The 67,628-nt window shown below is 37.6% G+C and overlaps 1 long non-coding RNA gene across 2 annotated transcripts; it reads right to left on the bottom strand.

Annotated features, from left to right (window-relative positions):
* Nucleotides 1-11,481: 11,481 nt before the first annotated feature.
* Nucleotides 11,482-51,798, bottom strand: LOC125754048 (uncharacterized). 2 transcript variants are annotated; one of them, XR_007407306.1, is made up of 4 exons: nt 51,698-51,798; nt 19,698-19,821; nt 13,213-13,314; nt 11,482-11,792 (listed from the first exon to the last, which is right to left on the bottom strand). It is a non-coding gene; the product is annotated as an uncharacterized LOC125754048 (long non-coding RNA). The 2 variants fall into 2 exon arrangements; XR_007407305.1 differs by lacking the exon at nt 51,698-51,798 and adding an exon at nt 21,522-21,657.
* Nucleotides 51,799-67,628: the final 15,830 nt, after the last annotated feature.

The raw sequence follows: 67,628 nt of genomic DNA, 5'->3' as shown, positions 1-67,628 counted from the left end.
TTGAACTACTTCCCAGTCGACAGTCACATCCCTCAAGTTGTCAGGCCACACCTCTCACACAGGTGATCACTAACTCTCCCCTCTCACCATCAACTTGTGTCAAAACAGCCAGGTTGGCCTTCCCACCATGAATCTCCCCACCTCCACACTACACCTTTGCAGAATGCTACCTGAGGGACATCTGGGAATAGAGGGCCAGTGGTGGAGAAAAACAAAGCAGCATCTCAGCACTGGTCATCCTGGATGAGAGTGGCAGGATCAGCAGTCAGTTCTGGGAGGGGTTGAAGGATAGTGAACATGCTCAAAGCCAGCTGACCACCAGACCCAGAGTTTCAGCTTGTTACTAGGAAGTGGCTGCCCAGCCAGGAGCTGTGAGTCACAGTTGACTGGCATCTAGGTGTGGCTGTGCAATTTTCATGAATGGAACACAGTCAGAAGTAATGCATACCCCTTTTGGGTCTAAGTGGATAAGAAGTGGGTATGTCTTCCTCTTGCTTTGTTTTCTGTCAGTAACTAGGGAAGACTCTGAGGTCCTAGAAGAAGCAGAAGCCACAAGGTAGAAGGAACTTGTGACTCTGAATGACCATGTGGAGTAAGGCCTCCCTTCAGACAGGAACATCCAGCATTGGACTTCTGCATATATGAGGAAAATGTATGTGCTAATCCACTGAGGAGTTTGGTACAGCGTCGAGCTACTACTTTAGTCACTAATAATAGGAACTGAACCCTATAGGTCCCAGTGGAGTTCTCACCTTTGCCTTTGAAACAAGTGAGTCCTGGAGACCTAAAATCCAGCATAGGATTGCTTAGCCACACAGATAGGGCAGGTGCCTACCTTAAAAATCCCCATTTCCTCTGGCTAATATAGTGCCCCTCCTCTCAGGCTTCTGTTAGAATCTTTTACCCCCCCCCCCCCATGCTGCATAGTGCAGAGGGCAAAGAAAAATGTGGAGTCTTCACACAGGAATACTCCCAGAGGAACCTGAACCCTCCTGATCACCAGGGTCCCCCTGGATCTAATAGTGTATGCTCCTGTGCAGCCTGGATTAAGAGCCTGGTCCTTCCTGAGGGAAACCTGAGTGAAGGTCATTCTATTAAAACCCTTCCCATTCTCACTAAATAAGCTGTTTGGGGCTCCATTTTTGGGGCTTAGCTAATAGGAAGTGGGATAAATCACTAATGATTTTTTTTCCCCTTGGTTTGGATAAAAATTGAGCCTGGGTGAAAGAATATTAAGGTGAGAAGGGGATAGAAAATTATTTTTCTGAGTCAATTTTGATTTTGAAAAATGTCCCTGCTAGGGAAGATGTCTAAGCATCATCTTCCTGGTTTCACCTCCAGTTCCTGCAAGGAGTCTAGAGTGATCTAATAGCCTTCCAACTCCTTCCTGGCACAGGCCTCTCTCTGCAGTGCAGCTCTGAATCCTGGGCACTGGCCTCTGAGGCCTGCTGGGGTCAGCACAGTTTGCATGTGCCCAGGTGTATGGGGCACCCTCTCATTGCAGCTGCCCATGACATGCAGGGCAGAGCAGCTGCCTGCCTTTTCTTTACTAATTTCTTCTCCATGCTGAGCTACATGGGGGAGAATAATTGCCTTCACTCTGAGCTCTGACATTCCCACATTCAAGCACCTGCTCTCCCACTGTTCTCCCAATAGAAAGACAATTTCTGCCACACTTGGTGTTTCCTTCACAGCAAACCTGCTTATTAGAGAGACACACTTTAGAAGGGACGGTTGGGGGCCTGCAAATGTGGCCAGGACCAAAGTAGCATTTTGGAAGTCCAATCAGTGTTTTTCCCCAGTGAAATATGAACCATGGTGAGAATTCTCCTGAGTTGCTGGGCAAAAGGTAGAATTCTCTGGGGCTGTCCATCCCCATCTCATTCTCCTAAAAGGTCCCAGCCCTGTTAGCAGAAACAAATGAGGCAAGCCTAAATCTAATGAAAAGGAAAACCAAGTCACAGACATTCAATGATACCATGTTGAATTTATCAAAAGCTTTCTCCAAGATTCTCAGTTATTTTACTGCTGGTAGAAGGCTAGGATCAATTGATTCCTTTTAGAATGTGCATTTCATTCTAGATTATAAGGTGTGATACTATAGCAGTTATTAGTCTTGTCGAGGTCAGGGGCCAGTTGCAGTACCTCACAGGGGAGGTGTAGGACAATCTCAGACGCTTAAGACTCTCCTTTCAAAGCAAGCAGCTGCCTTAAGAAACTACCTCTTATTGTCTCCTTTTATTACAAAGAGTTAATAATTAGGTCTGAATTAAGATTACCAGTGTAGGGGCACCTGGGTGGCTCAGTGGGTTAAGCAATCACTTCCTGATTTGGCTCAGGTCATGATCTCAGGTTCATGAGATCTAGTCCCGAGTCGGATTCTGTGCTGAATGTGGAGCCTGCTAAGATTCTTTCTCTCCTTCTCCCTCTACCCCCATCCTCTCTCTCTCTCTCTCTTAAAAAAAAATTACCGGTGTGTCCCAACTTCTTAATCATAAAAGCATTAGGTTTTCAGTGTACAAACATTTTAAAGCAGGGGTTGACAGACTATAAGCTGGAAGGTCAAATCTGACCTTCCATCTATACTTATAAAGTTTTATTGGGAAACAGCCACTTCTATTTGTTTAGTATTGTCTATGACTGCTTTCACACTACTAGTTGAGTGTTGAGTAAAATTACATAGTTATAACTATGTAGCTGGAAAGCCATATATATTTACTATTCTGGACCTTTACAGAAAAGTGACAAAGAAAAAGAAGCAAAAAAGAAATCTCTCATAATCCCACTCAAAAATAGCTAATGATAATATTGGTCTTTCCTCCCTTTTTATTCCTGGGGAAGCCACTCTTTAGAAAAACAGGATGGAGCATTATAAATGAGGTTTTTCTGGAAGAGTAGGAAATACCTTCCAATCTGGTCTGAAAATGACTTAAGAGTAAGATAAGGAGACTGGCTGGGGTTTTATAATAGCTGGGATGTGGTCAGGGTCTTATATGGCCTGGATCTTCCACTAGTGCCAGCTTACCCAGGTGTGGGGCAGAAGGGTAAGAGGTAGAGGAAAACAGAGGTTAAAGCCGTTTATAGTCAAACGTCAAAAGATGGAGTCAGCCTCCTTATTACAAGGCCACATTCCCTGTCTCACTGCTCCTTCTAATCTACCCATATATTCCCTCCCTGGTTTCTGACAGAAAGCAAATAAATGGGTTTATTCTAAGCTTCCACTTCTTCTGGAAAGAATTCAAGGCTCCTTCTACCACCTCTTTCCGGAAAGAGAGTGTCAGGAATTTGGAACTCCTGGGTGGCTCAGCAGTTGAGCGTCTGCTTTTGGCTTAGGGCGTGATCCTGGGATCTGGGATGGAGTCCCACATTGGGCTCCCTGTGAGGAGCCTGCTTCTCCCTCTGCCTATGTCTCTGCCTCCCTCCCTCTGTGCCTCTTGTGAATAAATAAATCTTTAAAAAGAGAAAAAAAAAAAAAAAAAAAGAAGTAGAACATTGCCTAGGCTGCCTCCAGGGGGAGTGAGGAAAGGAGGGAATAAAACTCAGAATCTCTTGAGGAGTTCTCTCTTTTGCTCCTCATGGATCCCATATTGCTTCATTTTATGACTTGTTCCTGAAAGCCTATTCCCTGAAAAGAGCCCAGCACTGTCCCCTGCTGGAGCTGAGGGGCCATCTCTATGGCAGCCAAGAGTGAGCAGCTGAGCAGAATTCTGCTCTAAGACCTGGGGAAAAATTCGCTTTTTCTCTCTTCCTTCCTTCCAAACATATTGAAATATGTTTCTTCATCATCAGAGTTGAGTTATCTACAGGTATAAAATTAGGATATGAACCCAAAGAAAAGACCAAGAAGTCAGTCATTCAGCTGGCTGAGGTTTTAGATCTGCCTCTGGCTTGTGAGAAAGAAGCCCCGCAGACCCTGCAGTGGGTCCAGGTCCCAGGGCATCTACACTGGGGTCTGCATTCAGACCCTTAGGCTTATAATAAGGGCCCCTTTGCCTGATGGTGTCCATCTTGCTAGGTCTTCCTTAGGGTCCTCACCAAGGAGCATCGAAGATAATGTAATATAGTCCTGGGCTCCCCGCCATCCTCAGTGACTCCCTACCTGAGGAGCTCTAACCTGAAGGCTAGGAGTAAGTAACCATGAAAGCTCTGAGGAGGAGAAAGAGAGATTGAGTGGGAAGGAAGGAATTATCTGCTATGTGCTAGTGCTTTTATATATATTCCCTCTTATAAAAAGATTTTTATTCTGAAAATGCTCAAACACAAAAGCAGAGAGAATATTACAATAAACACCATGTATTCATTGGCTTCAATAGTTATCTTTCAATATTACATTACAATCTATACAACAACCTTGAAAAATGGGCATTAATCTTAGCCCTTTTTAAAGACTTGAGGATTTCAGGTTACTTGTCTAACACTACAGAGCTAGTATAGAGCAGAAGAAACAGTGGTTCTCTATAGCTCTAACTGCCACACTTTCAATGCCATGCTGCCTCCATGGAAGGAAATCTGAAAAAGAAAGGACTTCACTTGAGCCTGAAATGTCAAAGAAGAAGCAGGACATCTCTAGAAGGACTGAGAAGGGGACTCTTGGGTGAGTGGCAGTGATGGGGAGAGGGCCTGGCCTAGACACTGGCTGTGAGCCTCCGAAAGAACCTTCTGGGTCTTGCTGCTGTAATGTTTAAGAGACTAACCTCACTGCCCCAGCCATCATGAGGATATCCAAGGGTCATGTGGAATCATGAGTGGCATTCCTCGGGTTGTGCCCCTCTATTGACATACTGTTTGCTAAGTGAGGTTAACTCTTCCTTTTGGATGGAAAGACATGTGAATGTGTGCCTTGTTATAAAGTCCCAGAGTGGATGACCCTTCTCCACTTCCTGGGAGTATATGTAAGTGATGTCTCATCACCAGCATTATTTTATTTATTTATTTATTTTTTTTTGCCACCAGATTGAATACTGCTCAGCCATTTCAGAGGGGGCCTGTGTTTGCTGCTTCCTGCTTTGTTTATTATTAAGTGCTTCCAAATAAGGAACAAGTGTCTACAGGAAAGGGAAATGAGTCTTTGAATCTGCAAGAGGATGCTAGAGGACATCTTCAGCAATTTTAATAATAGCTTTGGAATAGATGTCTGTATGATCTTGAAATGATGACAACTAAAACCCTAAAGAGCTTTATTGTCTCAGGGAAGGAATAGTAAAATTGGGGAGGATTAGCATAAAATATATAGAACAAGAAGCTGAAAAGTCCACTTTTGTGTTGGTTTTATTAATTCACTAAATAAATCAAGCAACAAATAAGCACATATGTCTACTTTTTAATTCCAAGATCTAAATACCTTATATATTTTATATGTAATGTATATCTATCATTTTGAAGAAATTTGGCCATGTTTATAATGTCTACCCTAAATAGGATCAAACTTTGAATTCATATATGAAAAAAAACATAAAAGCAAGTATTCTACTTTTTAAATCTTGGGATAAAACTGTGTGAGATATGACTCCTTGGCCACATTTAAAACAAAAACATCTCTGAGATCCATTTCATTAAAGATACCAAAAAAATCTTATTAGTCATCTGCCAGCAGAATTTATTATTTTTTTTAGTACATTTAAGTCTATTTTTATTTGGAAAACCCAGACACAAATCTAGTCAAGTTTGAAAATGTACATGTTGGAGAAGCGTGAATACCATTTCCACAAAATGAGAGTAACCTCCATTTCCATACCCCAGAGAATGTTAGTTGTGAGATGAAGACAAGTGTCCTTTAGTGACAGGATTTGGGGCTTGAAATGGACGAGCATACATGGGAGAGAAGTATATGGTAGGAGAAGAAAAGGAGAATAATTGCAGCTCCAAAGTTTTCTTCCTTTATGGTTTTGACCAAATAGAAACTTGTGAGCTGCCAGCCATGGTTTATTGCTCATCTTTTCATCTAGTTAGAGAGAAGGTATATGGATAAAGGATAATGCTTTTTATGGCATGATTTTGATGTTGCTTGGGTATTTAGGGATTGTGTATGTCCTTCAAGAGGGTCTTTCATATATTTCTCTACAGACAGAAAGAGAAAGATGACAGGTTGAACAAAACGCAATGAGCCAAAATGACACACAGGAGACAACTTAGCATTAAGCTCATAGGTTTTCTGGTGGGACCAAGAGATTTGAACAATCTATACCAGACACAGAGCCACATGGGACCATCATAAATGAGTTTCACTGCCACTGCTCCAAATTGCCAAAAAGCTGCACTTTGAAAGAGATTGAGCCTTTTCTGCCCTGGGAGTTGGTAGATGTAACTGGCAAAACACAAACTCCTGAACACATCCAGAATATTTGAGGAGCTTGGTGGCTCAGTGGCTTGGCTATAGCATTTTTGAAGAAATGAGAGCCCAAGTCCTGTCCATTAATGTGAGCTATTCCTTAATCTTACTCCAAATAGTACTGATGTCAGGTCCCTGCTGTTTCAATGTTGCTATGATCTTACCATCATTTTAGTAGGATAGTCGATGTTGTATCAAACACAAAAGACTACGTTGAAGTGAATATTTGAAGTTAGAATTCAATAATTCTTAGGAAATATACTACTACTATCAAATGACTAATGGCATGTTGTTTTATTATGTAAATGTGTCTTTGTATTTTCATTTCTTATGGAAATAAAGATCCTACACTATTAGGCCTTTCATATTGAATTTTTAAAATATTTTATTAGTGAAAGGGGTTATAAGAGAAAGGAGGGGAGCTGAGTGGGAAAAATTAGAGAGGGAGACAAACCATGACACACTCCTAACTCTGGGAAACAAAGAATTGCGGAAGGGGAGGTGAGTAGGGGAATGGGATAACTGGGTGAGGGGAATGAGGAGGGCACTTGATGGGATGAGCACTGGGTGTTATACTATATGTTGGCAAATTGAATTTAAATTTAAAAAAATGTAAAAAAAATAAAATATTGTATTTATTTGAGAAGGAGAGAATATGTGTGGGGCTAGGAGCAGAGGGGGAGGTATAAGCAGACTCTGCACTGTGTGCAGAGCCTGATGGGGGGACCTGACATGAAGCTCAATTCCACAACCCTGAGATTGTGACCTGAGCTGAAATCAAGAGTCAGATACCCAATTGACTCCACCTAGGCACCCTCATACTGAATTTTTAAATATGGTCCAATGAGGAAAAATTATTAGATATATAAGTGCTTTAAAATATTGTCCTAATACAATAGAATAAGCAAAAGACAAGAACAAGCAATGCATATACATACACACACAAATACAAATGGCTACTATGCACAGAAATATAGCTAACTTTAATAGAAATCAAAGAAATGTAAATCAGGACAATGATAAGTACAGATTTTCCTGATCACATTGGCAAACATAAAATACCAAGAGTTGGTAAATGTTGGGAGAAATGGATATCTCTTTCTCTGGTGTTAGGAATATAAATTGTATCCACCTAGAGGACGTTTTAAAAGCATATATCAAAACATAAATATATGTACTTTTTAACCTAGTGAATTTGTTTTTAGGAATTAATTCTAAGGATGAAATCAGACAAATATGTTAAGATTTTTGCTTACAGAGGTTCAACATAGCACTGTCTATAATACAAAATTATAAAAATAAGTTAAATGTTTATTAATAGAGGATTGCCTAAGTATATAAGCCAAAGAATAGAATATTAGGGGGATGCCTGGGTGGTTCAGTGTTTGAGCTCTGCCTTTAGTTTAGGGCATGAACCCCGGGGTTCTGGGATCAAGTCCCACATCGGGCTTCCTGCATGAAGCCTGCTTCTCCCTTTGCCTATGTCTCTGCCTCTCTCTCTCTGTGTCTCTCATGAATAAATAAATAAAATCTTTAAAAAAAAAGAATATTATGCAGCCAATATAAAACTATATTATGGAAAAGACACACTTATGAAATAAAAAGCACAGGTTAGTACATTAACTTTTTGTGGAGGATAGGACATGTACCAAAAGGAGAATTGATTGTCTTAAGTGTCTTATGCAGGTAGAGGGAAGGATTCAATGGATTTTTTTTTTCTCTTCTTTATAGCTTTCTTAATTGTATAGGTTTATTTCCTTACTTGCTTACTTCTATGTTCTATTTATTCACTAAGTTGGCTGAGCATTACCATGTGCCACACACTATATTAGACAAAGAAGATACATCAGTGAAATGACACTTCTGGATGCAAACCCCAATCTTCATAACACTTACATTTTATTGAATGAAAGACAGAGAATAAAGAAAGTAAATATAAACCCAATGCTACGTGAGATAATGTTAAGTGCTGAGGAGAAAAAGGCTTTGCTAACCAAAAATAAGGAAAGGAATGAGGCAGAGAGCTTAACCATCTTTCTCTGTATTGGTCCTGGCATGTTTATGTTCCAGAACAGTGGCCAATAACATTTGCTGAGTGAATTTAAGAAGAAGACTCCAGGCGGAGCACTCTTTGACCAGCATAACTTGCTGAAGACACACTACAAGACCTTCATCCCTGTGTTCACCTTTCTCAGGAATATGGTAGATGATCTACCTTCCTTCTACCCACACATTTTTTACTCCAGACCTGCTAACATTCAGCTCATCTTATTCCACACCTTTCCTTATTTGGTTACATTCTAGTCTGGCTCTCTGAGATTGACATATGTTCCTTGGACTAAACTTGGATAAAATAATATAAACCAGTTATTTCCCAATTATTTTATAAATGGGATTATCTTCTTGCATAGGAAACCCCTTCCATTACGTGTCATTGCTTCGTGTCACATTGTCTACTTACTTTGGGGAAATATCGTTAAGTTTCTTTATGTTGTTGCTGCAAATCAAACACATCTGACATCTTTTTTTTTTTTATGACACAGATGACATTTTATTGGGCTAAGGGGGGATTTGTGGGAGGCTGAGGTGCTTGGCGCTGGGACATCTGACATCTCTAAATGTATTCTTGCTGGGTGGCTTTCCTTATTTCCTTCTTTAGCTTGTGTTTCTTTGAATTCTGCTATTATTAATTCTCTATGATTTTTTGTTCCATGAAAAATTAGATTACAGAAAGAGGATATAGTAAGTTAGAAAGGCAGAGGAAATAGTAACTAATGAGCATCTCATCATATATTTTTTTTCATCTGTTAATTCTCATGTGCATAGAAATAATTGTCAAGGGCAATTTGTATCTTCAAGCATGACAATGAAATTTAGGATACAGAGAACAAAGAAATATGTATTTGGTAATTATCTTCCACCTGTCTTCACACATGAAATGGATGAGATCTTAATGAAGGATTCAGTTGCTAAGAGTGGCAGATGAGGGATTAGTATATAATAGATTAGTATCAGAAATGGTCATGTTAAGCTTAAAGTATTAATCATGATCACAATCTAATGCCTTTTTAAAGTAGACAGACATGAATTCAGGTTTTGAAATTGTGTAATAAAGACCATTTAAGGATATCATCATAGGAAGTTTATTGCTTAAACATTTGAGCTTGCTGTCAAAATAAAAACAATAAACAAATACTTCATCAGATGCCATAGCCATGCAATTAAATAGTCTATCAATGGTTCAGTTTGCAACAATGACAGGTCCCCCTAATAAACTTGAAAGGGTATGTCATCTTGCCCCCGAATTCCCTATAGATTCTTTTCCAAGTATGTCACTGCTATCTGGGTTTGAGTTTCATTTATTCTGAGAAACTGCTTCCTCATCAGTAAAATGGATGCATTAACGTTTGCCACCAAACCAGCTCTCAGAAATGATTTGTGAGACAGAGAGTATTCATACTAAATTCCTTGAGGTTCCCTATATAAAAAATATTTTAAAAGCGTACATGATGAGCTGCTCAATAGATTTTTGACAGGCAAATAAGCTTCAATGATGAAGACACCAAACTCTTTCCTTTGGTCTCAGAAAAAGACCCGAACATTTTGCATACATTATTTAATTCTCACTACTCTGCAGAAAATGTTAGTATTACCACAATTTTATAAATACAATTGAGACTCCGAGTCATCAAGTACCTTGTTCAAGGTCATGCAGACAGTAAATGACAGAGTCAGAATTCAAATCCAGACTTCATTGACTCGATCTTATGTTTTTTGCCTAAAAGAACAGACTTTCCTCCTTCCTAGACTCCACTCAAAATGTATGTTCCTTTGGGGTGTGTCATCTCCCAATATTCTTGCCCTCAAATTATAAATCTATCAGTATGTACCTCTATCAGTAGGATATGTGAGGCCTTCAATTAGTTTGTCTAGTTATTAACATAATTCCAAGCCTATCTCAGCAGAGTAACATCTATTTCACCAGGTGGTTTTCTATAGTTTATGCCTGAGTATCTTGTCTCTCCTATTAGAGTAGAAGAGGTACAAAGATAGGCATTAAAACTAAACTTCAATATGCACTGATCCTCAGAGAAGCATGCCAGTAAGATGGATGGAATGGCACAATGTCCCCAACTTGAGAGGTTAGCTCTGACTTGGAAACAATATTAGATACATCCTGCTCTGTTTTGAGTTTGCAAGAAAAAGAAGTTCCCTCAAACCAGCTCCAAACAAAGGAGACATGCATTTTCAGACGTTTCATGAGAATGTGAGCAAAGCTGAAGAACTATGCCTCTAAAAGGGCCAGAGCTAGGGCTGCTCTTAGTATCAGTTTTTTCTCTCTCTTTTCCCCCTTAGCACCTTCTCCCTGGTTGCTGCATTGTCTTCTCTTTCCGAGGGTAAATGGTTTCATCTTACAGATGGCCAGGAATGGTTGCCTCAGCCATATCCCTATAAACCCTTTTTACCTTGAGTACACACCTCACTGGGAACTTTTCATTCTGTCTCTCCGTTCAAATTTCAGACAAAGAGTTTGATTTACCTAGCTCATCGCCTCAAGCAAGAACACAAAATTGTAGGTCACTGACTAGTTAATGGATGGGTCACCTCTGGATTACAGGTCCACACTAGTCCAATTGGCTGGAGAGCGTTGAGGAGAGGGTGCAAGTCTTCTGTCTACCATCCCTCTCTTCCTAGAAAGAGAGGCACAGGTGGGCAGACATCATGAGCTCTGTCTAACACACATGTGTTCAAGTTCAGGTCTCCCTTTTTATAAGAAGGTGTGCCTTCCTATCTCTTCTCCAAAACATTGAAGATAGACCAGATCCTCAACCTGAGCATAACTTCTAATCGAATTTCAGCCATTGTCAGTGAAGATGTCTATGAAGTAAATGGGGTCACTTCAAAAATTAATAGTAAGTCATAATACCTAAATATTAAGTTACATATTAGAGAGTTAGAGAGGAAACAACTGATATATGACATCAATGTGAAGTCTTGTTCTAGCAAAAGGAATGTCAGGCCATATCTGTAGAGAACCATTCAACCAAGCATTTGGAAGGCAATCTGTTGTTTTTAGGTTGGTTCAGGCTCAGATTTGAGAAATGGGTCAAACTCCATGGTTTGAATTCAGTCAGGAAAGTTGCCTGAAAAAAAAAAAAAAAACTAGCTGCAATCCTAGGATTTAGGGCTAGTTTAGCAACTAAATTCCATGAACAGTGTGTTCATCTGTTAATATCTGGGGACTTGTTTAAAGAATCTGAGTTGCCTCCCAACACTTCAACCATTAATACTTTATCAATACAACCGTGAAGTGAAGGGGACTTAAAATACATTATTATAACCAAAAATGTGCATGTCTCACATCCTTTTCAATATTCACTTTGCAATTCCATTACTGATTGTCTCTGACAGCAGGTGTAGTACAACTTTATGGGCAGTCTTTTCATTTTATGAAGCCCTCCATCTGAAATATTAGAGAGTTGGGATTAGCGATTTCATAGGCACAAGTTCTATCATTCATAAATCTTTTATCTTAAAATTAAAAGCATTATCTTTAAATGTCTTCTACAAATCTTTCATGGGAATAGAAGGTCATTTATGAACTATACGCGAAGTGACTAGAAGAAGTATACTTTATGAAGTTTTTGGACCATTAACTCCAGATTTTGATTTTTCTTCATTCAAAAAAATGGTATTTTTGAATGTTTTGAGAGTATGATGGGAAAATCAGCTTCAATGAATTTTCTCTTTGTGGCCACTGATGTAGGTCACAAGGTGATTGAAGTCTCCCAGCAGACTTTTAAATATTTGAAGCTGAAAATATTTAAGAGTGAACCAAATGAGTGGTGCTTTAATTTTTATTTATATTCTATTTTTGGTGTGGCTGTGATTATAGCCTCACCAAGACGGTGATCAGTAATGAATGTGTCCTGTTGGCAGATCCCTCCAGGGCTCTGATTCAATCTTTTGAGTTATGGGATGAGGACAAAATGAACTATTTTTCAAGCTTGTAAATATGTGACAAATGACAGTGCAAGAACTATTGATTCCAATCACAGTGATACAATGTTTCATAGTCAAGACTGACTCTGGCTTTACAAATTACTTGCAAGTTGAACAGTAAACCCATGCACAACACGCCTCAACCTGGATCAATCTTCAAGAATATTTGTGTCAGTATACACCTCCAATTTGAATAAATTCCCAAAGTGAAATGGACTTTTCTTTTTTTTTTTTACATTAGAAGGTGCTGTTGGGTTTCCTCCAATCTTCAAAAGAAAGAGAGGAGCAGAATGAACCCTTGTAAACTCCGCAGTGACTCTCTACACAGGTATCTGTTTTTATCTTTATTAGTAAAATAATCATAATCAAATGTAATTGAGAAATGCCACTCAAGAATACTAATCTTACAACAGCTAAAAACTTATAAGTACTGTCTAGTTCAGCCCTCAAATCTAATTAAAATATATCTGGAGACAAAACAAAAATACAGAGCTGATTCAATAGGTTAGAATTTGAGACTTCACAGTAGCCATTATGTCCCTGTTTGGGACAATTGGATGTGATTATTTTTTAAAAAGCCTCTAACATGGCAGGTATTTGTATATGAAGACAGACCTTCTTAAAATGCTCCTCACTTGGATCATGAGCATTCCTCTGTGTGAAGAAAACTTTTCCTAAAGGACCACAACAGGAACCCAGGAAAATACAATTTTTTGGGGGGGGGGGGGCAGAAGTCAATTTTGCAGCAATTGTGAGAGGGCAGCTTCTGTACTGCCCCAGCCCCAGCCCCACCCCCACCCCCATCCAACCCCTACCCCATTGTGGAGCACCATTTTAAACTTGCCCTCAGGTTGTCACGGTATATTTTATGCAGGACTGACCTTAGCGGAGACTCTGCATGCTGATGTATTATTGACCTTCTTCCCCACTGCTTACTCAAACAGGCCATCTGGGTACCAGGACGGTACAGGGAATATGTCCAACTTTCCAGACCAAGATAAAAATAAATAAAATGCGGGGGTGGGGGTGGGGAGAAGGAAGGCTCTTAGCTTGTACTATAGATTTGTTTATTCAGACATAATTGGCGTGGATCTGGCCAAGGCACAGTTTCATTCTTTGTCTAATCCACTGGCCTCCTAGCCCCTCCCCGCATTGTTCGTCTCCATTAAAGTGTGATGAGCCACTAAGCAAGAAAGGAGGACAGAGAAGCATTGAGGCCACCACCAACCCCTCATTATAGAGTCACACTTCTGGGAAGACTGGAATTAACCAGGGTGTGAGGATGGACACTGAGCAAGGGCAGACCCCATCTCAGCCCAGTTTCCCCTGTTGAGATCTGCTTCTTTCTCCCTTCTCTCTACTGTGCTGGGAGTGGGCACTGGGGATCTGGAGCCTACTGAGCTGGTTATCATTGCTAGGGGTTTCTTTGGCCAGCAGAACTCAGCCCTCCCCTGGTTGAATCACAAAGAACCCAACCTTCACAAGACAGGCCAGGCACAGTTAAAGCTTCCTGGTGACTTTTTCCCAGGCTGGAATCCATTTTTAGTGGCTTCACTTGGTTGATCTATGGGTTCCTTTCAATGGTGATATTGACTTAGGGAACTAGCTCAGAATGTCAGATTCAGTTCATACTGAACTACTCTGCAGTATCCAAGGATATTCATGAGTTCTCCACAGCATAGAACACTACCAATGGCGAAAGGATTCTGCTTAAGCTTTCTTGATCATCAAAAAGCTCTCTTTTCTCTTTTTTTCTGGTGGTAAGTACTATTTGTTTATAATTTAGTTAAGGAGCATATAGATATAGATATAGATATGTAGATATATAAAATATCTTTAATAAATACTTTCCATAGAAAAAACCTATCAGTAATATCTTGGATATCAATCTTAGCAATATCTTTCTGGATCTATCTCCTTAGGCAAGGAAACAAAAGCAAAAATAAACTATTGGGATTGCATCAAAATAAAAAAGCTATTGCACAGTGTAAGTAACCATCAGCACAATTAAAAAGGCAACCTATTGAAGGGGAGAAAATACTTGTACATGATATATCTGACCAGGGTTAATATCCAAAGTATATAAGGAACTCATACAACTCAACACCACAAAAACAAATAATCTGATTAAAAAGGCAGAAGATCTGAACAGACATTTTTCTAAAGAAGACATATGGATGGCCAACAGATGAGTTAAAAGATGCTCAACATCACTCATCATCAGGAAAATGCAAATCAAAGCCACAGTGATATATTACCTCACACCAATTAGAATGGTTAATATAAAAAAGACAAAGAACTGACAAGAGTTGTTGAGGATGTGGAGAAAAGGGGGACCCTTATGCAAGTTAATGAGAATGTAAACTGGTACAGGTACTCTGAAAAACAGTATAGATTTTTTCTTTTTAAATTGAAAATAGAAGTACCATACAATCCAGTAATTCCATTTCTAGGTATTTACCTGAAGAAAGCAAAAACACTAATTCAGAAAGATATACTCACCCCTATGTTTGCTGCAATGTAATTCACAATAGCCAAGATATGGAAGTACCTTAAGTGCCCACTCACAGATGAAAGGATAAAGAAGATGTGATATATGTGCACAATAGAATATTACTTGGCCATAAAAAGAATGAGAGCCTGTCATTCACAACAACATGGATGGATCTAGAGGGTATTATGCTAGGTGAAGTAAGCCAGATAAAGAAAGACAAATACCATATGATTTCACTTATACGTGGAATCTAATAAACAAAACAAATGAACAAACAAGCAACAAGAACTAAAGAGAGAAAGACTCATAAATAGAAAAAACTGGTGGTTATCAATTGCAAGGGAATATGAGGGCTGGGTGAAATGGGTGAAGGAGATTAAGAGGTACAAACTTCCAGTTATAAAATAAATAAGTCACAGGGATGAAAAGTACAGCATAGAGAATATAGTCAATATTACTGTATTACACTTATCGCTGTTAGCATTTCATAATATATATAATTATTGAATCACTACATTGTACACCTGAAACTAATTTAATATTATATGTCAATTATGCTTCAATTAAAAATTTAAAAATTAAAAACATAGTGTTTTAGACTAAATATTTAGTACAGTTTGTTTTGTATGGCATAGAAATGCAATAGATGTTAGCTAAGAACAAGTGATCTCCTCCCTGAAGCCTTCTCCCCCCATTCCTCCTATCTACTCTCTCTCTCTCTTCTTTGTTCTTCCCCTTCATAGAGATTGCTATAATATCCTCCATTATATATTTTGTTGTTCATCTATGTCTACCCTTTTGAGAGTCTGAGGGGCTAGAGCTGCACTTTAGTCATCTGTGCCAACTCAATCCTGTGCCCAGCACACAGGACAAATTCAATAAATATTTGCCAAATCAATGACTAATTATAGCTAGTTTGCACAGATTTTCCTCAACTTACAATGGGATTACATTCCAATAAGCCCATTGTCAGTTGAAAATATTGTAAGTCAAAAATGCATTTAAGGGGGATCCCTGGGTGGCTCAGCGGTTTAGCACCTGCCTTTGGCCCAGGGAGCGATCCTGAAGTCCCGGGATCGAGTCCCACGTCAGGCTCCCTGCACGGAGCCTGCTTCTCCCACTGCCTGTGTCTCTGCGCCTCTCCCTCTCCCTCTCTCTCTCTCTCTCTCTCTCTCTGTCTATCGCGAATAAATAAATAAAATCTTTTAAAAATGCATTTAGGGATCCCTGGGTGGCGCAGCGGTTTGGCGCCTGCCTTTGGCCCAGGGCGCGATCCTGGAGACCCGGGATCGAGTCCCACGTCGGGCTCCCAGTGCATGGAGCCTGCTTCTCCCTCTGCCTGTGTCTCTGACTCTCTCTCTCTCTCTCTCTCTGTGACTATCATAAATAAATAAAAATTAAAAAAAAATTTTATAAATTGCATTTAATACACCTAACTTACCAAACATCATAGCTTAGCCTATCTTAAGGCTAAGATAGCCTTACATGCTCAAAACACTTACATTAGCCTACAAATGGGCAAAAGCATCTAATACAAAGCCCATTTTATAATAAAGCATTAAATATATTTGTAATTTATTGAATACTGAAAGCAAAAACCAGAATGGTTTATATGGGTACAAAATGGTTATAAGCATGTCAGTTGTTTATCTTTGTGATCCAATAGCTCACTGGGAGCTGTGGCTCACTGCTACTGCCTAATATCATGAGACAATATCATACTGAATATTGCTAGCTCTGGAAAAGATCAAAATTCAAAATCTAAAGCATGGTTTCTACTGAATGTGTATCACTTCCCTGTTGTAAAGTCGAAAAATTATAAATTGAACCATCATAAATTGGAAACTGTATTTAGATTTTAGCAATGTAACTGGCAATATAGGTAATAATTACAATTTGAGGATGTAGGTATTCCTTCCATCCTCATGGTATAGACTGAGAAACTGAGTCTGAAAGAGGTTAAATAATAGCTAAGAACCAATGACTCAGAATTTGCAGTCAGCTTGATTACAGAGCTTGAATTCTAGCTACAACATCCACATGATAATAGATGAATGCTCATCTGTCCCATTGTATGCAAATGAGAAATTTATGGTTGCATTTTGGGGCTAAATAAAAACAGTTCTACATGTTCCCTGGGTATATTGGGCTGTGGCAGCTATTCAGAGTCTTTGGGGAGACCTAACACAAATTGGAAAAGGCATTGAGGTTCTGTTTGTTTTACTTGTTCAGACTTTTTTTTGCAGTGGCAAACTTCAAAATGTATAAGCACAGATTTAAGATGTGCATTAATTTTGTCTTCAGCAAAGTGGATCAATCAAACCCACAGAGACAATAATATTGTTGTTTTACCATCCAGGCTCTGCAATAGACAAAACTCTTCCCAGAAGCTTCTCTTACTAGCCCTGTGACTTTCAACAACCAATACAACCTCTCTGACCCTTACTCCCATCCTCTGTAAGTGGGAATATTAATAGTGCCTTATGTTATGTATATTTTGTCACAGCAACAAAAATCTGTCCATTATCCTCAATGTATGTCATAATGAGAAAACAAAAAAATAAAACAAACTGGAAACAAGACCAAAACTTCTATCATTGTAGAATTTCTAGACTATCTGTAACAATATATGTTATTTGTTTTTATTAATGTTAAAATTTAAAACTGTGAAAATTTTTAATTAGAATATTTTTGTGTGTCAAATAATATCTAACCAAATTTTTATTGATGTTTCTAGGACTTTTTCATATCTTTTTAGTCCCAAGAATTAAGCATGCCCCCCCCCCAAAAAAATATATGCATATTATAATTTTTACCAGGTTAATTTTTTTTCAAAGTAAATTTTTAAAATCACATTTTCTTTGCAACCCTTTTAGGTTGCTACCTCCTACAATCTGTAACAAAACATGAATCTGAATCTGAGGTGGTACCTCACTGACGGTTTGTTGGTGTCTGTAGGAAAGGTAGCCTTCTCAGGCTCAGAAAAACAAGAGCAGAGCTGCAGAGTAAGAGCCTGCGACAGGCAAGGAACTGGCTGATCCCTGCCTATAGCTATGCAGTGCCCATTTCATGTGCCCTGCCTGCTTCCCCTCTAACATAGTGAGTTATCTCACAAAGAGTAGCATTTGCCATCCCGATATGTTGGAAACCTGTCCTAAAGTCTGACATCAGACCATGTGGAGGATGTGAGAAAGTTCAAAAGAACTTTCAATTCCTCAGAGGTTAAGGCCAAGAGGTGGAGGATGGGTAGTTAAGGTAAAAAGGGCAGAGAGTATCCTTGAAGCGTGTTATCCAAGAAGAGCACTTCCAGGCTTAAAACAATGTAGACTCAGGGTGCCCTCATGGCAAGCACTTAGTAATATCAGTGGCCTTCTTTGGCAGGGTGGACTATGCAACCTATGGTTCCTCAATTTACCCTCTGCCTTCTCTTTCCTTTGCTTTTCAAACACCATGCAGACCTAAATAATAGTGGCTGTCCCACTTCCAACAGGCATTGTCTTCAGGAGGCTTGTGATCAGCATTGGGTGGTAAAATGGTGTTGGTCAGCCTCAAGGAAATTTGGCTCAAGTCCACTGAGTGCCTCCTAAAGGAAAGAGAGTGTATAAGGCCAGGTGTTGAGGTAGAGGTTGGCCATTATCATTTAGGTATGTGGTATCTCCAAACCTGGCTGATAAGCAGAATTCTCAGGGAACTGATAAATATCCAGAGCCAATAAATCAGATTCTCCAGGGATACAGCCCAGAAACTTAGGAGTTAAAAAAATTACAACAACAAAAAACAAACAAAAAATTTCTTATGATAAGCCAGTTTAACAACTATAATGGAATCTAGATCCAATTCAGTAGAATCATCAGAATAAGAGTAAATGTGTTCAAAGGCATGACAGGATTCCTGATGGTACTTCCTAAACATATCCATTTATTTACCAGCATTATGGGACATGCTGGTAAATAAATTAAGCACCTATGTGCAGTAATGAAAACAAACATAACCCTTACTCAGAGTGCCTGTCATAGACTACATGAGATGACACATATTTTAGGGCTCTTGAATTTGGTCTTCTTCTATATGAGGAAATGGAGACAGCATATCTATCTTTTTTTTTTTTTTTTTTTTTTTTTTGAAAAAAGCCAAACCAATTGCTTGGCAAAATATAGATCAAATGGCTCTTATATCAATTATATGACAAATATTATCATACCTTTGCTAAATAATATGGGATACTAAAAGAGGAAATGAAAATACTTTATCTTCTAAATGTGACTTAATAATAATAAAAAAAAAACACTTTTAGTTAAACACATACTCTGTGCCAGGCATAGTTAGACAACTTCACATGCAAAATCCAAAATAACGTGGTGAGGCCTACCTGCCTCCAAAGCTCTTTGCAATGCTTCTCTTCCTCTATTTATAACCATGTGAACTTCAGTCTTACATATCCTTGCTGACTACAGATCCTGTAAGAAGCAACAACCTCTCCTTTTCCTCTCTACCACCTGCTTTGTAGTTGCAAAGTACCAACCATGAATGAATGCATCTCCATCCACATCGGCCAACCTGGCATCCAAATTGGCAATGCCTGCTGGGAGCTCTATTACCTGGAACATTTCATCCAGCCTGACGCTCTAATGCTAAGAGACAAAACCACTGGGAGAGGAGATGACCCCTTCAACACTTTCTTCAGTGAGAAGAGGTACTGGAAAGCATGTGCCCAGGGCAAAGTTTGTAGACCTGAAACCCATGGTCATTGATGAAGTTCACATTGGTACCTACTGCCAGCTCTTCCATCCTGAGCAGCTCATCACAAGCAAGGAAGATGCTGCCAATAACTATGCCTGAGGGCACTACACCATTGGCAAGGAGATCACTGACCTTGTCTTGGGCCAAATTCAGAAACTGGCTGATTGGTGCATAGGTCTTCAGGGCTTCTTGGTTTTCCACAGCTGGGGAGGGAGAACTGGTTCCAGGTTGATCTTCTGGCTGATGGAATATCTCCCTGTTGATTACGACAAGAAGTCCAAGCTGGAAGTCCCCATTTATTCAGCCCCTCAGGTTTTTAGAGCTGTAACTGAGCCTCTAATTCCATCCTCACTATCACACCACCCTGGAGCACTCTGACTTTGCCTTCATGGTAGACAATGATGCCATCTGTGACATCTGTCGTAGAACCTCAATATTGAACTCCCAAACCTACACTAACCTGAATAGGTTGATAGGTCCAATTGTGTCCTCCATCACTCAAATTAGATGGAGCCCTGATGTTGATTTGATAGAATTCCAGACCAAGCTGGTGCCCTGTCCCCCATCCATTTCCCTCTAGCCACATATGTGCATGTCATCTCTGCTGAGAAAGCCTACCATTAATAGCTTTCTGTAGCAGAGATTACCAATGCATGCTTTAAGACAGCCAGTCAGATGGTGAAATGTGACCCTCACCATAGTAAATACGTGGCTTGCTGCCTGTTGTACCATGATGTGGTGGTTCCCAAAGATATCAGTGCTGCCATTGCCACCATCAAGACAAAGAGTCCATCCAATTTGTGGACTGTTGCCCCACTGGCTTCAAAGTTGGCATTCATTATCAGCCTTCCACTGTAGTATCTGATAGGGAACTGGCCAAAGTACAAGCTGTGTGCTTGGTGAGCAATGCCACAGCCATTGCTGAGGCCTGGGTTCACCTAGACTACAAGTTTGATGTATGCCAAGCATGCCTTTGTTCACTGGTGTATAGGTGAGACATGGAGGAATGAAAATGTTCTGAGACTTGGGAGGATGAGGCTGCCCTTGAGAAGGATTATGAGGAGATTGGTGTGGATTCTGTTGGAGAGGGTGAAAAAGAAGGAGAAGGATATTAAAGTTAAAGGTATCACAAAGGTAGCACTTCTACAGGGAACCTTATTCTGTTTTAAACATTGAAAAGTTATGGCCTGATCAGTTCATCTGTATGTAGCAGTGTATACTCTGATATCCTATGCTTTAAAACATGATGCTTTGTTACAGACTCAGGTTTGTTCATTTCTCTGATAGTTTTGAATAATGTATTCCCTATCAATAAATAATAAATACATACACACATATATACATATGTACATAAGAGAATGTATGCTCCAGGTAAGGAAAACATGTGATTCAAGGTAGACATTAAGGTGAAAAAGGCCAGGTATACTCAGGGGTCAATGAGATGCCAGAGATGTAGGATTTGTACAGAGGTTTCAGACAAGCATAAGACTTAAAAGTTCAGATGGGCCACACTATCAGTGATCTAGAATACTGGATAGGTCATAGGACAAGGAGATAGGTTATAGGGAGCCACAAATAACACTGCACAAATAACAGAGTAAAAGCCATATGCTGGGGAATATTTATCTTGAAGTTACACACCAGATAGAATTGAGTGGGGTAAAGTAGAGGCCAACTGTAGGTGGTGGATGTGCTCCTATTTGGAAGGTCCTCAGCCAGATTCATTCAGCCTTGACTTTACAATTTATTTTTAAGTCACCATTTTGGGGTCTGCATCCCTCTATTTCCTATCTTTCATCCAGTCTAAGTATGGCCAAGGCCTTTGTCTCCCAGACTCAAAATTTCATGATCATTTTCTACTCTTTCCAATCCCATGGTCCTCATATCCATCTAATTACATTCACACTGACAGCCTCACTCTTTCATTTCATTTTAATAGTGTGATTGACATCATACCACAAACATCTGTCATCTGCATGTTGGTGTCTCCATCAATGCTGCCAATCCCCTCTTTTAGACCTGTGTCATTTCTCATCTGGTTGACTTCTGGCTCTTCTATTTGGCCCTCTATTTATTAAATCTCAATAGCATTCCAGCTAATGAATAAAACACATAGAAATAGACTCTTAGGAACTGACAGAGCCTTTAAAGTCATCTAGTCCAACCCTTACAAAGAGGAATGTGAGGCTCTGAGAGGTAAAGTCACACTGGATGCTAGATGAACTTAAAACCAAGTGTGTGGTTCTCTGCTGCTGCTCTTCACATTATGCTATATTGTTGCCCTGTACGATTATAGTGTATGACAATTCTGCTAGCTGATAAAGCAAGCATGAAATCAGGACCTGCAGAGCTAGAAATAGAGTCTAAACTTTCTTTCTTTCTTTTTTTTTTTTTTTGAGTCTAAACTTTCTGCTTAATAAAAATGAGAAGGTAAAAATCCTCATTTACAAGAAAATAAAATACTCCTGAACCTCCTTCCATTACAGCCTACCATAATCCAAAGAATCTCCTGAATAGACTAAAGCAGGGAGTGGGAAGCTACCATCCATGGGCCAAACCAGCCTGCTGTTTGTTTTTATAAAAATTATATATATATATGCCTTTGTTCACTAGTATATAGGTGAGGCATGGAGGAAGGAGAATTTTCTATGGCTTGGGAGGATGAGGCTGCACTTGAGAAAGATTACGAGAAGATTGGTGTGGATTCTGTTGGAGAGGGTAAAGAAGAAGGATATATATGTGTGTGTGTGTGTGTGTGTGTGTGTGTGTGTATTTTGAGGAGCAGAGGGAGAGCGAGAGAGAATCTTAGGCAGCCTCCACGACCAACACAAAGCTGATGTGGGGCTCAATCTCAGGACCCTGTGATGATGACCTGAGCAGAAATCAACACTCAGACACTTAACGACCAAGCTATCCAGGTGCCCCACACTACCTGTTTTTATAAATCAAGTCAAAGCGGATGTAGCTTGGATTACAGCCACATCCATTAATTTACATACTATCTGTGGCTGCTTTTGAGTTACAATGACAGAGTTGAATAATTGTGACAGAAATGGTAGGACCTTAAAACCTAAATTTTTACTTTCTCTTCTTCTACAAGAAAAGTTTGCTGAACACTGGATAAGATCATTTTAGTTTTATGCAAGAGAAGTTAAAATGAATTCCACCCCCTGGGTGAAGGTTTTCTGGGAAAGCCAGCCAAAGTGATGCCTGGCAGACCTAGAGTTTGGCACATAACTGGGTGTAGTTCTTAACTCCTACCTCTTTGGGTCCTAAGTTTTGAGCTCCTTTGACACTAGTTCAGCCCAAGTATTTTCTACCTCTGCAGGAAGAAGCCCATCAATATAATTCCATTTGCTAGTACCTCCTCATGACCTAGTGGCCTCCCAATAGGTCTCCCTGCCTCCAGTCTAAAGCTCCAAGCTGCATTCCCCATAGCTTCCAGTGTTCTTCACTGTGAGTTCATCACAGGTCACATGCTCAGTCAGGCCATCCTCTTCATGTAAATTGCTCCCCATGGTCCCACTGCCTGGGGTAAGGCTGCTTCACCCCAGATGCACATCAGAATCTTGGGATGCTTTTTAAAAGTACAGATGTCTGGGTCTCAACTGGAAGTACTAAATCTGAAAAGCACAATCCTTTTGAAGCCCTTAAGAAAGGGCTTCCCCACCTGTCCTAGCTGAAGGAGAATGTCCCCAGTGGTCTCTGTCCTATTCAATCCTGCTTTATTTTTTTAATAGCACTTATCAGTGTCTGACAGAGTAGAGTCTGCTTGCTTCTTTATTGTGCCTTTTCATCAAATAATATGAGCTTCCTGAAAGTGTAGACTGTGTCTCAAGTACCAAGAATAGTGTCTGACCTACAATAAAGGTCCAAAGAGATCTGTGAAATCTTTTTGGGTGGTCTTCCTTCATTTGTCCCTGGCTAACCCATTCTGCTTTAACCCCTCCAGTCCTCACATCCGGGTTCCTTTAAACCACACACTTAGAATGGTCTGAGGGCACAATGCTGCCTCCATACTGCCATGCAGTGCTTGCTTATTCTTACTACCTCCTCTACCTGGAATGTCCTTTTGCCTCTTCATTTGCCTAGTGAGTTCATGATCGTTCTTTCACAAGCTGCTTCAAAGTTGCTTCCTGTTCCCTTACTCAGGTAAGCAGAGATGATCGCCTTCACCTTTCAGCTCCATTACAGAGTATCCCATTGTTGGAGTCATTTAATACACAAAGACCTGTCTCTGCACTAGTGGTTCCCTCAGGGCATTCATCTTTATTCCCAGAGCTTAATACTTTACTTGGCAATACTGAACCTTACAGAAATGTTTTTGAATAAATTAACAGATGGGTGGAAAAAGTAGCAAAGAAAGAGAAGAAGGGAGAAGGAGAGATGGAAAGAGGAAGAAGGAGAAAGAGGAAGGGAGAGAAAGAGAAAGAAGAGAAGATGAAAAACCAACCTCTTCACAGAGCCTCCCGCCTTGTGCTCTCAAGTCAGCGTTTATTGCTAAACCAGCCGGTGCTGTATCGTAAAGCTAAGAGGGCAGCTCCAGAGACTTGATCTGTTCAGTGATTTCTTTTGAAGACTCTACTGTTAGCTATTGCAAAGTCTTCTTGAAGATGCTGCCATGGGGAAGAAGGGATGGGCCTTGCCAACCAGACTTGGGGGGATGTTTCAAAAGCCCTTTTCGTGGGCCGCTCTGAGCCCCAGACTTGGTAGTGTGGTACAGGAGAACAGCAGGGGAGATAGCTAGTGGGGGCCAAACGGCCTCAAAACTGCCTTGTTTCTAATGTTTTTACACATCCTCTGCTCTTTTCCAAGGCTCATTCAAGGCCATCTGTGGCACTGAACGTTTTAAATTAAAGGTTTTATGACCCCCTTAAAGTATACCTAGGTGAGAGGCTAATGCGGGAATATTTTCCTCAGACGGGGAAGCAATCAAAATTGTTTTCTTCCAAAATGAAACCTTTTACTTTCTCCAGTAAATAGAAATTTTCCCTTGGGTCAGGGGTACATAGAAGAGGGAAGAGAGACTGCAGTTGAGGAATTTGCATGTACTCCAAAGGGCATTTTGCATATGGCTACTTGTGATGGTGTCCCTTTAAAAATATAGCTCTATTATGATGTATTTCATTAGTTAAAAGGGTGACATTTCTCTGTATTAATGAAATAGAGTTAAATTCTAATCAGATGGACCTGACATAAATAACCAATTCTAGCTGATAGAGTTTTTACATTTTCATTGATGATAAAAAATGGCCTTCTGATTAAATGAGAAATTCTAGCTGCTCCTTAGAAGAACAGTTGGGCGGAAGAGGAACATAAAAAAAAAAAAAAAAAAGATGTATTGCAAAGGATAGCAAAGCTATGCAAGTTTTCACATTTTTCTTCAATGCACACGACAGGGCACCACTGGAAAGCCCTGAGGGAAGTGATTTACAACAGGTGAAACTAAGGCTTGGCTAAGTTAATTGAACTTGCCCTGAGTCACTCAGCAAATCTGTGGCAGGAATAGAATTTGAACCCAGAGCCACTGAGTTATGATTCTGTTTCTAAACTGAGGAGCATCCATATTTATACAGAGTCAGCAGGAACATTATTGCAAAGCTTAACACCAAAACGAAACAAAACAAAAAAACCCACAACCATCTGTGAAAGCTGAATTCTATTGCTAATTCTACTGGACTATATACCAGAGCACCATCATAGTCTGGTAGGTTCTACCGCTAGAATGTGGAATAAGGCTGCAGTCATCTATTTTCACAGTTTACTGTTTTAATGCTACTTTTTTCATCATAATTTATTGGGGAGAAAAACCTGCTAAATCAAGTACAGTTATATCTTTCTAATTTAGGCCTCATTGAATTCAGGATTTGTAATTCCACCCACACTGAATTTTGTGTTATTTTTGAAGAAAAGATGAATAAGCAAATTAGTAGCATAAAAAAGAACAAATTTAACTTACTTAATCTTGTGTATTTAAGGATGTTGGCATGGAATGGTTTGGAGTGAATATGCTAAATGATAGTAACAACTGCCATATGCCAAGTGTCTATGGACAGACCAAGAGTCAAGAGATAATGTGACAAGGAAGGTACTTACTGGGATGAGCACTGGGTATTATATGTAAGTGAGGAATCACTAAATTCTACTCCTGAAACTAGTATTATATTGTATGTTAACTAGAATTTAAATTAAAATTTGAAAGAAAAAGAGCAATAACGTGACACATTAACTTTGGTCTCTACAACAAACCTGTAAGATAGTCCTATTTTACAGATGAGAAAACTGAGAAAAACATTATTTGATTTGTCCAAGGTATCACAGTAGGGGAGAATCAGCATTTTAACCCAGGACTGGCTAGCTTCAAAACCTGTGTTCTCACCTTCATGCTGTATTATATTAATTTCTGGTCTTCTGGGAGTCCCAGGCCTCACAATAATATGATGAAAGGTAAGAAGCAGAACACATTCAAAATGTTGCATACGATCTCGAAGGGGTTTTGACTGAAGAATGCCTGTCTTACTGCTACTTTTAAATCTCTTCTGTTCATAAAAGTGGGGCATCTATTAGAAATCATTTTGCTAGCAGAACATTTTTTGGTTAACTTGCTTAGAAAGTAACACAACCTTTTGATTTGCAAGTAGATCAATTCTGACTTTTCATTAGTTCCACCTTAGGTGATGGTAGTGAGATTTTATTGTATAAAGATGGAGTTGAATATATCCTTAACACTAATTGATAATTTATACAACTATTTTATTTGGAGCAGTGTCCTGGTTGTTCCATGAATCACTCCAGTGCAAAGCCGGCAATCGGCCTGGCATTAGGGTGCCAGCCATGTGCTATAGTCAAAACAGAGGCTGAAGGCAGTGCAGCTCAGAGCTAAGTCAGATGGAGCCTGAGCCAGAAGAAAAAATAAGTAATGTTGAGCCTGTCTTAATTTAAGATTTTGATATTTTCTTAATAAGAATTTTTTGCTTTTTTATTTTTAAAATACTGCATTAAGATGTTACTCATCTTTGAAAAAAAAAGCTATTACTAATCTTGATCACTTTTGAATTTTTGATCACTCCCTTAAATGTTGCACCTGAAACCAGTGCCTCACTTGCTTTACCTTAGTGCCAGCCCCAGATGAAGGTATGCCTGTGACCAGCAGAGTTCTTAAAAATGGAAAATTTCCCATGAAAATCAGTATTTCTAGAAACCATTGTAAAAACTGGAAAATCTGGCAACATTGGATTTACCGTTTCATATGGCAAAAAGTGGCGTTATCCAAGGGGCAGCTGCCTCTACTAGAAAGTAAATGCTGGCCTGGTCTCTGCATCCACCCCTCTTCCCACCACTTCCTGACCAATTTGGTTACTGCCTAGCCCTGTAGGATTTGAGTTGAACATTCTGTGGGCTAGACCAAATGTACAAGTGTTACACTCTAACATTCAGGAAACACGTTCTGCTATACCCTGTAACATTCTTTCAGGATTACTGATATGCCACTCTTGACATTAAATCACAAGATAAGATCACTGCCAGCAAAACCCTGGAAAAACCCCATTGACTATAATTGATGCATCATGGATCACAGGGCTGCGTGTGCTTTATGTGTTTTCTGTGCAGAGCAAACCGCTTTTTTTGCATATCAAGGACTGATGTACTTTTTACCATCACTAATATTTTTTGAGCACTTAACAAAGTGCCCAGCTCTATGCTGAGAGCTTTACATATACAATCCTATTTAATCATCACAAAAACCACATGAGATATATTCATACCCCCATTTTACAGATGTGGAAACTAAGTTACTAAAAGGCTGAGAATATTGCCCAAGGATACATAGCTGGTAAATGGAGGAACTTGCATTCAAACCCAGATGAATGACAACAAAATGCTACCCTCTTTATCACTAGACACACTAATTATTGGCCTGCTGTTGTTTTTAATAATAGGCATTCTACTCGCTAAATTTGCTAATTGCTCTTTGTTTTCAATGACTAACATTTCACAAGCATGTAGAACTTGAACCAAGTGTATACAACAGCTGCCTATTCTAGTGAATTAATTTTAAGAGTCTATTTTCCTTGTTTTTATGCCTTTTTTCATACCAGATTAATTTTTCAAAGGTTAATCACAGGACACTTATTTTAATTACGCCTCTCTAGTCACGACAAATGACAGCATTTGACTTCTTGTTACCTTCCTTTGTATTGTGTGACCAATGAGATTATTAATAAATGCCTTTTTATTATGTAGTCATGCTGTAGGTGCCCACAGGGTATAGGCTGGCCTCATGTATTTTATTCTGGGTGCAGTGTCAGCAGGGCCTTGCGGATTTGCTAATGAGCTAAATCCGGTTAGTGCCACATGCCCTGGACTGCCAGAGATCTTTTAAATACATCACTGCTCTCAGAGACTCAGCTGGGTTCAGTTTGAGAGAGATTAACTTCTCATTCCAATTAGCAGAGCGTCATACTGTTGGATGGAGAGCTGTTTATGTAGCCCCAAACCTAGAGCCCTCTGACTGATGAACCAGTGGTCAGTCAACAACAAACCCAGCCTTAGAAAAGAATGTCCTCAAGAAAGGATTTTGATGTTGTTGTTGTTACTATTATTATTTCTTGTTTTGTGTGTGCTTTACAGGTCACCAACTCCTTAATAAAGTGGGCAGTTAGGAGAGGGAGAGGTGCTTTTCTTTTCCATGCAGAAATATATTGATTGCTATCTAGAATGATGGAAGATTAAAAGGCAAGAGTGTAAGGAATTTATAATAGACATGGAATTGGGTATTTATAATCTGTGACCAGATTCCTTTACCACAAAATACTGGGTAAAAATGCTATTTTAAATTCTATGTTTTATTTTTTCAGATACTAGCTAACAATTATTGAGTACATACAGAGTCAGACACTTTTATAATTGCTTTATGTGTAATAATTAATTAATCTTCAAAACAACTCTTGGACAGAGATACAATTATCATCCTCCTTTGTACTACTACAAACAAAATGTGTAAAATAATGTCTCTGCTCATGTTGTCATCTTATGTTTTTGTCCCTTCTCATATCTTGTTGAGTTAAATTAACATGTTAAGCTCTAATATTGTAGTCCATGATTTTGTCCAGAGGTTAAGTGGACAATTATTCTAAAGTGGAATGCTTTGAGGGATAAAAGCCAGGCCCAAATTGGGACTCTACAAAGATACTACAGATATACAGAATAATAAAGAAGTTCCACAGACACAGAGAAGAAAAAAAAGAGTGCTTATTCTCAAGTACAGTTTCTGAGAAAAAGATGTGCAAAATAAAGTACTCAGCCTGAAAATTAAGAGCAGAAATATACATCTTCCTTTCATTTAAGTTTAAAAATGATTCAGAAAAAGAAAATCTAAAACATGCTCGATAGTAAAGAAAAAATATCCTGTTTAGATTAAAATTATCTTACCATAGCTCTGTAGTACGACAAGCACACTGGCCCATCTAAAGTGAACTCCAGAGGTATTCCTGAATAGAAATCAATGTGCACACCCTAACCACAAAGCCCATCTAAAAATCAATGAGGTTTTTTAAAAGAACTTGTTTTACAAGAGAATGTATTCTCTGCAAGCTATGAAAACCCAAGGAGTTATATTTGTGGGTCGGATAAATCTTTTTTTCAAAACTAATGCCCCACACTTAAAGATTAAGTATTATAATCTTTGTTTTAACAGAAGGCAAAGATAAGAAAGGATTCTAAATGTATAAATGCTCTCCAAAGCTGCAATTGTACATACACAGACACACATAATGGCTTTAAAATGGCCTCCCTATCTAGAGGCAGCCACAGGCAAGACTTGCTATGGGAAAGGGTTTGAATGGACATGTAACGTGTTCATAAATGTGCTTTTTTCGAGAGTGTAATTGCTTCCTTATCCTTAATGTCTGCTGGGGAATCGAGAGGCTAACATTGGAACATACAGCAGAGCAAACAAAGAATCCATTTGAAAAAATTATAAAAGATTTGATGGATATGTGTTTGCATAAAGCTATAGGAAGCACTGGTTTGTGTGGTAGTTGGAGGAAGAGGATACAGGCACCAACAAACCAACAAAATTCCTGTGGATCCCAGAATCTCAGCCTCTTATAAACAATAGTTAATTTTAATTAAGGAAGCCTATTTATTCCCTGTATTTCTGAAATAGAACTCACTCATTAGTTGGGTCCTAAGAAGTATGTTTTTCTTTTTATTAAAAGCAGCCTCTGGGGCAGCCGTGGTGGCTCAGCAGTTTAGCACCGCCTTCAGCCCTGGGCCTGATCCTGGAGACCCGGGATTAAGTTCCATTTCGGGCTTCCTTCATGGAGCCTGCTTCTCCCTCTGCCTGTGTTTCTGCCCTCTCTCTCTCTCTCTCTCTCTCTGTCTCTCATGAATAAATAAATACAATCTTTAGAAAAAAATAAATAAAAGCAGCCTCAGAAGGATTCACCAAGTGAAAAATAAAAACATCTCCTTTCCAAGGGTTGCACCTCTACCCCCTGTCTGTCCCCATATCTCTCCTTCATGCTTCTCTGGACCACATAGGGGACTGATAACCACCTCTGGCCATCACTGAGCTGCCTTAGGCTCAGTGGCCTGTGGGCCTCTGGAGGCGAGGGCTGTATCTTGCTCATCCATGTGTTCCCTGAATGTAGGACACAGATGCTTCATGGTCTGTAATGCTTTGCTACATAAAGAAAGATTTTAGTTAATTCCTAAAAGTGTGTTTATTGAGGAAAGCAGAAATGTTTATGATATTCATTAGTCTGCCAAACCTAATTTATTTAAATTAGGATATTTTTCCATCATTAACATGTTTCAAAATTTCATTTTCCAAAATCTAAAATATGAATTTGTCTAAAATGAGTGGTCAGGAAAAAATAACAAACTAGTGCAGAGAGAGGCATCTTTAATGCCTTAAAATTGGAAAGTACAGTGTAGTTGATGAAAACAGATGAGCTTATAGGCTTTCAGGCTGAGTCTTTGAGCAAAGAGATTCAGCTGGAAAACCTTGGTGGGGATGATGGCAGCAAAGTGACTAGCATCACAGGACTAGAAACTTTGGGTTGGGGCCATCATGGGAATAACTGAGCTTTGGAATTTGTGGTTTGCCATCCTCAAACCCATATAACACTGATTTGTATGAGAAATTTAATGTACTAATCTATAATACAATATCTTTTAAGTGTTCAATATGTGGCAGACGTGGTATTGCCAATTGGCCAAGACAAGCCCCATATTTTTCACAAGGCTTAAGGTCTAGCGGGAGACAGTACAGAAATACCTACCTTAGATTTCCAAAGCTTAGCTCCCAGATCAGTAGCATCAACATTGCCTGGCGGCCTGCTGAAAAGGCATGGTTAAATCCCTACCCCAGTCCTGCTGAGTCAGAAACTCAGGGATAGGGTAATTTGTAGCCTAACAAACCAAATCCAGGTGATTCTGATGCACTTTAAAGCCTGAGAACAAATGGCCTAAAGACCATTTACAGGGAGTGGTTTTCAACCACTTCATATTAGAATCACCTGATGCATAATTTCCCATACCAATTAAACAGAATCTCTATTAGCACCCTCTTCTTTAATAATTTCTCCCACTAACCTGGCTTTATTTTATTTTTTTAATTTTTATTTATTTATGATAGTCACACAGATATATATATATATATATATATATATATATATATATATATATAGAGAGAGAGAGAGAGAGAGAGAGAGAGAGAGAGAGAGAGAGAGAGAGGCAGAGACATAGGCAGAGGGAGAAGCAGGCTCCATGCACCGGGAGCCCGACGTGGGATTCGATTCTGGGTCTCCAGGATCGCGCCCTGGGCCAAAGGCAGGCGCTAAACCGCTGCGCCACCCAGGGATCCCACTAACCTGGCTTTAATCACACCATTCTAACTGACCATGCTAGGGATTCCACTGACATTTACAATGTTTAACGTTCTTCCTGAAATTTCTTCTATTACATGTTTCTTAGATACACTTTCTATTTTTAGCTCATAGTCTAACTGAAGTCTAACTTCATAAGAATTATTTCAGATGTTCAAGAAGTTCCAAATGTCCCTAGATATCTTTCATTAGCAAATGCATGATTTTCCCTTTTGAGTTTTCTCTCTCTAGCTTGAAAAGTCTTTCCCTGTTCAGATGAACTTCTGCTAACAGAAAAAAACAATAATCAGTAGTTGCAACTTTTAAGTAAAGATCTAACTCTAATTTAATTCTAATATACAAGTACTGAATGGAAAATATTAATAAGGCTACAAAGGCTAAGTACAATTTAGATTTATTTGCTTTGGCTGGAATGATGGTGTCAAGTCAGTGGTAAACCTGGTTATCTTGTACTGATAAAATCTGATTGGAAAGCAGATCTGCTCACCACACTGCCTCCAATGCAACTAATCATTGGGGAAATGCAAGTCAAAACCACAGTGAGGTTTTTCTTCCTGACACTTGTTAGGATGGCTAATTTATATATATATATATATATATATATATACATATATATACATATATGTATATATATATATATACACATATATATACATATATGTATATATATATATATACATATATATACATATATGTATATATATATATATGGCAACAACTGTTGAGAGGCTGTGGAGAAATTAGAACTATAGCATACTATCACTGGGAATGCAAAGGGGGTGAAGCCTCTATGGAAAACAGTGTGACAGTTGCTCAAAAAATTAAAAATAGAATTACCATAGGATCCTGCAATTCCACTTATGGGTATTTATCCAAAAGAATTGGGAGCAGGATCTTGAAGAGATATTACAGTCTTACACTCATTGCAGCACTATTCACAATGCCCAAGATGTAGAAACAACCTAAATGAATGGCAGATGAATGGATAAATAATACGTAGTACAAACACCAAATTGTAATACTCTTCAGCCCTTAAAAAGAAAGGAATTCTGCAATTTGCAACAACATAAATGGGCCTTGAAGGCATTATTAAGGGAAATAAGCCTGTCACAGAAAGATAAATACCACTTGATTCCACCTATATTAAGTATCCAAATAGTCAAATTCATAGAATCAAAAAACAGAATAGTGGTTTCTGGGAGCTGGGGGAAAGGAGGAAATAGGGAGTCACTCATTAACAGATATTAAATTTCAGCCAAGTAAGTTAAATAAGCTCTAGAGCTCTGTTGGACAATATTGTATCTATAGTCAACCACTGTATTGTACACTTAAAAATTTTTGAATTAAGCGAGTAGATGTCATGATAAGTGTTCTTATCACAACAACAATAAAAATCTGATTGGTCTTTGTGTATTTGATTAATAAGAAAAAACCTGAAAATGAATTAATAAAACTTGGTAGATTAAAAATCTTTCAAAACATGGTATTTATGGAAGGTGGTGTAGCAAGTAGTGTCCTTGGTGGTTAAAGACTTTACAAAACTAAAAAAAAAAAAAAAAAAAGACTTTACAAAACTGCTAGGAGTTATCTGTCATGTGAAACTGAAAAAAATGGCAATTCTGAAGGCAGCATGTATGTATGGAGAAGGAAGAAGAGACTGGCTAAATACTGAGTCATAGTGAAAAAGAGGGTTCTTCTATCCTGCTCCCCTTACCTGAACAGATGGAAGTCAGGGCATATGTGGACCTGACCAATGCAGGGTTGCTGAGCTGGGCTATACTGGGGAAGTCTGTTGCCTGAGGTTTTAGTGAGAGATTCCTGGATGTAGTTACTAGGAGCAGGAGCCCATCGGAGTGCAAAGTCAGAACCAAAGAAAGAGTGTAACATCAGGTTACAAGTTTGTATAGAACCAGACAGAAAGAGAGAGAACCCAAAAATGAAGTCAAGGAGGGATGATAATAAAAGAAGTTTAAGTTGATTCTTGGAACAACAGAGCTAACAACTCTCTTGGGGAAAAGGGCATAAGAATACTCTATATCCTAAACATAAATTTTCCAGTTCCTTTTAGGAGCTAGCCCTGAATGGCTAAATCAGAAACCTTAACTCAGAAGAGCCCTCTTCAATCTGGGAAAGAAGACCTACACAGCCATAGGCCCTATTCAAGCAGCTGTGGACAAACCTACCAAGATATGAGCTTTGCCTCTGAATGGACACTATTGCTCACTGGGGATTTCACTCAAATGACCAGATTTATTTTGCTGGGGTTTGCAACGGCAATAATGACATTTAAAATACCACCCATAAAACAGCTATCATCATCTGATTCATTTTTTGACATGTGCTTATATTTTGTGGTAGTTTGAAAAAAATAGCAGTGAAGTTAATGCCTCATTACTTGGAACCTCTCAGGTTAGATCCTCCAACCTAAATTGAATCACAAAAATACATTTACAGCTAATTCACATATTAAAACAATTTCTATCAATCATTATTTGTGTACTTAGAGATTTGCATACATCTCTTATACCATTCAAACTCCTCTCCTCTCCAGCCACCCAGTTTTCAGCAAATCCATCATAATCATGAAGCCAAAGTGCAGGAAATATGGCTGGACACTGCAGGGGGAAAAGAAGAGTCTGACTTAAACTGGAGACATTCATTCCCTCAACCACCACATGAGGGCCAGAATAAGGTGAAGTTTCAAATCTAAAGGCACAAGGTACACAACTTAATTTCTCTGCATCTCAACTTATTTAGTTCTTAAATGAGAGTAATAATATCTCTACCTGTACCACATAGGCTTGTTAAGTATTAAGTAAGAATTATCATGGTCCTGAACGATGGTGGATAAACGTATTTGGTTGGGCTCCAAGAAGAGGTGTCCAACCCTTTTAGCTCTTTTCCCTCCCAATGCTGTATGCAAGAATGCTGACTATATTTCAAAGGATCTGGTGGCCAATACACATAGACAGAGACTTGAAGACTAGAGAGGCAGAAAGCCTGCCATCTTTCAGGATGTACTGAAAGGAAAATGACGTCCTATGGAAATCAATATGAATTTCTCAGATAAAGTCTGAGCAAATGCAAAAGTGATGTCTAAGGAATAAGGCATCATGGACAAGATTGTATATGACCATGTTGAACAAACTGTATATCACTCTTATTAAGTAATATACAGTAATATATTACAGTAATATATTACAGTAATTATAGGAGTAGCCTTTGCTCAATGTTCACTATAGGATGTTTATTTAATTCTTACATCTAGTCTAGGAGGTAATTATTAGTATATCCTTTTTAAAGATTAGGAGAGTGAGACTCAGGGAGGTGAGGTGACTTACCTAAGTTCACGCAGTGAATGAAATGTTAAGTGGCACTGCTGACCCTGGATCTCCCTGACTTCAGAGCCAATGGTCTTAATTGTTACAGAATCTATCTTAAAAGCATGAAGTCACCTATTTCTAACACAATTTTCTTCTCAACTTCAGAATGTCTACACTGAAGAATCCTTTCATATAGAGTCATATGTATAGCAACCTGAACCGGGAAGACTATGTAATGGACTGAATATTGTGTCACTCCAAAGCTCGTATGTTACAACCTAATCTCCAAAGTGATGGTGTTCAGAGATGAGGCCTTTGAAAGGCAGTTAGCTCATGAGGATGGACCTCTCATGGGCAGGATTAGCACCCTTATAAAGGAGACTCAAGAGAGTTCCCTGTCCCCTCTTCCAAATGAAGATATAGTGAGAAGACCAACATCTATGAACCAGAAAGCAAACCTCTACTAGTCACTGAATCTGTCAGTACCTTGATCTTAGACTTCAGTCTCCAGAACTATGAGTAAAAAGCTTCTTTTGTTCATATCCAAACTGTAATATTTTGTTGTAACGCCTGAACACCTGAATAGAGTAAGACACTCCATCCAACTCCTATAGTCCAAATTCAGGTACATTAAAATGCTAGTTTGAATAAAAATTGGATTGATCCTCTGAATTTATATTCTCTTTCTCCAAAAATCTCACCATAAAAGGAATAAAGGGGAAAAATAAAATCTTAACAACAAAGAAAATGGGAGAGTTTGTCACTAGGAAAAATGTTTCCACAAGTTAAGCAGATGGTGAAGTGGTATCTGTTGGCACAGGAGGAGAAAGTCATAGCCCAGAATAATTACAGAGTTTTATAGCTAAGAAGGATACCAACAATCTGGTAAAACCACAGAGAGGTTGAGTCTCAGAAACACCAAGAATAATGAAGCTGAGAATCAGAGTAATATGTGGAACTGAAAACATTGTAATTAATTGAAATTGGTCCAGGAAACGGTGAATCACCATCTCCAATTCCTCCTCTGCTCTTTCATGGAGCACCTTCAAAACAGACAGGCATCTACCCCATAGACAAAGATGTCAGAAGTTTCCTCTCTTAATAAATATTTCAAAAAGATTTTATTTTTATTTATTTATTCATGAGAGACATACACAGAGAGAGAGAGAGGCAGAGACACAGTCAGAGGGAGAAGCAGGCTCCAAGCAGGGAGCCTGATGTGGGACTCGATCCCGGGACTCCAGGATCACATCCTGGGCCAAAGGCAGGCGCTAAACCACTGATCCACCCAGGGATCCCCTCTTAATAAATTTTAAAGAAAATTTCAAGAGAAGATCCTCAGGGGTTTCTTTATGGTTTTTTAGGGCTCCCCCTGCTACTGTGAGTTCTGCACTTTATCACACAATGGTTAAATAGTTCTTCTGGTATGTAACAAAGTCTCAGACTTTTTGTTATCTCAATTTAAATATAAGTAAACAAGCAAAGGTCACCAGACATTTGAGGAACACCCCCCATCAAATGTTAGAAAGATATAAAAATAAACAGTAAGACATATAACCCCCAGAAAAAAATAATTTGCAAGACAGGGGAAACTTAAAAAAATCAAATCAATACCTTCAGATCTGAAGAGACAATGAATCTATAAGTTGATATATAAACAGAACAATCAGGCTTCATATTTCTCTTTGGAAAATATGTTAGACTGAATATTTTGAGAAGTCTTTCCTCTGTAAAACGCCTAGATGATATATAAACTTTAACACATATGTCTACACATTGCTGAGCTCATTTTAAAAAATGAGGGAAATACTTAAAAGAGAGTTGAAACCAGAATGTTAAGTGAATAGATCCAGAAACCAGAATGTTAAGTGACTAGAGGTTATCCGATGGCAAATGCCATTAACCAGAATATAGAACTTGAGGGCTAGTGGTAGGGCATGGAATGGAAGACTCTTATAGCACTGCAGAGTTGGAGAGGAGTCTTAAAAGTCCACCTAAAGCCAATATAACTAACGGTGCGGCAGATTCATAATGATAGTAGATAAAAAATGGCTTGGTACAAAATGAGACAATATAAAATTGAAGAAAATTGTCTTCACCACATTTCTATATAGAAAGCAACAGTAATGACAATAATAATAATAATAATAATAATAATAATAATAATACCTCCTGATAATTTTTAACCAAAGACCAGCTCACAGATGGGTCTGAGATTCAAATTTCTACTACATAATTAGGCATGGGAACAACATGCCAAGAAATTTAGTAAGTGGTCTCAATTTAATAATGCCCCTGACACCTCCCAAAGTACTGATTTTTCTTTGAGGAATGCATTATCAATCCAAGTTCCTTAAAATACCAATTAAGTTTGACAAACCATAAGCTCACAATAAAAAATAAAATAAACATAAGAAGGTAAGCCACCATGACTAAAAACAGAGCAAACCAGCCACAAAAATTGAACTGACAAATATCAGATATTGGAATGATCAGACACAGTCTTAAGGTGACTATGTATAAAATTATTTGTTGGTATAAACAAGGGAAAAAAAACAAGTGACTTATAAATAAGCCAAATTAGCTTTTAACAATGAAAACCAGAATAGGTAAACAGGATTAAGAGGTAAAAAGTTCCAGTCATAAAATAAAAAAGTCATGGAGATAAAAAGTACAACATAGGGAAATACAGTCAATAATATTATAATAATGTTGTATAGTGACAGATGGTGACTACACTTATTGTGTTAAGCATTGAGTAATGTATAGAATTGTCGAATCAATATAAATATGACATTATATGTTAACTATCCTACCATTAAAAAATGAAATAAAATAAACTCATGGAATAACTTAACCAGATTAGCATGGTGCTAGAACAAGTGAGTATCTACATATTAAAAAAAAACAACTAGACACAAACATTACATACTTCTCAAAACCTACCTTAAAATGGATTATAGGCCTAAACACAACCATATAAAATTCCTAGGAGAAGATAAGATAGAAGACAATCTAGATGACGTTGGGTTTGATGATAATTTTTTAGATACAACATCAGAGGCATGATCCATGAAAGAAATAACTGATAAGACAGATATCATTAAAATTTTGAATTTCTGCTCTATCTTCCTCCAAAGATCATTGTCAAAACATTGTCAAGAAAACAGGGAGAAAAGCCACATAATAAGAGAAAATATTTGCAAAAGACATCTAATAAAGGCTATTACCCAAATTTTCAAAGAACTCTTAAAACAACAATAAGAAAACAACCTGAGTTTAAAATGGACAAAAGGGGTGGTGGAAGGGGAGGAGGGCGGGGGTGGGGGTGAGTGGGTGACGGGCACTGAGGGGGACACTTGACGGGATGAGCACTAGGTGTTATTCTGTATGTTGGTAAATTGAACACCAATAAAAATTATTTTATAAAAAAAATGGACAAAAGATATGAATAAACATCTGACCAAAGAAGATACACAGATGAAAAACAAGCATGTAAAAAAGATGCTCAACATTATATGTCATCAGGAAATTGCAAACTAAAAAAAGATGCCATTACACACCTATTAGAATGGTGAAAATCCAAAACTCTGACACTAAGTGCTGGAAGGAAACATTCATTGCTGGTGGAAGTATAAAATGGTACAGCTACATTGAGAGACAGTTCGGCTAAACACATTCTTACTATACCATTCAATAATTAGGCTCCTTGGTATTTAACCAAATCAGTTAAAAACTAATGTCCACATAAAAACCTGAAGATAGGTATTTATAGCAGGTTTATTGGTAATTCCCAAAACTTAGAGGAAAACAAGATGTCCAGTAGCTAAGTGGATAAATAAACTATGATACCTTCAGACAATGGGCTCTTATTCAGTGATAAATATAAATGAACTATCAAACCATGAGAGAATATGGAGGAATCTTAAATGTATATTAGCAGTTGAAGAAAGAATTAGTGGTGCTTCCACTTTTGTTTAGAAAAGGCCAACACTCCCACTGAAAGCAACTGCAAATCTGAATAAATTACAAACTTCATATTTTTAAGGCACTGGACACCTGTCTAAGCAACAGGAGTGGAGTGACCAAACTCAAAAAGAATGACCACATATCAAGACTTGTGGGATGTAACTAAGGCAGTACTTGGAGAGAAATGGATAGCTTTAAATGCTTACATAAGAAAAGAAGACAAGCTGAAAATTATCAGCTTATGTTCAAACTAATAAGCCAGAAAAAGAATAATAGAATAAACAAAAGGATGTAGAAAAAAAGAGAGAGAGAAGGTTAAAAACAGAAATTAATTAAACAGGAAACAGACTACCAACAAAGACAGTATTTGAGTCTTTGAAATGGCAAATAAACCTCTGGCAAGACTGATCAGTAAAAGAAATAAAATCCAAACACAGTAGCAATTAAAAAAAAAAGAAATTAGAAATAAGTTTAGGGAATTAAAATAAAATAGAATAAAATAAATAGTTTCAAACCAACAAATTTAAAACATATAATTTGAACACTAAACAAAGAAATTTCTAGAAAAATATACATCCCAAAAAGACTCAAGAAATAAAAAGAAAAATAATATATAATCTTCCACAATAAAAACTCCAGCCCGATGATCTTAAAAATAAGCTCTAAAAACTTTCAAGGGATGCCTGGGTGGCTAATGGTTGAGTGCCTGCCTTTGGTCCAGGGCATGATCCTGGAGTCCTGGGATTGAGTCCCACATCGGGCTTCCTGCATGGAGCCTGTTTCTCTCTCTGCCTATGTCTCTGCCTCTCTCTGTGTGTGTCTCTCATAAATAAATAAATAAAATCTTTTTTAAAAAATAAAATACACTCTCATCCACATGTAAATTCTTCCAGAGATTAGAAAATAGAGTGATTACTCCTAATTTTATGAAAATGGTATAATCTTCATATCAAAACTAGATAAGGACAATACAAGAGACAATGATTACAGGCCAATTTCATTTATAAACATAGATTCAAGAGTCATAAAATACTGGCAATACATAAAAAATATATCATTACCAAGTTGAAATTATTCCAATAGTTCAAGATTGGTTTAACTTTAGAAACCTCTATGAATGTAATTCACTACATCAACAGATGGATAAGTAAAAAGGAAATGATTTGAGTAGATATATAAAAATTATTTTATAACATTCATAATTTTATATTAATATATTTCTAGTGAATTACAAATTGAAAGGAACTTCATCAACCTCATAAGAATTATCTAACAAAAAAGAACTATAAATACCATACGTAAAGATTCCCTTAAACATCAGAAATAAGACACAGATGTCCAGAGTCTCTGCTTCTATTCAACATTGTATTACCAAAAAAACATAATAAGAGACAGAAAAATACACAAAATAAGGAAATAGAAACTCCAAAAAATTACTATTCTAGGTAAGAGAATTTAGCTAGATGGTTAGATATGAATTAGTATATTAAAGCAATTATATGTCTATATACTGGCAATAACATGTTAGAAATAATATTTTTAAATGTCATTCCTAATAGCAACAACAATATAAGGTACCTAGTAATAAATATAAAAAGATGTCCAAATCCTTTATTAGAGTAATCTTTTATTAAAAGATATTAGCTTGTTAGTTATATGTTTCTCTACTCTACTCTTAGTGGTTGCCATAAAGGATATAACATGTATCCTTGAGTTAATGGAGATGAATATAAATTACTACTGTCACCATTTCCATGAAAAAAATAAGGATCTTGTACATTTTAATTCCTGAACTTTTGGGATGCCTGGGTGGCTCAGTGGTTGAGCGTTTGCCTTTGGCTCAGGGCGTGATCCCAGAGTTCCCGGATCGAGTCCCACGGTGGGCTCCCCTGCACGGAGCCTGCTTTTCCCTCTGCCTACATCTCTGCCTTTCCCTGTGTGTCTCTCATTAATAAATAAATAAAACCGTTAAAAAGAAATTCCTGAACTTTATGTTCTATTTTGTGCCATGTATTTTAATTCTCTTTAAATTTTAAATTCTGGAAGACATTAAAATTACTGTTTGTACAACCAATATTCAGTTAGATTTACACACAGATTTGTCTTTTCTAGTGTTCATTTCTTCTCATATTTCCATGTTTTCCTCTGGGATCATTTTACTTCTACCTAAACAATTCCTTTTAATATTTCTTTTTCTTTTCAAATTAGCTCCATTGATGTATAATTTACATACTATGAGTCTCACTAATTAAGTGTATTTTTTTCTAAATGATAAATGCTGTCAAATTTTTGTTTTGCTAAAAATGTCTATTTCACATTTATGTTTGAAGAATATTTTCATTAGATATAGAATTTTAGTTTGACAATTTCTTTCAGAACTCATTTTTTATTGCTTCTATGATTTCTTTTAAGATGTTATCTATAAATTTTATTGCTCCCTCTCTGAAAGGGATATCTTTTTTCTTTTTCTGATAGCTTAAACCTTCTTTTCTTTGCATTGGCTTTCAGCAGTTTAACTAACATCGTTGTCTTGGTACCCTTATATAAATATAAGTATTTATATTGCTTGGAGTTTATAAAGCTTATTGAATCTGAGAATTGATGTCTTTTGGATTTGGGAAAATTTATAGCTAGTATCCCTATCAATATTGTTTCTGCACTCCCTTTCTTTCATTCTGCAACTCCAATTATACATTGTTTAGACATACATCTTATATGTTTCTTACACTTTTTTCATTTCTTTACTTTTTTTCTCTCTGTGCTTTGGTCTACACATTTTCTATTAACCTACTTTCTAATTTCATTAATCTGCCTTTGTGTGTAACTAGTCTCCTTTAAAGCAGTCTATTGGGTCCTTAATTTCATTTTTTATATATGTGTAGCACTGGGATTTTTTATTTGACTTATTTTATATGTGGTGTAATTAGCAAGTTTTTTCATTTTTTAAAAACTTTATTTATTTATTTATTTATTTATTTATTCTCTATATCCAACCTGGGACTCAAACTCATGATCCTGAGATCAAGAGTCTCATGCTCTTCTGACTGAGCAGTCAGTATTTGACTTTTTTCTTAATATAGATTCAAGTTCTCTAGGGATTTTCTCTATTTTGTCATTTTTTGACTTATTAATTACGATTTTACAGACATGTCTGATTTCTCTAATATTTTTATCACCTTGGGTTTAATCCTATTATCTAGTTTTTTTTTTAATTTTTTATTTATTTATGATAGTCACACAGAGAGAGAGAGAGGCAGAGACACAGGCAGAGGGAGAAGCAGGCTCCATGCACCGGGAGCCCGACATGGGATTCGATCCCGGGTCTCCAGGATCACGCCCTGGGCCAAAGGCAGGCGCCAAACCACTGCGCCACCCAGAGATCCCTATTATCTAGTTTTTTACCTTAGGTTTCAGTTATTTGATCCTGTATTGTGCTATGCTTGTCAATTTTTCATTGAATACCAGACATTGCTTATTTAAAAAAAATTAAGAGATAATTAAAGGTTCTGGTCGATGTTATCTTTTTCCACAAACAATTTTTGCTTTTGTTCAGGTAATAAAATAAGAACAAATCACCTTAGGGGGGCCTGAGTCAGTTGGATGTCCCACTCTTGGTTTTAGCTTATGTCATGATCTCAGGGTCATGAGATCAAGCTCCACATCAGGCTCTGTGCTCTCTGTGGAATCTGCTTGAAATTCTCTCTCCCTCTTTCTCTGCCCTCCTCCCCTAGCTCGTGCAATAAATAAATAAACAAACAAATAAACAAAATCTTAAAAAAAAAAAAGAGTAAATCACTTTGGTCTTTGGGAATAAGCTTCTTTGAAATTTGATTTTACTCTTTTCTGTGCGTTAGTCTATTTCTGGTTTACCCTTACTCCTGGGGGTAGCTCACTAGAGATTCCTAAATAGAAGTCTGTGATTAGGGGGATCCCTGGGTGGCTCAGCAGTTTAGTGCCTGCCTTCAGCCCAGGGCATAATCCTGGAGTCCCAGGATCAAATTCCACATCAGGCCCCCTGCATGGTGCCTGCTTCTCTCTCTCTTTCTCTCTCTCTCCCTCTGCATCTGTCATGAATAAATAAAATCTTAGAAAAAAAAAAAGAAGTCTGCAATTAATAGTACTCCTCCTCCATGGCTCATCCTGAACTCCAATTTTCCTTAGAACCATGACACTAACACAACTGTATCTCAGCTTTCTAGCCACTGAGCTAGAGCTGCCACTTTTTGCTGTGCTTTGCTCTCAGTCCAAACTCTTTATAAATCATTAAGCTCCTCAAAGGTAAAAATACTGTAGAATATCTCACTTCATGGGCTTTTCTAATCTCTGGGATTTTTTTCTCCTTAAATCTTGGCAGCCTTGAAAGCTCTCTAATGTCTTCAAATTGATACTTTTGGTATTTTGTCCAAATTTCCAAGTTGTTATTAATAAGAAGTAGGTCCATGAAAAGTGATTCCTTAATTAATGGAAGTCTTTAAAAACTTTATTTTTTAATAAAGCCAAAATACACAATAAATTCAAACTGGTACTTCCAATTGAAATTCAGGAATGTGGTATTTTTACTCAGCTTTATTGATCTTGGATCTCTATATCCTTTTCACATAGCAAAAATCATAGTTCTTAATGATAATTACTCATTTGATTTATCCCACAATACATGTATCATATACACCAATAAGATAATAAAAGTATCAACACTATTAATAAAAATATGATTACTCAAAGTAGTTTGATTTTTTAAAAATTCTTTTAACCTAACTATATTTTATAATTATGTAAACTATTTTCAAGATTCTAAAGCCAAATTCCTAAAGCAAAATATATTTCAAAATATATTTTGAAAGTATATTTCTACTTTCTATTCCTGTCTGTTCCACCTTATTATGTCATTTCCCAATTTTAATGTTTTTTTCTACTACTGTTTTATAAAACAGAATAGAGTACATGGATATTTTTATAAACCCCTCTTTCTTCAATAAATAAAAGCATACTATATGCAAATTTTTTAACTTTGATTTATTTCTACTACAATATATTGTAAAGATTATTTCACTGTAGCATATGATAGTCTGTATTCAATTTTATAGCCGCATAGTACTCACTTGTTAATTTTCTCGATTGTTTGTCTTTCCAACATCATTCATTATTTATTTAAATACTTATTATCTTATTGTTTATTAATATTATTTCATCTAAATATTTACTATTTATTTTATAGCCTTCCCTTGATTTACCTGATCTACTTTGCTCTTCTTTATTTAGTTTCTTACAGTGTAGTTTTAGGACATTGATTTTAAAAGGTATGTGAAACTTTAGAGAGGATGGAATGACAATGTAAAAATGTCATTTACCCTCTCACTTCTTCTGAGAAGTTCAAGAGTATACTTCCTTGATCAAAGCTCTGAGAACTACATTTATGAAAGGTACCCCATCATTTTTTAAGAATTCTGTGGTTCTGTTCTCCGTAGGTCAGAAATGATAGTGAGAAATGCTCCCATCAAATGGGGATCCCTAAATTCAACAGGGATGAGGAAAAGGCCAAATGGTGCATTTAATCACCAAAAGCCATGTGAACATGGTTATTATAAATGGCTGCAGAGTCAAAGCAAAAACCAAAATAGTTTGATCCACAGAGATCAGCATAGGTTAGCTAGAATTGAAATAGATAGGCATAGAACTAAAGCCTTATTTGGTTGATATAATTGGGAACGCTCTATGTCTGGTAATATGGTTGTTTGACTTGAATTACCACAATAAAAAGTGAAAAATTCCCAGGGCTGGGGCAGTGTACAAACCCAAAGCCTTTGAATGAGGAGGCTGGATTCCCTTTGAGAAAGGACCCTAGTACACCACCAACAATTTCTAATGTGTATCTTCCCCTTTGGTCTTCTCCAATGGGGCTGTAGACATTTACCAGAGTGACTGAGCATTGAGGAAGGGGAGTACTGGACAATAGCTCTAAACTGACACTAATTCCTGGAGACTCAAAATGCAAGTCTGTGGGACACCAGTCAGAGTAGGGGCTCACCAGTCAGAGTAGGTCAAATGATCAATAAATTTGGGCTCAGGCCCATATCACTGTACATATGGAGTAATCTATAGCGATCTACTTGCTTCCCACAACCAATAACATAAGTGTGAGTGTCTGTGTTAGCTAGCTTGTGTTATCAGCTGGTGACATTTAAAGTAATTTTTTAAAAAAAATACGATGAATATAAACTAAAGCACAGAATACATAGTTATAATAAGGAACATTAAACTTAATCAAACATTCATCATTCCAAATATCTAAACAATGAATTTTGTATTAGAAAAACCCTGGCGTATGATGCCTTGCATTGTTCACCTCCCCACCAGACCTTACGGTGATGGGAAGCATGCTGATTGATAGGAGCTCTCTTTCAGGGAGCAAAAAAAAAAAAGGGCACCAGAAATCATTATTTCAGAGCTCCCCTATATTTCACTGTCACAAAGATACTAAAATATGCCAAGGATAGGAAATGAGATTCTAACTCTCCAATGAAATATAATGTGAGAGATGAAACTTGCTCCTTTCTCTTCAAATACTGTGGGGAACTACCTTGTTTAATAGTAGTAGTGGTTTTCAATGGTGATTTCCAAACCTGATGATTATTTTAAGGCACTGTTTGAAAATTGACTGTTTCCTTACATTTTTCTCTCTATAATAAGAGACCATATATCCTGGCTTGTCTATGACAGTCCTACATTTTGTCTATCTCTTGACATTTCATCCAAATTGAGTACCCAATACTCTATCAAAAATACCACTGTCTGGAGGATAAATTAAGCAGTAACCCTATATAACTCAAAGGAGCCTTTTTATATGTGAAATTTTGTGATCTTTCTTTGAAAAAAGGAAAATAGGAAACATAAAATCTTTGCTATGAGATTAACAAAAAATCGAATATCTTTCTAGTCAAATAGGATAAGTTGAAAGACTTACTCTTATCCTCATGCTTTTGAACTCATAAAATATGACACAGGATGAGATTCTCACCCCAATTGTCCATAAGAGTGATTTCTTATTGCAAGAGATGGACTTCAACCTCATGGTAAATTAGAAAAAACAAATGCTAAAGTCTGTTTTTGCTCTTGCTTTAAAACCCATCTTTGGCAATAAATTAACCCCATGCTTGGCCTTTTGGTAAGTTATCTCCAAGTCAGAAGAATGGGGGCTCGTAAGTGCTGCAGAGGTGCCAGGGGTCCATGTTCAAAGGTCTCCTTTTCACTAATCTGTTGTAGGTCTTGAAGTGACATAAGAGAGAACCCATCACTGCCCATGTCACAAACTCTCATATATCAACATCTGGAGCAAAAGCAGTGAAGTCAGATGCTTCTAGTGGGAAGGCAGCCACCAGGTTCAGACTAGATCACTTGTCAGCAAAAGTGAGCCATTATATGAGATAAGGACCTTCAAACTGAGAGTAGCTAAAGGGTTGTCATATCAAACTTGGCTCTTTTTCCTTCAATAACAATATGTTCCCTTCTCCTTCCATTTTTCGACCTATGTCAGTGAAATCTCTTCCCATCCTTCAAAGCTCAGGTAGAATGATTTGATTCAGGATGCCTCCTCCCATTTTCTCAGTTATGACCCTATATTTTATGCCTCTCTCCTAGCTCTTACCTTTCTTCCTTCAATGATACTAATCTCCACATATAACTGCTTCCCACAAACAGCAAATGTAAGCATCTAGAGAACAGGACCATGTCCTGTTCATCTTTGAATCACCTCAGCTCCTGTAACACTGTCTACTAGAAGAGTAAATATTTAATTTGATTGAATCATGTTCACTATCAAATGCTTTTCCTTTTATTAATTTTTCTTTAATTATAAGTGAAACTAGTCTGCTCACAATTATGGCATAAGTGTCAGCCTACTGTTGAAGTATTTGGAAATATTCTCTCAGTTATCTAAATGAGTACTCCAACTAAAAGCACTTCTCAATTGTATAGCAGGTACTCCTAGATTTTCTTGCAGTGTCCCAAGATCTTCCAAATATGATCCACAAGGAAGCACAATCATTAGAAGGCAATATCCAATACATTTAAAACATTGCCATTAAGATAACATTTGACTTAGCACATGATACATGACAAGTAAAATAACAAGGCTCTGCTGCATTCACTGCCTGGGGCAAACTATTTTTGCCTTTGTTCATTGTTGATAGCACAATAAAGGGCAGAATGTACTATTTTTAAGTGTGCTACTGGATGGACGTAGGCATAAGAGTACACTCATGTAGCTATGACCTAGGTCAAGACAGATAATATTTCCAACATTGTAGAAGACTCCCTTGTGTTTCTTCACAGTCAATACCATGCCTCCTTGCCAAAACATAACCATGATTCTGATTCTTTTCACTATAGATTAGTTTTGTCTTTAATTCATATGAATGAATTAAGAACATATACTCTTTTATACCTGGCTTCTTTCATTTATGTCTGTGAGATTCATTCATGTTGTTATATGTAGCAGTAGGTAGGTCTTGTGTGTATGTGCATATATACACATTATATGTATATACATATATATGTATGTGTGTGTATAAGTGGATACTATCAAACAGCTTCTTTTTTTAAAAAAAATATTTTTATTTATTTATTCATGAAAGACACAGCAAGAGAGAGAGGCAGAGACATAGGCTGAAGGAGGAGCAGGCTTCCTGCAAGGAGCCTGATGTGGGACTCGATCCCAGATCCCGGGATCACACTCTGGGCCAAAGGCAGATGCTCAACCACTGAACCACCCAGGCATCCCATCAAACAGCTTTTCAAAGTAATTTTTACACTTTCTACCCCTTCTAACAGTGTATGAGAGTTCTATTGTTCTCCACCAACTTGCTAGCTTACTAACACTTTTTTATTGTCAATTCTTTTAATTTTAGCCATCCTAATGGGTAATATAGCTATCACATTATTATTTTAGTTATATTTCCCTTACAAATAATGAAGTTGACCCATTTGCATTTGTAAATTAGACACCCAAGTACCCATTTTTGTGCAGTACCTGTTCAAGAAACAAAGGATTAATGTTGAGAGGTGGGGGACAACAGAAAGGACAGGAAAAGAAAAGGGAGTTCCTGAAGGGGGATTGCAGGAAGCATGATCACTCACCTCACTACATAAATCAGATAGAAGTAAGCATTTAACTATGATTTAACCTGATTTCTACAAACATGCCCGACCACTTGTACATAAAGCTCCTAAAAAATGATATTATAACTGCTGTTGCTGTTTCCAAAAGAAAAAGAAAAATTAAAGAAATATTCCTGGATCTGAACAGGTAGATGCAGGAGAAGAAATTTTCAAGAAAAACATTGTGGATAGGATTATCAAAATAGTGGAAAAAGAGATTGGGACAAACATGGCACATGGGAGTTTGATGAGAGCAGATGAAAATCATTCTCCAGTGAGCCATTCCATCCAAGAGAAGTGGGTTGGATAGGAGATCTTACTGTGCAGTCATTTTTCTGAACTTTCCCTTTCTAATCCATCAATGTGGTTATCTATGCTAATTAGAAACTCGTGCAATTCCTTACCAGTCATAGCTGTCATTTAATAATCTCAAACTAGAACTGAGATGTGGGTACTGGAAGGAAAGAAATAAACAGTATAGACTAGCCAATTGCTTTCCTAGTAAATTATTGAGGGAGAGGGAAAAAAAATGTGGAGAACAATAAGTTTGATTTCCAAGCTTGAGCCACATAAAAAGGAGCCTGCCTAAAATCCCATTCTGTGTGTGTGTGTGTGTGTGTGTGTGTGTGTGTGTGTGTGTGTGGTGTCTTGTATAGACCTTTCAACTCCTTGGCCCTGACTTGCTCACAAACAGCCTGAGCTGCCTCGTTTGATTAGATTTCCTCCCTCAGAGTTCCACTGCTTGTCTGAAGGTAGTGATGATTCCCTTGGGTTTAGCTGCCTGTCTGCTGAGATGGTCACCTCCCCTGGCTCTGCCACCCCTCTAGGGTTTGTTACTTGCTTTCCCAATTTAACTCATGAAAATGGACTGTTGTATTTGAGGGAATGCTTATTCGTAATTATTATCTGCTTTTACAAGATTGCCCATATCCCACAAAATGTACAATGTCAAATCCAATAGGCCCAATTGCTCATCTGGTCCAAGCCCTTCATTTAGCAAATGCAGAAACTGAAGCCTAAAGAGGTGAGGTGAATTGCCTAGAAATTAGTGATAGCTGGGACTAGAAGTCAGATATCCAGGTCTCTGGGTCTCGGCATTTGCCTCTCATATCTTGGTTACATTTATTTTGCTCTTATATTCCTCCCACTCTTCCCAAACCGTGCCCTGACAAGTTGTTTGCAGAAAGTAATAAGGATTGGACTAATCATTCTATGGTTTAGAGTCTGTTAAGCAAGTATGGGTAAACCCAATCCAAGCTGGCAAATGTGGAAGTATCTCTGAAAATTTCCTTCCCATATGGGGTGGGAATTTTAATTCCTCTGTGTGGATACAGAAAAAAAACCACACTTTTCTCTGACAAAATAATACAAGTCTGCATAGAGACTTGTATCTAAAGACCTGTATCACCTTCTCCATGGAGTGGGAAAGGACAAAGAAAGAAAGAGAAAGTCACAATATTGAAATAAAGTTCAGTTCATCTCACTATCAAACTGTAGTGCTACATGAGGTGTTATAAGTTTATACTCACAAACACTCCTGCCCTTCGCTTTTTTCTATAATATGACAAATAACCACAGTTTGAAGGAAACAATATAGTATAAGGTACTTCAACTGGGGAAACATCTGCTGACTCGCTTGTGAGTAATTAGGCTGGTAACCCCCTTAAACAAAGGACAGACACACTGAGTTCTTCAAGCCAAGAATCCTAGGCCCACAGGGTAACCATTAGCTTCCTCCTTTGGCTGGATTTCATTTCCCACAGATGGCTCTGCATCTGGATGTTCCCCAGTAGTTCAGCACAGCTATTAAATTAAGGCTGTTGGCGGCTATTTCTCAAAACCCTTTAAAGAGCTGTTCCCTAGTGAACAGGGCAAATGTCACCTATAGCAGATCAAACTGTAGGTTACTATTTCTTCCTCAATTAAGTACAGACAGTCCTCATTCCAGCTTCATAATGCATCTTGGGTAGTGGGACAGCCCAGGGCTCTCTAAAGGGACAAACACCCTTCCTGCTTTGGAACTAAATTTGGAATGCATTCTTTGGATTTCTTTACCTCTATAAAAAACTTGTTGGTCAGTTACAAGTATTGTTTCTATTTTCAAGGTTATTGACTGTAACTTTGAAAATAAAGCAACTTCTCTCTCAAACAAATGGACAAATGAAATAGACCCTGTTGATTTTTTTTTTCCTTAACAAAGAAAATGAGAAAAAAATGACCAAGAAGCAAAGATGGCCACTATTGGGGTTTTTTTCTAAATATTGTTGTGATAGGCATAACTAACATTCTGGTTTCATTTTGTGTGAAACAGCATTCCTGGTGCTGCATTAACACTTTCATAACATTAATCTGAATGGCCAGTCCATTGGAGAAAGGCTCATCACCTCCATGCATTACAGTGGATGTGTGTGCAGCTTTGTGCGGGACAATTTCTGATTGCTTCTATAATTTCCTCCACTTAAGGACTGAGTCACTGGCACTTTAAACGTAAAACACAATCTCTTGTTATGGTATGGCTTGGAGTGCAGGCAAGAGCATTGGTCTGGGAAATAAAATAATGGAAAGCCCTGATGTGTTACTACTATGTTAATATGAATATGATTCAAAGATTCTGAGCTTCTGTTGCTTCATCTATGAAATGTGGATAAGAACACTTTTGAGGATTAAAAATGTATGTGACAATGCATTCAAAAGTCTAATGTCCTATAGAAAGGAAGTGTCGATATTATTTTATTACTATTAGTTGGTATTCCTAGTAAAAGTTGTGTTGAACTTTTCTCTATATTTCATTTTGCACAGTTTCTATTGCTATATTTTAAAGTTCATAAATTCTCCCTTCTGTTACACCTAATCTGCATGTTAATTTCCTGCAGTACATTTTTTTTTGTATCAGGCATTGTGGTTTTTATCTTTCAACATTCAATATGGGTTTTTAAAAATATATTTAATGTCTCTACTTAACATGTTCAACCCTTTCTCTGGCTACTTGGCCATATTGAAATACAGTTATATTAACTATTTTAATGTCTTTGAATATAATTTTATTATCTGAGTTATTTCTGGAATGGTTGAATTTGATTGATTTCACTCCTCATCATGGGTTATATTTTCCTTTTTCTTTGCATACATGGTAATGTTGGATTAGAATGCCAACATTGTGAATTTTGCATTTTTAAGTACTAGGTTTTTTGTATTGTTCTAAATGTATTTGAAATGTGTTCTGAGATACAGTGCAATTTCTTATAAGCAGTTTGATCCCTTTGGATCTTGCTTTTAAACTTTGTTAGAGAGGACCAGAATCGAAGTCCAAATCTTTAGTCTAAGACAATTTTTTTTCCTTATGAGTACTCTTATGAATGCCCCATGAGTTGTGAAATTTTCTTCTCTAGCTTGTTTTTTAATTTTAATTTTTCATTTTATTTTATTTTATTTTATTTATTTTTGTATTTTTTTTATTGGAGTTCGATTTGCCAATATATAGTATAACACCCAGTGCTCATCCCATCAAGGGTCCCCCTCAGTGCCCGTCACCTAGTCACCCCATCTCTTCTCTAGTTTGTGGGGAATGGGATCAGGAATCATTGCTACCCATGTGCAGTCTGAAGATTATTTCCTCTAATCCTTTCAGTCATATCTTTTCCAAGCCTCAGATGGTTTTTTAATGTGCACACGCTAGTTAGTACTCAGCTAAAGCTTTGAAGGAGACTCTCTTTAGAGCTCCAGAACTCTTTCGGTGTAAAACTCTCTCCTCTTTGTTATCCTGTCATATGAATCTCTAGCCACCTTGACCTACCTGGGTTCCCAGCTCCATCTTCTTAACTCAGGGAGACTGCTGGGGTCGACGTGGGTCCTCTCACTCTGTACCACAATCTGGGAGCTCTCTCCAGGAAGCTACCTGGGAAATCATAAACTTCAACTCATTTCTTCCCATTCCTCAGGGATCTCTGTCCTTTATTGCCGAATACCTAATGTCTTGAAAACCACCGTTTTTAATTTTTTCAGGTAGAAGGGTAAATCCTCCCTCTGTTATTTCATCTTATTCAAAGAATTAAGTAGCAAATTTGTTGGTACAACATCAATAACAAATTGAAATCATCCAGAACAACAGCAGGAAAGGAAGGGAAGAAAATTTATAAGTTAAGTGCCCTTGTTTTTAGTAAATGAGGAGTAAGTGGAATATCAGAAGGTAAAAGTCATGGGGAGACAGAGAGAGGGCTTAAGCCAAAGGACACACATATATCAGTGAATAGGGGTATTTATCATGAGATTGCTGGCCTTACCTCCTAATTCTGAGACACTTAGAGTGAGAGAAACAGCTGCCTCTCCTTTAAGAAGAAACCAGGATTCTGATGGGAAAGGAGGTGAAGAAAATGATTGATGAAGAAGTCAAAGGAGCTTGTTAATCAAAGAACAAGGTTTCTGGGACCAGAGTGGAAAGATTGGGAAAGAGGAAGACTGGATGGGGAAGAAACACAGAAGGGGCTAAAGAAGATGGGTGGCCAGAGGGAGGACCTGTGTCCAGGGTGGTGATCTGGCATTGAGGAATGTGAATATGGTGGGTGTAAGTAGCTCAAGGCTGCCGGTGAAATGCACCCACCACATCTTTGGTGGACAGTGGACACTCAGCCATCCCAGGATTATACGCAGCTTGCAGAGATTGCAGTCTAAGAAAGTCTTAGGCTCAGATGGATACAGTGACTTTAGTCTTCTAGGACCCTATTGACTGAGTGAGTCCCAGCGAGAAAGCCTCAGCCTCACTCAAGGAACTGACACCTATGCAGTAGCATGCAGACTGGTCTGAAGGTAAAGAGTTGAAATCTGAGAGGTCATAAAGGTCCCAGGACAAAGGGAGAGCACAGTCTGCTATTTGCTAAAAGCTGGCAAAAAAACAAAAAACAACAACAACAAAAAAAACACTTGATTTTAAGCTACCAGGGAACAAAAGAAAAAAAGGGAAACATGATAAGTTACAAATTACATATAAAAATAAAACTAAACGAAAGAGATATTTAATGCTAGGACTGGATGGAAATATTTCTCATGTGATTTTTCAAAATGAGAGAAGTATATGTTATCCAGGTATAGTCATGTCTCTCATGGGGTTTTCTATTAAATCATTTCATAATGTTGGCTGATTACTTGGCCCTTTAGCTTATATATATATATATATATATATATATATATATATATAAAGAAGTACTTTCTAGTAATAAGAAATGAAGAGGGCTCCATCATGAAGCAGTGAGTTCCCTATGAGAGATAGCTTTTGTTAGCCTGTCAGGTTTGGCATATAGACTGAGCTGCTCTATGTATATGCATATAATTGTATATGAACATGTATACATATGTAAACATGTATATGTATACATATACATTTTATATTGTATGTAAATATATACATATATATTTTACAGATCATTCCACACCTAAAGCATTAGGAGGAAAGAAACCTTAGCTAAAATTATAGAAACCATTTCAATTAATCTTTGGAACAAGCAGAGAACATCATGAATAAGTGTATGAATAGATTAAATATAAATCCATTGTTAATCAATTAGAACGAACTTAATATTATAGCTTAAGTAACAGGAAAATGAGATTTACCATATTTAATCAATTCAAAGACATGTATTTTTTCCCAAAATTTAATATTTCTGAAATCGAACTGCTTTTTAAAGTGAAGTCTTACAATGGCTGTCAGTATGGCAGTGGTTGATATTTGTTATACCAATGGTTCAAATTGTGTGTCTGGCCCCCCACCCAACAGCATGGGATATCATCTGGGTATATGTTAGAAATGCAAATTCACAGGCCCTACCACAGACTTAACTGAAGCAGCAAATCTGATTCAGCAAACTGTGTTTTAACAAGCCTCCAGGTGATTCTAATACTCACACGGGTTTTAGAACCACTGGCTTGTATGCTTGAAAGAACATAAAAGCATTAATATCAAAACCTACAGAATAGTTATCAGGGCTTGGAAGAAAGTCACGGGGATAATAATGAAGCACCCTTCTAATCTCTAAAAACCAAATGCTTGTGTGCTGGGAAAGAGGATAATTAGACATGTTTAGCATCATTCCCAAAGCTAGGGAAGCTCTACATAATTGCAAAGCAAACCTAGAACAAATGGCTTTTAGTTAATTTGTGGATTTCTAAAAAATGCTATGCACTAGATAGCATAAAAGATGATATTGTATGGAAAAGCATAGTCATAGCTAAGTAAAAAGAAATTCAGAAGAGTGAGACTATAAAAGTAAGGAAGTTTTAGAAATACCATATCTGGGATGCCTGGGTGGCTCAGCTGTTGAGCATCTGCCTTTGGCTCAGGGCATGACCCGAGATCCAGGATCAAGTCCCACATTGGGCTCCTTGTGGGGAGCCTGCTTCTTCCTCTTCCTGTGTCTTGGCCTCTCTCTCTCTCTCATGAATAAATAAATTACATTTAAAAATATATCCACTTTTTAAAATATTTTTCTTTTCATATATATATATATATGGATGATAAGCTATAAGAAATGTTTCATGGAGGCTGAATAAGCTTTTTCGAGAAATTTAAAATAAAAATTCTAAATGATATGAAAACATAGTGTCAACTTAATAGGTAGCCCTTTTCTTGCCCAAAGTATATAAAATAATGGTGCCACCTACAACCTATGCTTCTTACATTGATGAAATATGGTAAATCACATAATTATTAGCCCCTGCTTTTTAGGTATCTGTCTTTGCCAAGTATGCTTTGTTTTTAGGAAAGCTCCAAATTTTATAAAATATATCCTCCTGATTTGGTCAGTTTCAGGAAGAAAGTGGACAGAGAAAGAGAAGAAATGAAGATGTTAGACAAAACAAGTTTTCTAGGTCTCTAAATATTCCTGTCACATTGTATACTAGAAGTAGGTACAGCACATTGGCCTACAAAGTACATGTTTTGGATTCTAATTACCTCAGTTCAAATGCTGGCCCTATCATTAGTTAGTTATGAGGCCTCAGAAAAACACTGAATTTATCTGAGACTCAATTTCCTTTCCTGGCAAAAGGGGGATAATTGTTCATCGGGTTGTAGTGATGGTCGAGGTACATAATTAATATGAAATATATACAGAACACCTGTAGCATAATAAATACTTAGGGATTGAAAGCTACTATGATAACTGACTGCAATCTGCAGTATAAACTTGTAGGCCGGGATCCCTGGGTGGCGCAGCGGTTTGGCGCCTGCCTTTGGCCCAGGGCGCGATCCTGGAGATCTGGGATCGAATCCCACATCGGGCATCCCGGTGCATGGAGCCTGCTTCTCCCTCTGCCTGTGTCTCTGCCTCTCTCTCTCTCTCTCTATCATAAATAAATGAAAATTGAAAAAAAAAAATAAAATAAACTTGTAGGCCATTTTCAGGGCAGCAGCCCAAGGGCGTCTGCCCCAAAGAACAACAAAGGGAAGCCCTTGGTGACTGGCTTAACCACATGGGAAAGATCAACCCAGCTTTTATTTTGATGAATAAAATTCTGAAAAGAATTTCAAAACCATTTTAAAACTCCAGAAAGTAAGTCTATTAAAGAGTCTTTCTAATCTTATGTTACATTATCAAAATGAAAATACTTTTTCATTAGGGAAAAACATTTCAGAGGTTATAATTCTTACTGATGGTGAAGATTTTGAAGATAATAACTAGCAGTCAGAGACAAACATATTTCAAAGCAACTCATCCATCCCTGATTAAATCAACAAGGAAATTATTTTTCTTTCCTGAACCAGTGTCCAGGTCATCACAAAAAAAAAAAAAAAAAAAAAAAAAACTTGCATTGAATTCTCAGAGAGCCTCTTCCTTGATAAATAATGTAGGCACAGAAAGATAAAGAGAGCATCTAGAAAGAGTGATGTCACACAGGTTTAGGATTTATTCTTTTCTTCTGTAGTATGTTGAATACTGTCATGAGGTTAGAAACTCAGAACTGTGGGCTCTGATCTGAAAGACAGGAAGCATATATCCCTTTATCCAAATAATATCTGCCTCCTGAATCTTTTGCTTTAGTTATTGATCTAGTAGATTCTCTGAACTATAATTTTAAGTCTGTGAAGTCTAAAAGAAATGTCTTAAAATCAGGTACACTCATGTAAAATTAGACAATAGATAGAGGTACCCACTGTCCTTTTTTAAATTTTTTTCCCAAATTTTTTTTATTTTGAAAAGTTGCAACACCCCACTGTCCTTCTTTGTGATTGTTACTAGGTTTGTAGATTAACTGGGATGAATTTTTATCCCAATCCCCTGTCTCTTGGTCCCACTATTTCCCGTATGGTTTTCTCATTCTCTCTTGATTAATAATGAAATAATAGTCATTATGGGAAAATAATTTCACTGTATAGATAAACCATGATGAAAAGTGTACTCCCCAGAATGGTGATATGTTCCAAGATCAAATATAGACATATCTGAGAGAGAGGGTATTTTGGGCTAGTGATAGTATTGAAGATGAAGCTAATACTGTACCACAGTGATACTAAGGATGAGTTTCAGATGTGCCTATACTTTTCACAGGGTCACCATGGGTCTCACCTCAGGTTTTCAGATATAAAAACTTGTTTTAATTTGTTCCATTAGAAATGAGCATATGTTCAGTGTCTGACTCATTCAGCCAAATTCATAAGTGGCTGATTTGTAAACTAAAATGCCAGACGGCTTACAATGTGAAACCTCTTTCCAGTGACCAGAGCTCTTATGTCAGTTCCCCACAGTGTCCCTGTTTTTTGTATTATGGTATCCTATTAATAGAATAATTAATTGGAAGCTTGTTTCTATGTTATGGAAATGGCAAGGATGGCATTGAGGCATTTTATATCTTCTTTGCCCTAGAGCACCTTTTCCAATACCAATAATGTGTATTAAATTAAAGCTGTTATATTTCATCCAAAGTTTAGTCTACCTAAGAACACATCTACCTATTGACCAGAGCATGCATCCAATCTCCTATGTGCAGTTCCTTTGTAGTTTCAGGGCAATGATTTAGATACATGTTGGTTTCCAGTTCCATTAGGAGCACATATATAAATAATTTTCCAATGAAGATGACCTCTGCTGATATTCTTATCTATGTGCTCTATTTTCACTAGTTTCAGTTTCAAACATTACCTTTTTTTTTGACCTTGCTTCAAATTTTGATTCAGATATACTATATGATATCTGACTATAGACTATATAGAATCTTGAGATCAGGTCTTCTCTTGTTGGAAGAGACTTATTTTAAAAACTGCTGAGTCCAACTTCTCATCTTATGCCTGAATCCTCTAGGGCATGTCAAACTTTGAGGTCATTTGGAGATTATTTATTTATGCATACTTATGGGAAAACATCATTATGACTTGATATTTCTGCTGAACATGAAATCTACCAAAGACATAAACTCACTGTAAAATTAATTGCTTTTTTTTGCAAATAATATATTCACCATGAAGTTTCTGTCTCTTCAGTAAAATGAGAAAGGAACCACAATTTCTTTCCAGCTACCTGTCTTAATATGGTTTCCTGTTTGGGGCAGCTGATCTGAAACAAAAAGTGTCCTGTTGCCAATATTTTCTTCCTGAAATTAACTGCTTTTGAAGAGAAAGTGAGTGCAACTGTTTGAACCAGCACTGATCCCCCATCAGTCAGGTAGTCTGGTCAACTCATTAGGTCCTGAGGGAAGTTTGTATTAAGGATAAGTAACACAGATGAGCCAGAAGTCAAGTCTTATGGCCATCGAGGAGCTAAAGTGATCACTTGCAAACAGCACCATCCCAGGGTTCCCTGCCTGAGGGTCACCTAAGAGACCTTAGAAGTGGAAAACATCAGTTCAAGGAAGAAGTACTTAGATGTTGGGCATATGGATTATTTAGAACCACTTTGATTTCCAGGAATGACACGCTGTTATAAAAGACAGAGGCAAATGCAGATGAAAGTGTCAAAATCAGAAATCTATTGCTCAGTGGGGGAGAAAAAAAAGAGAGCGTTTTTGGATGGGGAAATATGGCTCACTTGCTTACTTTCTCTTCTCTCATAGGTCCCAGCAAAAGGAAGGACTTTGAAATGTCTAAAAGAAAAAAAAAATGTCTAAAAGAGAAGTCAGTTGTATATAACATATATATCATATATCTTGTATATATCATATATCTTTGGCATTCTAATATCTCAAGGGAGGATGTGAGTTACACAAAGTAGACATATCATTAATATTTATGTGTATACTTATATCTTATAATCTTATACTCTCTTTTAACTCAGTATTACCTTATTTTGTTGTTCAAATTATTTCAACTTTGGTCATTGAGAACTCTTTCAATTGGCTCTCTTATGTACCTTTGGCATAATCTCATCATAATGCATTTGTTTTGTTTCTATTTTTCTTGTTTTGAGCACTTTCTTATTCTCTGGAACTCCAAGAAGCTCCAGGCTTATATTTCCTGCCACTCTTCTATCTTTTGAAAGATAAGTATAGTTAGTAGTGCTATAAAGCTTGTTTTGAGGATATGAATTTGCTCCATTGTGATTGATATATTAAAGGATAATTTGTAAAAAAAAAAAAGGATAATTTGTGTATGACACAAATTTAGTCTTTGTTTATACATGCAAACCAATGAGGAAACACAGAAAAATGTACTCTGCTGAAATAAGCTGCATGAAAATAACAAAATGAACACATCAACACACCGCAAACATCTAACAGCTTCCTCAGTTTACTGTGGATATTAAAAGCCACACCCATTCATATGCGCTATTACAGCTGTCCATCCAATTTCATATAACTCCCCTTCTGTTACTTCAGGATAACTTATAGGCTACAGTTCTTTTGCCCATTTCTGCAAGCAAGTTTCAAGTCCTTTCCAAGTGTAGTGCTGTATTTATTGTAGTATTTGTGTTTTTCTTAACCTGAACATATAGAAAGCTATGTTACTGTTCTTATTAGGATCCTCTCTTATCATTGTGTTACCTGGAAAGTTTTTGAGTGCTGTGCTCCTAGCCCCATTGTGGGTGATTTTTTAAAATATTTTATTTATTTATTTATTTATTCATGAAAGACACAGAGGAGAGAGAGAGAGAGAGGCAGAGACACAGGCAGAGAGAGAAGCAGGCTCCATGCAGGGAGCCTGATGTGGGACTCAATCCCAGGACTCCAGGATCATGCCCTGAGCCAAAGGCAGGCACTAAACCACTGAGCCACCCAGGGATTCCCATTTTGGGTGATTTTTGTTGTACAGTTTTGCAGAGAAGTGTTTTTTAGGAACACATATGTCATATAATGGCAGAACTGATTACAAGTATTACTGATTGAGAAGAGGAGAAAAAAGTATTTGGGGCAGAAAAAGCAAAAAGCTATGAAACAATGATGTATGTGGTGCACTTTGCCTCATTTTGTGTCACTGGAGTATAAGAGGTGGTGAATTGAGGCCAACAGGAAAATAAGAGCAAAAGCAAGAATGAGCATCTGTTACACTATATTTGGACATTAATCCTATAACTCTTAAAACTTCCTCAGAAAGTCATGAGTAATGCAATGACACATACAGGTCTGCATTTGTGTAGCTTTCCCTGTCCCTGAAGAGGATAGAATAGAGAGGGGCAAGAACCTACTCTGGAAAATCAGGAGGCTTTTACATATGATCAAGGCCCAAAATATGGCAGTAGCAACCAAAATGAATGGAAATAGAAAGACTATTGAAATATTGGGGAGATACAGTTGACAAGGCTCAATAATGTTTGAACATAGTTAGTGGGGAAGAAAAACAGCTAGAGGTGGTGAGGAGCAGTAGAAACCTCCTAGATTTCTGACTTGAACATGATGGGAGATGGTCATTCCACTGTCTGTAGTTGAGATATAGCAAAAGGAAAACTTTGGCAGGGGCTCCAGAGTGGAGGATGGGATTGGTGGATTGGAGTTAATAAGCCTGGTATGGGACAATTTTAGATATATAGATAGAGCTGCCTGACACATACCTGGATTTATCGGTCTTAAGTTTGAATTCATAATATGTGATGAGTATCTTGGAAAAGACCACTTAAGACATAAATGCAACAAGGATTTGTTTTGCTCACTCTCTTTTCAGGTAACTGGCTCCTCTTCATCCTTCAGATGGTAGCTTAAATTCACCTCTTTAGAGAGAGCTTCCTTGACCACCTGTCAAAATTCTCATTTATATGCAAGCAATTATTCAGAAAATTACTTAGAAAGAGAGTGAGGGAGTTGGAATAGAGAGGGGAGGACACTAAGAAGATCTGTAATTTTAAAAAGATCCTGTGAAGGGTAGCTTCAGGTGATCCCCCAGGGGAACTCAGGAGTATAAATTGTGTTCCAGACTATCCCATCCTGAGAGCTGAAAGCAAGAGAGCTGGCTTTTCATAATCCCCAACTTGACAGGCATTGGTTAACTCTCCTGGGATGAAAACTCTAACCTCCCAGGGCAAAGCAGCTCCATAGCCTAAGGACAGGCCTCCAAAGGACTAAGCCAAGAGTATACTGCTCACACACTAGAGGAGAGCAGTGACTGAAACAGAAAAAGGACTTTTGAGGGGATCTGGGGATAGCAAAAACATTGTAGACCAAAGATGGACAAAATATGGCCCTCAAAAAAAAAAAAAAAAATATGGCCCTCAGACCAGATCCAGTTTGCTGCCTGTCATTGTTAACTTTGTCATATAATCTATATACCATAAAAGTCACCAGTTTAAATATAATTCAACAGCTTTTAGTATACTAATAGAGTTGTGTAACCATCACCATAATCTAATTTTAGAGCATTTTAATTATACTGAAAAGAAAGCTTGTACCCAATAGCTGTCCCTTTCCATTGCTTCCTCATTTGCCCTGAACCCAAGAGAATCATTGACCTACTTTTTGTCTCTGTGGATTTTTAAATTCTGGACATTTTATACAAATGAGACAATACATTAAGTGATCTTTGTGACTGGCTTCTTTCACTTAGCATAATATTTTCAAGATTTGCCCACGTTGAAGCATGTATCAATAGTTCATTCTTCTTATGGCTGAATAATATTCCTCTGCATTACCTTATCCATTTACCAAATGGATATCCACTTACTACTTAACGGACATCTAGGTTGTCTCCACTTTTTTTGATATAAATAATGATTCTGTGAACAAGTGTACAAGTTTTTCATGAATATGTTTTCTCTAAGTTTTATTGAGGTATAATTAACATAACACATTTTGTATGTTTTAGGTATACAATGTATTGATTTTATACATTTATGTGTTGCAAAATGATCACCACCATTAATAGCTCCATCATATCACAAAGTTGCTTTTTGTGTGTATATGCTAAGGACATTTAAGATTTGCTCTCTTAGTAATTTTCAAGTGTATAATGGAGTATTATTAACTATGATCACTACACTATACATTAGATTCCCAGAACTTGTTCATCTTATAACTGGAAATTTGTATCCTTTGACCAACATCTACCTATTTTCTCTGATAACTAGCCACTAATAACCACCATTCATCTCTTTGTTTCTATGAGTGCAGCTTTGTTAGACTTTGTGGAATCATATCATACAGTATTTGTTTTTCCCTATTAGGTTTATTTCACCTAGCATAATACCCTAAAGTTCTGTCTATGTTGTTGCAAATGGTAGGATCCTTCTTTCTCATGGCTGAATAATATTCCATTGTGTAAATATACAACATCTTCTTTATTTGTTCATCTGTTGATGGATACTTCACCTGCTGTTTCCATACCTTGGCTATTGTTAATAACACTGCAATGAACATGGGAGTGTAGAAACCTCTACAAGATCCCATTTTCACTTCCCTTGAATATATATCCAGGGGTGGGATTGCTGAATCATAAGGTAATTTTATCTTTAAATTTTCAAAGGAAATTCCATGATGTTTTCCATAGAGGCTGTATGGACATGATTCCATGGACATATGTTTTCATTTCTCTTGAGTGGATACCTTGGAAGAGAGTTGCTGGTTCATATGGTAACTCTATGTCTAATATTTGGGGAACTGCTGGACTTTTTTCAAAGGAGCCACACAATTTTACATTTCTACCAGCAAGATTCAAAGTTCCAATTTCTGTACATTCTTTTGTCAACACTTGTTATTGTTCATCTTTTTTATTACAGCCATTCTAGTGAGTATGAAGTGATATCTAGTGAGTGTGGTTTTGGCTTTCATTTCCCTAATGATTCATGATGTTGATGTGCTTATTAGCTATTTGTATGTCTTTGGAGATACATCTACTCAAACCCCTTATCCACTTTTTAAATTGAGTTATCTGTTGGTTTTGTAAATAGATTTTATTGGAACACAGCTATGATCATTTATCTAGTTATTGTCTGTAGCTGCTTTTGTGCTACAGCTGAAGAGTTGAGTAGTCACAACAGAGACCATATGACCCACAAAACTTGAAATATTTACTATCTGGTCTTTTATCAAAACAAGTCCAATCTCCCCTACTCCCACCCCAGGAATGTGTCTATAGAGGGTAGGGACAGTAGTGGCTGTTCTTTCACCTCTTGTCCAGTGAAAAAGTTCCATGGGAATACTTGGGACTGCTCTCCCAAAGTTCACTAGGACAAGGTGTGTAGGGTAGGGGAGTGTTCCTGAGGTGCAGATGTAGGATGATCTATATCTCACTAAAGGAAGTCACCTACTTGAAGTGAGGTGGCTTTAGCAAGAAAAGACTAGCAAACAGCACCAGATTCCCAGGGACTATGTAAGGAGCCACCAGACTAGAACAGAGCTCTATCTACTAAGGTCAGGAAACTGGAAAAGAGGAGCTCAACAGCATGCCTCCAAGAGCTCACCATCACTCTTTCCAGAGAATCAGCTTTAATCATTTCCATGCCCCAGATAAGAGGCCTAGCCACATACAAACTTTCCTTCCCTGTACTTCTCAGCATACCACCTCTGTCCAGACAGGGAGCAAAGCAGTACCAGCTAAAGTTGGCAATGAAGTGAGCTCCTGCCCCTGCCTCAGGTTAGCTACCACCAGTGTGGGGACCATAATACCTGAAATCTCTTATCAAAGCTCATATCATTTTGTATTATATTTGTCTGTTTTCTTGTCTGCCTTTCCTGTCAGCCTGGGCACATCTTAAGAGCAGAGGGCATATCTTGTTCACTGATGTATCATAGCATAGTGCCTGCCATAGAGTAAGTATACTCAATCAGTATTTATTTAAATCAAATATCGCTTAATTAACTCATTTATGTCAAGTGAGGTATGGTGAGATGTAGCTACTGACATACCCTTTCAAATGTCCCCAAAACTGACTATAATGTGACCCAAGAGAAAAGAGTGGGGCATGGGAAGCAAGCACACAGATCCACTCCTCCTGGCAAGTTAGAAAGTGGCTCATTAGAATCCTCTTCATAGCTTATTGATTGATTATAGATCAGCATACTTCATATTCCACTGAAAGTCACACAAAAGGCTTTTTTCCTTCAGCTGTTCCTATATTTCTGAAGTGAAGTTGGATAAAGCAACTCCTCTCTATGCCTTTGAGCAGCTTTAATTGATGTGGATCACTGACCAATTGATGTGGATGCAGCAATCAGTATCAATTGGAAGGCAGCTGAAGTAAGAGGATCGGCCATGCTGCAGTCTGGTTTGCCAGCTCCATATAGCTAGAGCCTGGACAATTGATCTTCCTGCTTTAAATGATCAAACTGCAACCTATTCAAGATACACATGGTTTCAAAGGCTCCCAAATGCTGATGTTGGACACTGCTAAAAGGGGAATAATGAGCCTAGCACCATTAAAGTTGGAGTCAATTAGCAGAGTCAGGAGACTGACATTTTGTGTTTCTAAGTATAATTTGCATCCTTTGTATCTATAATAAAACCTTAGTGATTTTCCTGTAGCTTGATCATTCCCTAAGGAGTCACATTTGTGGCTTGCTGGAGTAGCGTGGGATTACACAAGCAAAACCATGAGATTACTGCCCCTAGAGGTTTAATATCATCCCTAACCTTCCACCATTCATGTTTCCAAAGGAAAGATTGCTTTCTCTGAGCCAGCCTTCCCAGGGTGTATTTGCAGCACATTATTTCCAAAAGTAGTGATATGTTTTTGAGAAAAAGTTGATATGGGCAAATAAATGTGGAATACCCTGTATTAGATAAAATGGTCTCTTGGTTTCAGGACTTCTCTGCGCTTATGTGTATTATGTACTATGAATTATGTATATGAATTAGGGATCTCTAAGGGAGGAATATGTTAACCAAATATTTCACCAATGAACCTGGTCATGAAACATCTAGTGGATTGTTCTGAGGAACATACTCCAGGAAATGCTAATTTATGGAACTACTCCAGGAGTGGCTTCACATTTTGTCCTCAAATCCTTACTATAAAGGAGTTCACTAGGGTGTTTTTTCCTTCCACTATGTTTTTTTTTTTTTTTTAGTTGTTAAGTGTTTACTTATTTTTTAAATAATTTTATATTGCAGCACCTGGGTGGTTCATTTGGCTAAACATCTGCCTTCAGCTCAGGTCATGATCCCAGGGACCTCGGATGGAGTCCCACATTGGGCCCCCTACTTAGTGAGGGGTCTGCTTCTCCCTCTCCCTCTGTCCTTCTCCCATTCATGCTCTCTCTCTCACTATCTCTCAAATAAAATCTTTTCTTTAAAGCAAGAATAATTTTATATTTTAAAAATGTTACAAAGATACTACAGAGCTCTCTTTATAGACAACAATCAGTTTCCCCCATTGTTAACATCAGACATTACTGTGATATATTTGTCACCAGTGAGAAAGCAACATTGATTCATTACTATTAACCAAACACCCATTATTTGGACATCACTAGTTTCCCCCTCATGTTCTCTATCTGTATCCCATTCAGGATACCAATTTACATGTTGTCACCATGTCTCTTGAGACTCTGAGTCTCCTCTGATAGTTTCTCAGGCTTGCCTTGTTTTTGGTGGCCTTGAAAGTTTTGAGGAAGGTACTTTTAATACTAAGAGAGATCGGGGAAACATGAAACTGGAAATCTTCTGGAGAGAAAGTTTGAAAGGGCAAGAAAATGCAAGCAAATGAAAAGGCAAGAGACAGTTTATTGACTCCTCAGTTTTACAAGATCAACTCTGCCCATAAAATTTTGTGGCATATATATACGGAAAAGAGAAATGTAAATCACGTTCTAAAAATTCACATCATTCATTTTTATCAAATCATATTATTTTTTCCTAAAATGCTGCTTGGTATACTTCAAAAGAAAAAAAAAAAAGCAAATATCAAACCAAAAGGTAAAACTCAATAACATTTAACACCAAGACAAAAGTGGTTTGAGATGACCAGCAGGAAGGAATGTGCAAGTTACAAGTACCAAAGATTTTCCTATTAGAATGTCAGTCCTTTGACTTATGTTGATAGCTTTTGAAGCATTTTTTTTTGTTCCCTTCCTCCTTCTTAGAAAGGGGTAGGTATGAAAGTGAGAAACAGGAAAACTCTTAGAGGGTTTGGATCTTTGCTTCCTGAGCTTGAGTTGAGAGAGGAGAAAACAATGACTCCTAGTGATTTCCTCAAACCAAAAAAGTACATCTTCCCTTTTACTGAGTGGACTGCACAGACTCTGAGAAATCCATATGCAAATAAGACTAAGATGTGGTCACCTACTGGGTCTACCATCATCACTGGCCACAGTAGCCATGTGAGAAGCATGAATAGAGAGACCATGACCTCGTAGCCATGGACCAGAGTAGAGTTTCTTAGGGCATGCAATAGACTAAGATCTGGTGTGAATGAGGTGGCAGGCATTAGTTGCTGTGATGGTTAGGGTACAAGCTAAACTCTGTAACAAAGATTAAAAATACAGTGACCCACCAAAACTAGAAATGATCTATTTCTGTATTACATAATAATTCCAAAGGTGGGCAGGCCATTGAGAGAAAGTAGTCAGTTCTACCATTTTCATCACTAGGACAAATCAGCTTGTCCCAGTTCTTGCTATTTCCCTGCTAACAGAAAGAGGACAAAAGGCCAGATAAGAACACAACCAATCATTTTATGGACAAGATCTGAAAAAGGCACACATGATCTATCCAGACACCAACATGAACTTAGTCACATGGCCACATCTAGCTGCAAGAGAGGCTGGGGAATGAAGTCTTTAATTGGGTGGGCATATGCCCAGCTAATATTCTATTACCATGGCAGAAAGTAAGAACAAAATACCATGAAACAGCTTGCTATCTACAGAAGCTATTTGTGCTTTCTGCATTCTCCTTTATTCTAGTTAATAAAATCCCAATACTGTTTAAGGAATCAATGTGTCCAGCTAATTGCTTGTTTTTCAGCCTCTCTTATGGTTAGGGATGCCATATGGTACAGTTCTAGCCAATGAAAATGAAAACAAAAGTCTGCTGGGGTTTAAGTTAAAGATTTTCCTTCACTGCTAAAAGAGGATAGATATAGCTAGTGTTACTCTTCCTAATCCTCCTTGCCTGGGATGCAGATGTAATGGTTGGAGCTGCTACTATTAAATTGTGCCATGAAGAAAGGGATAGAGAATGGCAGAAACGACTACCCTGACATCAGTGAATTGCTAGAGCAATACTAACAGTTGTTATCCCTAGACTTGTGATATGTGAAGGAACACCTTCCCTGCTTTTCAACTATTTTCTAACTAATACATAGATAGATTTTCTATTTCTTGAAGCTAATTGCCTTATATAGCTGATTGGTACAGAAGATAAGTGGCAGAACCAGAGAAATCTTGAGAGCAAATAAGCAGACAACTCAACCCAAGAGAGATTCACGTATGGTTTACCTGATACAGTGTGGTATTATGCACAGAGAAATTAAATTCAAAGAATAGAAAAGAATAAAGAAGAAAAATAGGCTTACAGCTGCAGTGGAACATCTCAAAGTATTTGCAGCTAGGGTAGTAAAGATCCTAAATGTAATTATGCCGTGTCAAGAAAATGCAGACAGAATCTGTAAATCCCTTAAGACATATGTATAAGAGCAAACAAGTAAATAGCAAAATGTATATACGAAAAATCAGAAAAACAGTTACATATGTAACTCTAGAAATACTTAATATAACTTCTATGTTATAAATACTAGAAAACCTAATATAACTTCTCTGTGAGAAGGGCTTGGTGAAAAGTGAATCTGATTGCAAAAATCATGAATCACAAAATAAAACATTAAACACATATAATTAGCTGAAATGTTCACTATAACAATCTAAGAAAAACTGTCTAAGCCATATTCTGGGTTGTATTGAGTTTCTTCCAAATAATATTTTTGCTTCTAAAGTTACTTCATTCAGATAACGTCTTCCAAAAGATTTCTGATGTAGTTTAGTGGCTATAAGCCGAGATTTAAGCATGAAAATTTCTAGGTTTGAGTCCTGGCTGGATCATTTACTCTTTTAATGATAGTGAGAAAACTACTTAACATTTCTGCACTGCAGTTTAACTATCTGAAAAATTATGACAAATGCAGTGTCAACCTCTTAGGGTTGTTGTCAGGATCAAATGACATGGTATTTGTAAAGTACCTGGAATATAGGGAATGCTCAATAAGTGGTACCATTGTTATTGTAGAAATACCTAAATCCAAACCAACTAATCAGTGTCTACAGTGAGTGGTTACCAGGCAGGGAGAGTAACACTCTCAAAGTTCCAAAAGCACACACAATAGTGAATCCCCTGAAGTCCTACCTGTCTGGGAGTTGAGGTCCAAAGAAGTAACTGGGCATGAATG

This window comes from Canis lupus, chromosome 30, assembly GCF_003254725.2.
Source record: "Canis lupus dingo isolate Sandy chromosome 30, ASM325472v2, whole genome shotgun sequence".
NCBI classification, from domain to species: Eukaryota; Metazoa; Chordata; class Mammalia; order Carnivora; family Canidae; genus Canis; species Canis lupus.
Note: the sequence above shows the minus strand (reverse complement) of the source record. Positions and strands in the feature narration are given on the sequence as shown.